This window comes from Nicotiana tabacum, chromosome 7 (assembly GCF_000715075.1).
Source record: "Nicotiana tabacum cultivar K326 chromosome 7, ASM71507v2, whole genome shotgun sequence".
Classification (NCBI taxonomy): Eukaryota; Viridiplantae; Streptophyta; class Magnoliopsida; order Solanales; family Solanaceae; genus Nicotiana; species Nicotiana tabacum.
In genome coordinates, this window is record NC_134086.1 from 70567564 (window position 1) to 70628511 (window position 60948).

Sequence of the window (60948 nt, forward strand, 5' to 3'; positions counted from 1 at the left end):
CCATGATCTTCAACTGGTGATAGCCCGATCGGAGATCAATCTTGGAGAACACTCTCTCTCCCTGAAGCTGGTCGAATAAATCATTAATGCAAGGCAAAGGATACTTGTTCTTAACTGCTACCTTGTTTAATTGCCTATAATTAATGCACATCCTCATAGTGCCATCCTTCTTCTTCACAAATAGAATCGGCGCACCCCAAGGTGACACACTAAGCTTAGTGAACCCCTTATCAAGGAGTTCCAGAAGCTGCTCCTTTAACTCTTTCAACTCCGCTAGTGCCATACGATATGGCAGAATAGAAATGGACTAAGTGCCCGGCACCAAGTCAATACCAAAGTCTGGTGGCACGCCCGGCAGGTCTACAGGAAACACATCGGGAAAATTCCTCCATCTGGAACAGAATCAATACTGAGAGTCTCAGCACCGACATCCCTCACAAAAGCTAGATACGAAAGACAACCCTTCCCAACTATACGCTAGGCCTTCAAGAATGAGATCACTCTACTGGGAACATAATCAGTCATACCTCGCCACTCAATTTGTGGCACACCCGGTATAGCCAATGTGACTGTCTTGGCATGATAGTCCAGAATAGCACGACATGAAGATAGCCAATCCATGCCGAAGATGACATCAAAATCCACTATATATAATAATAAAAGATCCACACGGGTCTCCAGACCCCCAATAGTCACCACACACGCCCGCTACATACGGTCTACAACAACAGTATCACCTACCGGGGTAGATACATGAATAGGTGAAATAAGAGACTCACAGGGTGTACCCAAATAACGAGCAAAGTATTATGACACATAATAAAATGTAGAACCGGGATCAAATAATGCAGAGGAATCTCTGTGGCAGACTGAAATAATACCTATAATAATAGCATCGGGAGCAATAACATCAGGTCTAGCTGGAAGTGCATAGAAACGGGCCTAACCGCCACCTGATCGACCTCTCCCTCTGAGACGGCCTCTAGCTGACTGACCTCCACCCCTAGCTGGCTGGGTGGGTGATGATGAAGTAACTGGCGCTGAAGCCAATGACTGACCCCTCTGTTGAGATGAACCCATAAGACGACGAGGGCACTGCCTCCACATATGAACCATCTCTCCACACTCATAACAACTCCCAGGTGCTAGAGAAGGGGACTGAAGTGAACCCCTTGCACTGGAGTGACTAGCAGATGCACCTGGAATAGAAGAGCCCTGAACTGATGGAGCATGGGACGAACTCTAAGCTGGAAGGGCACTAAGTGATGACTGGCCCTGATGAGAATTGTGAGAACCATGACCTGATGACGCCCATGATAACCTGGGCGAGCTGTCTGAACGTGCCTGAATGGATGGCCTCTGCCGTGCTGAAACTGACGTCTCGACGGAGCACCACTATAACTACTAGATCCTCAAGGCCTCTTGGCCTCCCTCTCCTCTCGCTCCTGGCGATGAATAGGCTCAATCTCACGAGCAATGTCTACCACCTCCTCAAAAGTAGCACCAGACACCCTCTCCCTGGTCATGAGAATACGAAGCTAATAAGTGAGGCCATCAACAAACCTCCCAATCCTCTCTATCTATCGGAACCAACCAAATAGCATGGCGAACTAACTCGGAGAACATCATCTCATACTGTGTCACAGTCATCTCTCCCTGACGTAACCACTCAAACTGCCTGCGCAGCTCCTCTCTGCGAGACTACAGCACATACTTCTCCAAGAAGAGAACGGAGAACTGCTGCCAGGTAAGGGGTGCTGCACCAACAGGCCTACGCCTCTCAAAAGCCTCCCACCAAGTGAAGGCAGCTCCACAAAACTGAAAAGTAGTGAAAGCGACCCTGCTAGTCTCCAAAATACCCACTGTACAAAGCATCCTCTAACACTTATCCAAGAAACCCTAGGCATCCTCGCCCTCTGCACCACTGAAGGTCGAAGGCTGAAGTCTACCAAACCTCTCCAACCTACTCTGCTCATCCTTTGGCATGGCAGGAACTACATAGTCCTGAGAAGCTGCAATCGTCCGGGCTGGATGTTCCCCTGGTGTCCGAAGTCCCTGCACGTCCTGCTCAGGAGTGCGAGCGGCAGGAGTCTGAGTGCCTCTCCCGGCCTGAGAAGTAGCTGCAGCCATAGTAACTGAGACCGCCTAAGCTAGGCCAGTGCAAACTGATAGAATCTGAGCCAAGGCCTCCTGAAAACCCGGAATCACAATGGGCACAGCTAGTGCCTGAGCTGGTGTTGCTGGAGCGTCCACAACTGGGACCTGATCCTAAATTGTGGCGGCTGGTGGATCTGAAGGTACTGCCCTTACTGTTGTGCGGGCCACGCCTCTGCCCCTATCGTGACCACGACCGCATCCTCGACCTCTAATGGCCACATCAAGTGTTACTGGTGGTCGTCTATCCTGATCGGTAGTGCGTGTTTTCACCATCTGTGAGATAATAGAATAATAGAAGTTTAGTACTCGGATCAACAAATTCGGACGACAAGAATTTCAAGAATATGAAGTTTTTTTTCCTAAAGGTTCTACAGCCTCTCGAGGATAAATATAGACGTCTCAGTACCGATCCGCGAGACTCTACTAAACTTTCTCATGACTCGTGAGACCTATGTAACCTAGGCTCTGATATCAACTTGTCACGACCCCAAACTCGGACCCGATCGTGATGGCTCCTCTCGTAAAGACAAGGCCAGCCGGCACTTAACCATTTCAGTTTTAAGTAATTAAATAGTACAAATTAAGTCTGAAACATGATAATTAATCCAAAAGTAAGCAGTTAACATTACAGTTACGAAAGATAAACCCAACACAGCCCGATATTGGGGTGTCACTAGTCATGAGCATCTAACAATATGCTACAAGTCTGAAATTGCTACGAAACTATTACAGAACAACTAATAAAGAGATAGAAATGAGATAAAAGGGAGAAACACGAGACTACGGATATCAAGCAGCTACCTCGTGGACTCCGAAGCTGTCGGGAGCTCTCAACTCGCGCTGGCAGGATCAGCAGTGCTTCAATGTGCACACGGGGTGCAGGGAGTAAATTGAGTTCTCCAACTCAGTGAGTAATAATCATAAATAAACGACTGAGAGATATGAAAACACGTAAGTCACAGTACAAGCTATAATGAAACAGTAAAACAGGTAAGAATAGTGATTCAGTAAAGATATGTAAAATCATATAAGTTCAGTTTAAACTTCATGAAATGCTTATTCAATAATTAAATAGGTAAATGACAGACAAATAAGAAAGATAAACACATAAAGGTTCGCCCCTCGGACACAATATTAACAAATTCGCCCCTCGGGCAATATCTCATATCATAATGGGTAGCCGCGCTCACTTGGGGTGTGCAGACTCCTGGAGGGGCCCCTTACGGCCCAAGAGCAATATCAAGCCATCTCGTGGCATCAACACTAGGCTCTCGGCCTCATATCAACAAGACACCTCGTGGCGTACATATCCCAGGCCATCGGCCTCATAATCATAATCATAATCAATGTTTCCTCACAACATAGGTCCTTGTCCTTACTCAGTCAAAAATCCTCACAAGCCACTCGAGCAAAAGTAAAATATAGTACTCAACCCAAAATATCATTTAAAATATCAATTAAGTGTTAAAGCAGAGTAAACATGGCTGAGTTATGAAAAAGAGTTGAATATAGCATGACTGAGTTCAAGTATAAAGTCAAAACAGTGAGGAAATATCAATAAAAATCCCCTAAGGGTTCAAAAAGTTGGCACGAAGCCCAAATATGGCATTCAACCCAAAACAAGATGATAGCAAATAGATTTCAGTTAAATACGCAGTAAAATAGTCATTCGGGATGGACTATGTCACAATCCCCAACAGTGCACGACCCCACGCTCGTCATCTAGCGTGTGCGTCACCACAATATAGCACAACGATGTGTAATCCGGGGTTTCATACCCTCAGGACATCATTTACAATCATTACTCACCTCAATCCGGTCCAAACTCTAGCCCGCGACACCTTTGCCCCTCGAATCGGCCTCCACTCGCGTCGAATCTATCCATTATCAGAACCACGACTTCAAAATATGCTAAGGGAACGAAGCCCAAGCGAAAATAATCAATTTACAACATAAATCCCGAAATTACCAAAACCCGACTCCCGGGCCCACATCTCGGAATTTGATAAAATTACATCAGTAGATTCCTTATCTCCCCACGAGTTCGTATATATCAAAAGTCCCTCAAATCCTCAGGTCTAGGTCTCCAATACCAAGCCCTAATTTTCCCCAATTTTAACCCTTAAATTCCATTAATTATAGTTCTAATCCGTGAAGTAATACCATAGGGACGAGTTTTAGGTCCAAAATCCTTACCTCAATGAAGTTCCCTTGAAATCCTTCTTCAAAATCGTCCAAAAAGATCCAAAGCCGACTTAAAAATGGTGGAATAGCTCAAAATCGTGAAGGAAACAATTTATATGTTCTAGCCTAGGGATTTTGCATTTGCGTCCCAATTCCTGCTTCTGCGGTCAAGACCACCGCATATGCGGTCCTCACTTAAGTCACCAACAACCGCTTCTGTGATGCATTGCCTGCACCTGCGCCATCGCAGGTGCGGCCCCTCAACCGCTTCTGCAGTCACAGCCTTCCCATTCCCCTTTCCGTTCTGCGGCCTTACCCTCGCATCTGCGGCATTGCACCTGCGGTCCCCAATTCGTAGGTGCGGAAACACCAGAAGTAGAATATCTCCAGCTTCACCAAAAATTACAAACTCTCTGTCAACCATCTAAAATCGCCCCGAGGCCCCCGAGACCTCAACCAAAAGCACAAAGATATCCCAAAACCTTATTCAAACTTTTACCAATCTTCAATACACCTCTTACAACATCGAATCAACCAAAAAACATCGGATTCAAGCCTAAGTTTCAAAATATTTCTGAATTCCGCTTTTGATCAAAAATCAAACCAAACCACGTACAAATGACCTGAAATTTTGCACACACATCCTAAATGACACAACGGAACTACTGCAACTTTCGGAATTCCATTCCGACCCCTATATCAAAATCTCACCTATCAACCGGAAAACGCCAAAAATCCAATTCAAGCCTAAATCTACTTCGGACCTCCAAAACACATTCCGATCATGCTCCTAAGTCCTAAATCACCTCTCGAAGCTATCCGAATCATTAAAACTCACATCCGAGCTCTCTAATACATAAGTCAATATCCGGTTGACTTTTCCAACTTAAGCTTCCTCAAAAGAGACTAAGTGTCTCAAACCTTACCCAATCCTTTCCGAAGCCGAGCCAACCAACCTGATCACATATAGAACTGATAGACAAAGCAATAAGAAGCATAAAAGGGGGAAATAGAGCGGCAACGCATGAGACAACTGACTGGGTTGTCACACTATCCTTTTTTTCTCTTTGACATGATCTATACAACACATGCGAAACTAGCAAATGCACAACTTCCATAAATGATTCAATTCATAGAAATACTATAGGTATTTATATTCTTGATTCTCTATGTGAATTGGTAATTAGTCACAGCACAAAGAGAAAAGAGAGATAAAATATAAATATAAGTCATAATTGAGCAATTTATCACTGAAATGGAAAGAATCCAGTAAGCTAGATTGTATGCAAGTGTACATGATTGTAAAAGCCTTTAAGGATGTAGAGAAAAGGTTGAATGTACCATCCTGTATCTTGCTTCACTTATATTCTGTTATTGATTCTCTTATCATCGAAATATTTGAGCAGCAAGGCTTAATAACACTAACACAATGGTTTTCACATGTGAAGAAAATATTGTTATTTCTTAATTATTATTATTATATCTTCTGTTTATGGGTCTTAGAAAAATACGTATTTGATAAAGTTTATCCGACAGGCATATTATTTTTATGACATTCCAAGAGATTTTATTAACGTATTTCATACGAATTTCATGCATTTATACATGCACATTGACCCATGACCAGATGGTGTTATATATGCGTATATATATGTATATGGGATATGGGAAAAAGTTACGACGGTATATACGCACCACCACCTGATCAACTGGTATACGATGATGATGTTGCGCACAGTGGCTGAAATTTGACCAGTGTGTGTGTGTGTGTGTGTATATATATATATATATATATATATATATATATATATATATATATATATATATATATATATATATATATATATATATATATATATATATATGGGAAAAGGTTACGGCGTTATATACGCATCACCACCTAATCAGCTGGTATACGTTGATGATTTTTTCCACAGTGGCTGAGATGATATGATAGGATGCCCTGCCCTCAAAGGCTTGATAATATTTTGTACGTACAAACCTATACATTACATGACATTCACACACATATGCATGACATTATAAATATTTCATGATTTACGGAGTTATCCAGACTTACAGGTTGAGTCATTTATCCCATGTTTCTTCCATGTCCTTAATTAATTATGACTTACTGTTATGTCCCAGTTCCACCTTACATACTCGGTACATTATTCGTACTGACATCCTTTTGTTGGGGACGCTGCATTCATGCTTGCAGGTATAGACAATCAGCTTGATGAACCACATAGTAGACGAGATTGGCATTCAGCGAAGGATCGGTAAGACTCCACCTCATTCGGAGTGCATCCGAGTATATGAATCATCATGTCAGAGTTTTATTATATACTTATGGGTAGGCCAGTACCCTGTCTAATTTGACGTCAAATAATCTTAGAGGCTTTGTAGACAGAGGTTCATTTTGCATAGCATGTCAGAGGCCTTGACGGCCCATATGTATCCATGTTTTATGAACGATGGTTCATTAATATAACATTTGCCCACTTACAATTGTACATTACGAGTTGTAGCCATATCGGCCCATGATAGTTACAAAAGGAACGAATGAGTTATAGAGTGGTTCGTTCGGGCCACTGCGGCACCGGGTGCCAGACACGCCTTCCCAGGTTTGGGGCGTGACAAAGTGGTATCAGAGCAGTTCGTGTCCTAGGGAGTCTACAAAGTCGTACCTAGTAGAGTCTCACTTATGGATGTGTTGCGCGCCACATTTATAATTGAGAGGCTATAGGGCATTTAGGAAATGTTATCCTTCTTTTGTTTCTAGATTGTGCCATAGAGCTGAGCCGTAACAAGTCAGTATAAAGTTTCCATCGAATTTTGTATGCACCAGAGGTGCTATCACATTAGAGCTTTAAGGCGTAATTTCCACCTATGTTGTGGGAGGTTATGAAAGAAACAGAATATACGATACGAGATTAAAAAGTAAGTAGGTAAAGTAAAGGCGAAAAAGATACGAGATACTCAGGTACAAAAGATTGTGAATAGTCAAGACTTCAGATATAGTTTGGGTTTTAGTTTAATTTACAGAGGAGACCCTAGTAAAAAAAATTGTAAATCTTTAAGAGTTAACATTCGAGGACGAATATTCTAAAGAGGGAAGGATGTTACACACCGTAAGTTTAATAACATTAATACCATGGTATATATATATTTGATATGGTATTTTGAGTGGAATATTTTTGTAAAAAAAATGTTTGAAAAATATGATTTTATATAGTTATTAATATTACTACTTTCGAATATATTTTAAATTATACACATAATATGAGAAAATTTTATGAGATTTTCTTTATTGTAAAGATATAAATTATTTTCTTACTAGAAAAGAAGGTTATCTTTTTACTATTTTAAGAATTAAGTGTACAAAATTTTTTACTCTTTATATGAGATTAGGAAAATTAGAAGTTGAGAAAATATATGTATTTTTACATGGAAGTTTTAAATAATAGTATATATATTTATTATATATGGTACCACATGACCATGATAGTAAAGTATATTATAGTATGATATATAAAGTGTGTTAAAAGTGAGTAGTATTTTAAGTAAGTTGATATAATTTTTTTATTACGTGAGTAATTGGTTAATTATCGGGTAACGGATCATTACCTAATTAATTAATTCATTATTTTGGATATTTTGCCCACCCCTACGTGGCAGCCCCTCCCTTTCAAAGAAATGACTCGTAAAGTCTTGTAAAAGGTGGCACTCATGCATGCCATAGAGGTTAAAAATTCTTGGAGTAACGAGGATGAGTTGGTGGACAACAGGACACGTTTGAAGTTTCTTCCAAATTATTGCTTTTTTATGAAAATCTGGACATTGTGAGCCTATCTAAGTAGGAGGAAAGTTTGGTCTATGTAATCTAGCATCTTAAATATTTTCTTATTAGGAAATAGTTTTGGGGGATATTCAAATGACAACCTAATCCTCTTTGGCATGGTGATCAATAACAACTACCCTGTTTCAACACCACCCAAAAACATTAATGGTGGATAAATTAGTGAAAAATTTAGTTTTATAGGCATAGTTGATTGGAAGCAAAAAAGGGTTAGATGAAAAATTGGTGCATCCATCATATCAATGATTAACAATTTGTAAAAGTATTGCATGTTCAAGAGTATGATCATTAATTTCATGAGTTCATCTTATGGTTAGTGTCCGTAAGAGTAGATAACAATGACCAAACATACCTTCTGGTAGTCCCTTTAATTTGGACATACCTTTCTACCTTTTAGCTTTTGAGCCAAAAATATGCCTCTCTCTCCTTTCTGCCAAAGGGAACTGAATTTCACTAGTTCCATTTCTTTCTAAGTTCGATTGTAGAGAAGTGAATAGTCTCAAAATTAATTTGGCTCCCATGTACCATGATTGTACTCCAATGCTCAAGACATGCATTTGGAACTGATACTACTCTCCATAGTCTTCAACTGAATCTTTCTCCAGAATATTATACGGATTTTTCTTTAATACAGGTATGTTAAAGATATTTCTTCTTTCTGTTTGGCATGATCTATACAACGCATGCGAAATTAGCAAATGCACAACTTTCATAAATGATTCAATTTATAGAAATACTAAGGGTGTTTATATTCTTGATTTCCCATGTGAATTAGTAATTAGTCACACCACAAAGAGAAAAGAGAGATAAAATATAAATATAAGTCATAATTGAGCAATTTATCACTGAAATGGGAAGAGTCCAGTAAGCTAGATTGTATGCAAGTGTACATGATTGTAAAAGCCTTTGAAGATGTAGAGAAAAGGTTGAATGTACCATCATGTATCGTCTTGCTTCACTTATATTATATTATTGATTCCCTTATCATTGAAATATTTGAGCAGCAAGGCTTAACAACACTAACACAATGGTTTTCACATGTGAAGAAAATATTGTTATTTCTTAATTATTATTATTATTATTATATCTTCTATTTATGGATCTCAGAAAAATACGTATTTGATAAAGTTTATCCGACAGGTATATTATCTTTACGACATTCCAAGAGAATTTATTAACGTATTTCATACGAATTTCATACATTTATGCATGCACATTGACCCATGACCAGATGGCGTTATATACGCGTATATGTATGTATATGGGATATGGGAAAAGGTTACGGCGTTATATACGCACCACCACCTGATCAGCTGGTATACGATGATGATATTGTCCACAGTGGCTGAAATATGACTCAGACGGCGTTACTCATGACTCAGATGGTGTTATATACGCGTATATATGGGAAAAGGTTACGACGTTATATACACACCACCACCTGATCAGCTGGTATACGATGATGATGTTGCCCACAGTGGCTGAAATATGACTCAGACGGCGTTATATACACATATATATGTATATGGGAAAAGGTTACGGCGTTATATACGCACCACCACCTGATCAGCTGGTATACGTTGATTTGCCCATAGTGGCCGAGATGATACGATGGGATGCCTTAGAGGCTTGATGATGTTATGTACGTACAGACCTATGCATTACAATTTATATGCATATGCATGCCCTTAAAGGCTTGATGATATTTTGTACGTACAGACCTATGCATTACATGACATTCACATGCATATACATGACATTATAAATATTTCATGATTTACGGAGTAATCCAGACTTATAAGTTGAGTCATTTATCCCATGTTTCTTCCATGTCCTCAATTAATGATGACTTACTGTTATGTCTAAGTTCCGCCTTACATACTCGGTACATTATTCGTATTGACGTCCTTTTGTTGGGGACGCTGCATTCATGCTTGCATGTATAGACAATCAACTTGATGAACCCTTATAGTAGACAAGATTGGCATTCAGAGAAGGATCGGTAAGACTACACCTCATTCGGAGTGCATCCGAGTCTATGAGTCATCATGTAAGAGTTTTATTACATACTTATGGGTAGGCCGGTACCCTGTTCAATTTGACGTCAAATAATGTTAGAGGCTTTTGTAGACAGGGGTTCATTTTGTACAATATGCCAGAGGCCTTGATGGCCCATATGTATCCATGTTTTATGAACGATGGTTCATTAATATAACATTTGCCCACTTACAATTGTACATTACGAGTTATAGTCATGTCGGCCCATGATAGTTACAAAAGGAACGAATGAGTTACAGAGTGGTTCGCTCGTTCCACTACGGCATCGGGTGTCAGTCACGCCTCCCCAGGTTTGGGGCGTGACACGTAATCGATGTCTTCCTTTCAAATCTACGTTGTCGGTTCTCTTGCCTTTGGAATATATACAACACCGAATACATGTTTGTATCCGATATCAACTATTTGTTGACTCATATATTACCTTCTCCAATTCCACATGTCACTATGTCATTCATTCACCTATCACTGACCAATTTTACCCCACACAATATGCTGACTCAAAAACTTATGCCAAAATGTTCTTATCGTCTATTTTTACTGCTATGTACTTGTGTCGATCCTCAAAACTCATTAATAATATGCACAACTAATTTTTATTTCTTCAGCATTAATATTATACACAACTAATTTTTATTTCTTCAGCTCGAACGTGTGTTTTCACAAAAAGCGTTGCTAATTTAAGATAATTCGCCTTTATGTTCATCAAATCTCAACTGCTAACAAATAAGTAAATAAAAAAATAAACTTTTAACGTGTCCAGAACGTCAAGGGCCGCCCCTGACACCAGATTGAGACAATACCTGTGGTCGACGCAAACAATATCATGCACTAACTTTCTAAATGTTCTTTTAACTGATATTCCAACGATGCTAGTTTCTTACTTTGAAAATATTTTTAGTGCAGGTATGTTTCTAATTTCGGTATCTGTTTCGAAAATGGTTGGTCATTAAAATGGGTTGAGTCTTAGATAATGAAATTTCCAAAACAATGAAAGCCACTCAACTACATAAAATAAGTAAAGCAACCGTTTAGACCCTATATTTGTCGGGTAATAAACTATATATAAGTTTAAAAAAGTGTTTACCCTAAAATCTAAGTAACAATTAAACTTATATTGTGTTTTAAAGATACATAATTTAGTCTAATACCAATTAATAAACAAGAAATTAAATATCTAAATTAAAGAAATAAAGCAAGTCAAACCAGTGTGCAAAAAGTCTTGACCTTGAGTTATGGTGGCCTCGAGGTAGGTTAGCAAGAACAACAAAATTATAAGGCAACTCTGATGAATAGCAAGCAAGAAAGTGAAGAATGTATATTCCTTTGTCAATGAATCGTATGTTACAAATGAATGGGCTCCCCTTTATATAGTAAGGGAGTCCTAAATAAGGTACACTTCTAATTATCGTAGGGAAATTTATTGGAGATCTGTATAATCGCCTAGTACAAATCCGTTCTGAAATTTAGGTCGGGATCTTCGGGTCGTTGCGGGAATCTCACTCTTTCTGTTATTAAACCATAACGGTATTATCTCGAGGTTGTTCATACTCGGCCTTGGTTCTCATCGAGCACTTCGGTCTTCAATTTCTATACTCTGCCATCGGGCTCGATCCAGGTCCATTTTGAGCTTTTTCTCGAAGTAATTCCCCGAGCCTACCGAATCGGGCATACCTGATTTCGACCATATACAGATAGTCCCCGCGTTTCTTAGAGTAAGATGATAAGAAACGTTTTTGATCCTCGATTTTCTGGAGCCCCTGATGATGATGTCATCCACATGACGTAAGCGCTCGAAGTGACCAAAATGTCCCCGACAGTTCACTTTCCCAAAACATTAAATGCTTGCCAGTGGCGGTCGGCCACTAGCGCCGTTGAACCGTCGCCGCTTACCTATAAATACAAGGTTCCTTATTCGAATCAAAAACTTTACTTCCATCTTCAAGCCACCTTCAAACTTCCCTGATCTCTCTCCCTCTTTATTTGTCTCTCTCACTACCTGTTATTCCTGCCCTTTTAGCGCCGAAAGATATTGAACTCTGCCTCTTTCCGCTTCCTCTAACCTAAATCAATGGTGAAAACCTCCAAAACCGTTCCTCAAAAGGAGAAAGCTTCCTCCTCTTCTTCCCGGCCGGTCGACGATAAAGCGCCGGCCCTTCACGAGATTATTCCTGGCCCTTGTGTCATAAAGAAAGACTTCAAAGTTGAAAATCCCCCCCCCCGATTCCCGGTCGATGTGAGCATGTATCGAGGTATATTTACTCGATAATAGGGAAGCACCTCGAGTCCATGAAGAGGATTGTGGCTGGGGAATGAGGTCGTGGTACAGATCCCTACCCCCGAGGAGAGTATCACCACTCATATGGAGGGTTTCCTAAGTTTTTATACTTACCCCTTCACGTTGGGTCCCATCGACCCAATCATGATTGACTTCTTCAAGAGGTATCAGGTCACCCTCAGCCAGATCCACCCTTATTTCTGGCACATAGTGATCATGCTCCGCTACTTCTACAGCAAGGCCAAGGGGCTAGAGTTCACCCTCAATCATCTTATCCGATTGTATCGCCCTCAGCTTTTCCTAGGGTTGATCAAGCTCCAATGCCTATCGACCAAGGCCTTCTTTGCCAGCAACGATAAGGATAAGGATCGGGGCTGGATAATCCGGTATGTGCGAGTGAGGACTTGAGACATCATCCCAGAGGAGAAAATATCGTTCCCAGAGAAGTGGAACCTTGATCGTAAGTGAAGTTTTTTCCCAATAGCCTTTTGTATTCCGTTTTTGCATTTCATGACGCCTTCATCTTTTTTGTAGTGGTCGCTGGGATGCCGCATGTGGTCGCTGACCTCGAAGACTGGATCCGAAAACTAGTTGCGGCCTCCTTGTATGACAAGTGCCGCTAGCGTGACTTGGCGAGGGGCAGATGGGAAGCCAAACACCACGGTAAGTTCTCCATGTAAGTTTTTGATGATTTTCCCCTTTATCGGAGATGTTTCTTTACTCATACCTAATTTTCATTCATGCAGGCATTGGAGATGTCTCTAAAATGAGGCTAGCCCCGCCCGGGGAAGAGAACGAGTCTCTGATTCTGAAATCGGGGAAAGATAATAAGAGGAAAAGGGTTTTGAAACCCAAAGACCCCCAAGATAAAAGGTGTCCTACTCGAAGACGCGGGAAGAATCTCATTCCTGTGGATATAGACTCAATCCACCAACTGAATGATGATGAAGAAGATGAGGGTGAAGACTCGGCACTGGTGACCCGAGCCAGGAAGCCAGTTTAAGCTACCAAGCCCTCTGAACCGGAGATCCTGCCTCGTGGTGAGAAAGCTCCAAAGAAAAACACAGGCAAAGCCCCTGAATCGCCCGAGGTCGAGATTACACCTCAGCCATCAACAAGAACACTGTAGGGGACAGGTTCCGAAATCCCAAAAACACCCCGAGTAATTTTCTTGGGTACATGACAATAGGTCACTCTCCCCCTCTACCGACTTATTTTGAGGAGGCCATAAGGGAGGCTCGGGCTCTGCAAATGCCTGACTTAAGCGGAGTCCCCAGTGAAGAAGATCCTTTTAGGGATTGCTTTTCCAGGGTCGACGATGTCGCCGATCTCAACAATCCATCTACCCTCTTCAAAGAGGCTCAACGGCTTTTCTCTCAAGTAAGCATTAATTCCTATTGTTGCAATTTTCTTTTTCTTCTTCTCCTCTTACCGTAATTGATATCTTTTTTCTGTGTAGGCTTTCACCAGGTTTAGGGCCGACCTGAGCCAATGCGAGGTCGAGCTCCATAAGATCTCGGATGAAGAGAAGGCCTTAAATCTCCTTTGCAGTCAAACGGAGGAGGAGCTCAAGGACCTTCGGGCGTACTTGGCCAAGGCTTGTAAAAATGAGGTCGAGCTAGACAAGCAGGTAACTGTCATTTTGAAACAGTATGGTCTACTTGACCTAACTGTGGAGGCTAATACTTCAGCGTCTCAGCTGCAGTAAAAGCTTGAGAAGATCGAGCTGCTTCGAGGGGAGGTCGATCAGGTCAAGGCTGAGTGCAACCTGTAGAAAGAGAATATGGATAGCCTTACTGCGGAGAATGAGGATGCTTTAGCCAAATTGGCATTGGCTGGGACCTAACTCCGGGGTGCTAAAGATAAAAGTTCGGCCCGGGCCCAAAGGATCAACGAGCTCGAGGTCAAGCTTGCTGAGGCCAGGGCTGAGGTCGAGAAGACAAAAGTCATGGCTGATTAAACTATTGTTGTATACTTAAGGGATGATGAGGCTTCTCAAACGGAGCTAAGGGAAGCCTCCAACCGAAAGCAACGGAGTAATGATTTGGCCAAGTGTCAATCCCAGAGAGAGACCCTCGAGGAAATCCACGCTCGAGGTTTCGACCTCACTGAAGAGATAGCTCAAGCAAAGGCGCTCGAAGCTAATGCCAGATTTCTCGTCTCCTCCTCCAATGATGATGATGATGATGAAGGCAGCCAAGGCGGGTCTGATAACGAAGATGGGCCCGAAGAGGAAGTTTCTCCCGAGGGAGAAACCAGCCCCGGGCATAAATAGGATGTTTCTTTTTCTTTTTGTAAGACCTCTTATCGGTCTCTTGTACATATCTTTTTTTAATATATAAAAGAAAAATTTCCTTGAATGTCTTCTCAATTTTTATGAACATGTTTCTTGCCTTGCAAAATTTTTGCATAGTTTCATTCTTTGAACGACGTGTTCGAGACTTTGTCTCGAACGACTTCCTTGAAGTTGCCATGGTCGAGTTCGAATAAGGTTCAAACTTTGGGGCATAGACCCGTAAGGGCTTGTGCCGGATAATGGTGAGTCCTCGAGCCATAATCAAGTTAGTATTTTATTTGGGCTCGGGATAATCGAACCCTTGGGTTTGGATCGGGTGAGAACAAGGTCTCGAACCCTAATTGTATTGGACCTTAGGCTCTTTTAGATCGGTCGTTATGTCCTCTAAAAGATGGCTATTATTTCCCCTTTTTCGGCTTAAAAGACTTGGTAAAAATTGCTCTATGCCTTAGCATGCGTTTTTTATCCATTGGGTTTTTTGAGGGTCCGATGCCGATTGAGACCCCTTTGCTTTTTATGCCTTAGCACGTCTGTGTTAAGGTAATTTGATACCTCTTAAGGTTTTTCGAGGGCTGATTTTATCGAAGCCCCTTTTTTAATCGTTTTTCTGGGATAACCTTTTAAATGATTTTTTCAAAGTATTTTAAGGTCTATTGTTTATTGCGGGATTTGGACATCTCCGAGCCGCGTTATTTCGACTGTAGCCTTCAATATGGTCGTAGCCTTTGGGTATGCCTATTGGACTTATTCCCCGATAACATTTTGAACTTGTTCGAAATAGTCCCCGAGTACAATGGCCTTGGTCTATGTGTCGAGGGGTGCCTCTTTGAGGTTTTATGAATCCTAGTTTAGATAACTCGAATGTGTTGTCTGTCGATAATAGTCCCCGAGTGTTCGAGGTGTATTTGTGTTTGGCCCTTGAGCCATTTCTCACAAAATCACAAGTATGGAGCTCTTATAGTAGCAAATTTCTTTGAGACACAAAGCATTTGATATAGAAAGAATGCTTCTTTGAATGATTCATACATGCGTACATGTTTTGCCATCAGGGCTCTACTATTCTATATGGACACGGTTCATTTGAACGTTTGGCCCATTAAAGGTTTTTCTATCGAGACCCTTTGACATGAAGTATTTTCCTTAAAAATATAACCCCTGAGAGTGATGCCCCCCAGTATTCGAGGTTGATTGAAAAGAAGACTTGGATACTTTTAAATTTTTCTCATGTAGTACATAATTGTTGCCTCATTAAAAACCTCGCTGGAAAAACCCATTCGGGATAAAAACCAATCTAAGGGATAAAGAGTGCAACGCGTGCTTTAAAACCTAAGACCTTCGTGCTGAAGAGTTTCCTCGATGCCTCGATCAAACACCTGCAATAAGTTAGTCCTAAATACAAATGGAAAAGGGAGAGGGTCATACCTCAGCAATAATATTGTTTGAGTAGTGATACGTTCCAATTGTTCGGCAATTGTTCGCCTTCCATCGTGCCAAGTTTGTAAGATCCCTTTCCAATGACACTGATGACTAGATATTGTCCTTCCCAATTCGGGCCTATTTTCCCTTCATTTGGGTCCCGAATATTGAGGGTGACTTTCCTTAGAACTAAGTCCCCGATTCCAAAGTGGCAAAGATTGGCTATTCTATCGTAAAATCTCTCGATTCTTAGCTTCTGTGCAGCCATCCAAACAATTGCAGTTTCTTGTTTTTCATCCAATAGTTCGAGGCTAGTATTCATAGCCTCATGATTTGATTCATGCGTTTCATGTCGAAATCTGGCGCTAGGTTCCCCGACCTCGACTGGAATTAAGGCCTCAGAGCCATATACTAAGGAGAACGGGGTTTCCTCTGTGCTGGACTTCTATGCCGTTCGATATGCCCAAAGAACTTTGGGTAGAACTTCTCTCCATTTCCCTTAAGCGTCGTTCAACCTTTTCTTTAAGTTTTGAATGATAGTCTTGTTTATCGATTTGGCCTGTCCATTTCCACTTGGTTGATACGGCGTTGATAAGATCCTTTTTATTTTGTGTTCCTCGAGGAACTCTATTACCTTGCTTCCAATGAATTGCTTTCCATTATCGCATACGATTTCAGCAGGTATCCCGAATCGACACACGATGTGGTCCCAGATGAAGTCTATAACTTCTTTTTCTCTGACTTCTCGAAGGCTTATGCTTCCACCCATTTAGAAAAGTAGTCAGTCATAAACAAAATGAATTTACCTTTATCTAGGGCCGTTGGCAGAGGGGCGACGATATCCATTCCCCATTTCATGAACCGCCATGGGGATAGGACTGAATGAAGTTGTACCCCAGGCTGATAGATCATTGGTGCAAACCTTTGACATTTATCACATTTTCGAACAAACTCCTTAGTGTCTTTTTCCATGCTATCCCAGTAGTATCCTGCTCTAATGATTTTGTGAATTAAAGATTCGGCGCCAGGGTGGTTCCCACAAGTGCCTTCATGAACCTCTCGTAAAACATAATCGGTGTCTCCCGACCACAAACATACCGCTAATGTTCCATCGAACGTCCTTCTGCATAATGTTCCATCCTCATCCAATGTAAATTAGGCAGATTTGGTTCATAGGACCCTCGACTTTTTAGGGTCCGATGGGAGCTTTCCATTCTTTAGTTATTTGATATATTTATTCCTCCAATCCTAGGTCAAGCTTGTAGAGTTTATCTCGGCATGACCCTCCTCGACCACAAATCTCGATAGTTGGACGATAGTCCCCGGGATAATATCATCTTACTCGACTGATGATCCCAAATTTGCAAGTGCATCATCCTCGTTGTTTTTTTCTAGAGGTACATGATCCAGAGTCCACTCCTTGAAGCAATGCAAAGTCACTTGTAGCTTGTCCAAATACCTTTGCATTCTATCCTCTCGAACTTCGAAGCTTTTGTTTACTTGGTTTACCACCAATAAAGAGTCGCACTTTGCTTCAATGACTTCTACCCCCAAGCTTTTAGCTAGCTTGAGACTTGCAATCATGGCCTCGTACTCGACCTCATTGTTAGTCAACCTAGAAGTTTTGATAGATTGTCTGATAGTGCTACCTGTGGGTGGCTTCAAAACGATGCCCAACTCGGACCCCTTCACATTAGAAGCACCATCTATGAAAAGGGTCCATACCCCCGATGATGTACCCGACTTTAACAAGAGTTCCTTTTCAACTTTAGATACGAGGGTTGGCGTGAAATCGGCCACGAAGTCCGCTAAAATTTGAGACTTGATGGTCATTCGGGGTTGATGCTCGATATCATACCCACTGAGTTCGACGGCCAATTTTGCCAATTGACCCAAAAGTTCGGGTTTGTGTAAAATATTACAAAGTGTGTAAGTTTGGATGACATTGAAAGTATGGTTTCAATTTCCTAGAAGCACTTATTAGTGCAAGTGCTAATTTCTCTAAGTGTGGATATCTAGTTTCTGCTTCCCCTAAGGTTCGACTTACATAGTAAATGGGAAATTGCGTACCTGGGTCTTCTCGAACTAGGACGCCACTTACCGCGATTTTCGGCAACGCCAAGTATAAGTAGAGTTTCTCATCTGCCTTCGTGGTGTAAAGCAATGGTGGGCTCGATAGATATCGTTTTAATTCCTCTAATTCTTGTTGGCACTCTGGGGTCCAGGTGAAATCATTCTTCTTCTTGAGTAAAGAGAAAAATATGTTGCTTCGATCCAATGACCTTAAGATAAATCGGCCTAAAGTAGCTATCCACCCAGTTAGCCTCTGTACGGCTTTTACGTTGTCCACGACGGTGATGTCTTCGATGGCCTTGATTTTATCGGGGTTGATCTTGATTCCCCGATTTGACACCATGAAGCCTAGGAACTTGCCCGAGCCTACACCAAAAGCACATTTCTCAGGGTTGAGTTTCATGTTGTATTTCCTCAAAATCTCGAACATTTCCTGCAAATGAACCAAATGGTCCTCTCGCGCAGGGACTTAACTATCATGTCATCAATATAAATTTCCGTTGACTTACCTATTTGTTCTTCGAACATTTTATTTACGAGACGTTGATAAGTAGCTCCTGCATTTTTTAATCCGCAGGGCATTACATTATAATAATACGTTCCATATTTGGTGATAAATGAGGTCTTCTCCTGGTCTTCTGAGTTCATCTGAATTTGGTTGTACCCGGAATAGGCATCGAGAAATGTAAGGATCTCGTGGCCAGCCGTGGCATCGATCATGCGATCGATGTTAAGCAGTGAGAAAGAGACTTTAGGGCATGCCTTGTTCAAATCCTTGTAATCTACACACATTTTAAGTTTGTTCCCTTTTTTAGGGACTACTACTACATTGGCTAACCATTCGGGGTGTTTTACCTCCCGAATGGACCCTATTTTAAGAAATTTAGTTGCCTCGTCCTTTATGAATGCATGCTTTACCTCGGACTGGGGCCTTCTTTTTTGTTTCACAGGTTTGTACTGGGGTCGAGGCTTAGCCGATGCGTTGTTATCTTCGGTGGGATCCTTGTCATGTCTAAATGGGACCAAGCAAAATAATCTATGTTATCGATAAGTGATAGGTTACAAGTGATTTGGTCATAAGTACTTTACTTTATATTTTGATGATCTAACAAACTTACCATCCAGAAACAAATAAGGAACCCGTTACACATTTACAGGACATTAAGATCACAAAGTTCTAGGTTAGGATCCAGCATGGGATATAACTCAACTCTTCATAGTGGAAGGAATAGCTGAGGGAACAGGTCCCTACCTGTTCCCGAGGAGACTGTACGAAGTCAACTCTCCAGCTAGAAAGTTGCTGCCTGCACACGCTACTATACAGGAACAGTGCAGCAGTCAACTTTCTGTGGAAGTCTTTTTACCTACCTTACTTACATCATGGTAAGTGATGTCACACATGTATAAATAAAATCAAGGAAGGTAAAACAACTTACTTCATGAGAGAACAAGATAAGGAATCTAATACAATTAAGTTCCCTTGCATTTAGAATAACTAGTCAGATGTCTGGTTCAATTCTCAATGAAATCAGATAAGGAAACAAGAGAGGGACCAGATAGGGATCAGTTTCCCTAGTCGTTGTATAGTCAACTCTACAGCTGTAAAAGTTGTTGCATTATACCGTTTGGCAGCAGTACAGCAACACAGTTGTAGCTTGTTACGGCCAAACTAAAGGGCACTTTATTGCATCATCCTTGATGATATCACACACATATATTATCAACATGAGGCAAGAGATTTCATCTCTCTAACACTTGCAAAATCAAAAGAAAATATTCTCTAAGTGCTAGCCACAACCTCTCTCAAGAACAAAGTTGCTGCAACCTCAAGGACCAGATCCAAAGATTGAAGATATCTTAAGTCCTTAGGTTTGTTGAGTCTTTGTTATTTGTTCTTCATTTGTAACTCCTACTTAGATTAGTTAGAAGCATTATGTAGGAAACCCTTTGTAAATCATAAACCCTTGTATTTGTGTCTTGGCTAGAGTTAGTCAAGTTGCAAAGTCTTTGTAATAGAGTTATTAAAAAGTGGCTTGTAATAGAGTTGTTACAAGTTAGTAAGGGATTAAGAGGTTAATTCCTAGGTTACAATAGGTTGTAATCTAATGTTTGCTCAGTAGTAAAGTTGAAATCCTACAAGGGTAGGTCGTGGTTTTTAATCCCGTGAGCTTAGAGCTTTCCACGTAAAATTCCTCTGTGTTCTTTTACGTACTGTTGCATAATCAGTGGAAACCAATATAGGACTTGGTCTTTATATATTTTGGTGGACTTATATATTCTATCAATTGGTATCAGAGCAGGTTCTTTCTAAAAGGTTAGCACCTAGAAAGGATCTTCATAGTTGCTCCACCAAACTTCGGGGAAGTGCAATCAACATACAGACCACCAAGATTCAATGGCCAATACTATGCTTGGTGGAAAACAAGAATGCATGACTTCATAATGGTTGAGGACTCAGAGCTTTGGGATGTGATTTGTGATGGTCCTTTTGTCCCTATGAAGGCTGTTGGAGAGGGAACAAGGACTGGTCCAAAACAAGAAAAGAAAACAATGGTGCTGACCGAAAAGCTATTGAGAAGAACTTCAAGGCGAAGAAGATTCTTATGTGTAGTAGTGGACCAAACGAGTATAATCGTATCTCGGCATGTGAATCTGGCAAGGAAATCTGGAAAGCTCTTCAAACGACTCACGAGGGAACTACTCAGATAAAGTAGTCCAAAATAGATATGCTTACAACTGAGTATGAACTCTTTATAATGGAAGAGGATGAGTTCATTCAAGTGATGCATACTCGTTTCACCTCTATAATCAATGAGCTTCATTCACTTGGTGAAATCATTCCAACCAACAAGTTGGTCCGGAAAATACTCAGTGTTCTACCAGGTTCCTGGGAGAGTAAGGTTAATGCTATCACTGAAGCCAAAGACCTGCAAAAGCTGACTATTGGCGATCTTATTGGAAATCTCAAAACATATGAGATGAAAAGAAAGAAGGATCTTGAAAGAAGAGAGCCCAATGAGGAGAGGAACCTGGTTCTCAAAGTTGTCCCCACTGACTCAAGTAGTGATGAATCTGAAATGACGTATCTCACTCGAAGATTTCAAAAGATGGTTCATATAAATGGTGGTACCAAAGAAAGGAAGTCACAGTAGGAATTTTAAAGAAAATGATTGTTGTCATAAGTGTGGAAAGCCTGGACACTTTATTAAAGACTGCCCTTTCCATAAGCAGGATCATTACAAAACCAACATTGATAAGGCAGCTAAGAGGAACTTGTTCCCTGATAGGAAATTCAAAAGAAGAGATGTTGTTGACAACATGGTGAAGCAAGCTTTGGCTGACTGGGGAGATTTCTCCAGTGAATCTGAAGGTGAGGATGACCAAGGATATGCATCTACGATGGTTGTTGACAATGAAGATGAGTCAATCATTGCACTTATGGCTAAATCTGATTATGAAGAGGACAACGAGGAAGATGGGGTAAGTTTTCTTGATGTTCAAAGAAATTTAAAAACTTACTCTAAGAAAAAATTGATGTCCTTAGCAAATGTGTTGATTGATGCCTATCATAGCCTCATTAATGAGAAAAATATTCTAATAGAAGAAATTAATGACATAGAACAAGAAAGGGATAATATGGTAGTTTCTATTTTAGATTTGAAGTAACAAGTGGAAGAAGTAACTAGAGAAAATAACTTGTTGAAAAGCCAAACGAAAAAATAGATGGACAACACTAAGGGTAAAGAAGTGGCTAGTAAGGCTCAATTTGAGCTTGAGAGTGAGCTTAAGAATGTTAAAACAAGTCTTGTTGTTGAGCTTGAAAAGAATAGACAATTTCAGGAAGATTTCAAAAGGGTGAAAAATGATCTTGATAAGTCACTTAATTGTACCTGGTCCTATGATGTAATAACATCTATGTACTAGAGTAATGGTGGAAACAGGCAAGGAATCGGGTTCCAAAAGGCTAAAACCTCCTATAATCCCCATAGTAAGTATGTAACTATGGCTGATAATAGGTTGGCACTCACTGTGGTCAAACGGGTCATTACAAGGACTCTTGTAAAACTAAAATTCAGTCTTTGCAGAAACACAAAGTTTTTTTTGAAAAGAGGCGTAGTGATGAGGAACCTGGTTCCTTGAAAAGAAAATATGTGTTGCTTGCATGGGAAAAAGAAGTTTGATCTTCCCGTTCTATTATTATAAGGGACCGAAGTCGCTTGGGTCCCTAAGTCTAATCATTGATTTAGTGTGCAGGCTGAAGTGAGAGGTAGTAGTCAAAAAAATGGTACATGGATAGTGGCTGCTCTAAGCATAAAATTAGAAGAATTAATAATGTCCTCTCACTCTAGGCCTTCCAAGGTGTGAGTGTCTCCTTTGGAAATGACAAGAAGGTTATATTCTTGGTGTTGGCAAAATTGACAAAACGCTCTCCCATGCAATTGAAAATGTGTACTATGTGAATAACTTGAAATGTAGCTTGTTGAGTGTGTCTCAAATCTATGATAAGGAAAAATGAAGTGAAGTTCTTGTTCAAATATTGCATTGTCACCAATCTCAAAACTGGTGAAGTGGTGTTGATAGCCAAAAGTTTCAAGAACATCTATGTTGCAGACCTTGATTCACTTAATGGTGGTGATCTAACATGCCTAAGTGTCATTGATGATGATGCTGAGTTATGGCATAGATGTCTGGGGCATGTGAGTTTTTATTTGCTAAAGAAGTTGGTTATGGAGGGGCTGAAGCAGTCAACACTTCCTGCTACTTAATTAACAAGTGCATGATCAGGTCCCTTCTCGAGAAGTCTCTCTATGAACTACTCAATGGGAGAAAACTCAAGCTGACTTACCCAAGAGCCTTTGGATGCAAAATGTTTTGTTCTCAAGAATGGTGGCAAAGGGTCACATAACAAAGAAGATGAAGATGGAGAATTCACAAATGCTCCTGGTGAAGCTATAGATATTGCAAATAGAAAGACTGATTTGATGTGTCAAGTCAAACAGAGCAATATAGAAGATACAGCAGAATCTCCAAAAGGCACAGAGGGACCTGGTCCCTCGATGATTGGCTATGTTAAGAAGGAAAGGTACAATGCTAAAAAGTATTTTTCGGCAACATCTAACTCAAAGCTATACTGTTACAGGTATGCACATATTGCAGTTTCAGGACAAAACAAGTAAGAGTGACATTGCACTTCTAGAAGTCTTTGCTCAAATTTTCAAAAACCGTCAAGGAACCTGGTTTCTGCGACTCAGGTTAGTAGTTTCTCCAATACTTATATGCCCTTTTAAGATGCTGAAGTGTCATGTCATTAATTTATTCCCGGCCTTTCTCCTGCCTCTCTCCTGATTTTTGAAGTCCAAAATGTTAAACCTCTTCTAAACTGACCCATTACCTCAAAAAACCACTTCTCTATCGTACACCCAACTAAAACTGATTCTTTTCTTTAAAACCAAAATCAACCTTGTCTAAAAAAGAATCCTTCTCTCCAAATATTCCAGAAGTGAACTCAACTCTATCACTTTCAAAAATCCTAACTCCATCTGAATCAAAACCCCAAGAAGTCTTTGGTAGATTTTGATGGAAGGGAACAAGGTAGATCTAATATGCTAAAGCATGAGGCTGAAATTGTTGCTGGATTTGTGGAATTCTTGAAAGATGGAGAAATTGGTAAATGTCAGAACTGAATGAGGGATCTGATCCCTCAAGTCCTTCTTAGAAAGTCAATTTTTATGATGATCTTTTTCTTTTTGAGTTCTGTGTTTAAACTAACTTCCGATCCAGTAAAAAGGATTGATGAAAAGTAGGTTGATTGATGATGAAGTGGTGTGAGATGCTGATGTGATTGTGGAAGAGAGAATGAAATAAAAAAATCTTTACTTGTGAGAAAGAATTCAAAAAAATGGAGAAAAGAAAGTTGGCTGAGAAAGATGCAGCAGATGATAAGGGTAAACAGATTGAGAAGAAGAAGGAGGAGGAGGAGGAGGAGGAGGAGAAGAAGAAGAAGAAGAAGAAGAAGAAGAAGAAGAAGAAGAAGAAGAAGAAGAAGAAGAAGAAGAAGAAGAAGAAGAAGAAGAAGAAGAAGAAGAAGAAGAAGAAGAAGAAGAAGAAGAAGAAGGAGAAGAAGAAGGAGGAGGGAGGAGGAGGCTCAGAGATAGAAAGGGTAGTGTAAGTGAGGAACTTGGTTCCTTACATAAGCAAAAGGTTGAGTCATCAGGAACTTGGTTCTTGTTATTGTTTATGTTGTGTTGCCCAAGTGGCATGAGTTAATGTTGCTGAACTTCTTTTTGGTTGTGCTTCTTTTGTTATTCTTTTCAATGATGCAAAAAGGGGGAGTATGTCAACATGGGTAAGGAACAGAATTGAATTGGTATGTTGTGTTGTGCATGAAAAATAGCTCTGCTTCATGGGGGAAAGTTGCCGATAATATGTTGATTATAGATCTGATCCGCAGGGAAACATGTGAGGAATCTGGTTCTCAAGAGGAATATTAATTTTGGGTTTGTCATCATCAAAAAGGGGCAAATTGCTCTAAGTTATGCTATGTCATGTTTTGATGATGACAAACGTTCTCAAGGAACTGGGTACGGACCAGATGTGATCATTACATGTAAGGAATCTGATTCTCAGGGGAATATTAATTCTAGGTTTGTAATGATCAAAAAGAAAAGGGGGAAATTGATAAGTTATGGTATTTTCTGTTTTGATGATTTGCCAAACAGTCTCGAGGAACCAGTTGTGATCAGTTCCTAAGGTTTGGTTCTCAGGGGGATATGGCTGATTCGTAGGGGGAACAATATAGAGATCTGGTTCTTATGGGGAATATCATTTCTAAGTTTATCATTATCAAAGATGGGGAAATTGATAGGTTACAAGTACTTTGGTCATAAGTACTTTACTTAATGTTTTGATGATCTAACAAACTTACCATCTAGAACCAGATAAGGAACCCGTTACATATTTACAAGACCTTAAGATCACCAAGTTCCGGGTTAGGATCCAGCATGGGATATAACTCAACTCTTCAGAGTGGAAGGAACAGCTGAGGGAACAGGTCCCTACCTGTTCCCGAGGAGAATGTACGAAGTCAACTCTCCAGCTGAAAAGTTGCTGCCTACACGCGCTACTGTACAGGAATAGTGCAGTAGTCAACTTTTTGTGAAAGGCTTTTTACCTACCTTGCTTACATCATTGTAAGTGATGTCACACATGTATAAATACAATCAAGGAAGGTAAAACAACTTACTTCATGAGATAACAAGATAAGGAATCTGATACAATTAAGTTCCCTTGCATTTAGAATAACTAGTCAGATGTCTAGTTCAATTCTTAATGAAATCAGATACGGAAATAGCAGAGGGACCAGATAGGGATCAGTTTCCCCGATCGTTGTACAGTCAACTCTACAGCTATAAAAGCTGTTGCACTATACCGTCTGGCAGGCTGTTGCACTGTACCATCTGGCAGCAATATAGCAGCACAGCTGTAGCTTGCTAAGGCCAAACTAAAGGGCACTTTATTGCATCATCCTTGATGACATCACACACACATATTATCAACATGAGGCAAGGGATTTCATCTCTCTAACACTTGCAAAATCAAAAAAAAAATATTCTCTAAGGTGCTAGCCACAACCTCTCTCAAGGAGAAAGTTGTTGCAACCTCAAGGACCAGATCCAAAGATTGAAGATATCTTAAGTCCTTAGGTTTTTTGAGTCTTTGTTATTTGTTCTTCATTTTTAACTCCTACTTAGCTTAGTTAGAAGCATTGTGTAGGAAACCCTTTGTAAATCATAAACCCTTGTGCTTGTGTCTTGGCTAGAGTTAGTCGAGTTGTAAAGTCTTTGTAATAGAGTTATAACAAAGTGGCTTGTAATAGAGTTGTTACAAGTTAGTGAGAGATTAAGAGGTTAATTCCTAGGTTACAATAGGTTGTAATCTAAAGTTTGCTCAGTGGTGAAGTTGAAATCCTACAAGGGCAAGTCATGGTTTTTAATCCCGTGAGGTGGGAGCTTTACACATAAAATTACTCTGTGTTCATTTACTTACGGTTGCATAATCTGTGGAAACCAATATAGGACTTGGTCTCTATATAGTTTGGTGGACTCATATATTCTATCAATAAGAAATTGAATAAGTGTTTTCCTGAGTTCGGGGGCTAACCCTGTTCCTAAGTATACCTTTCGCTCGGGTAGATGCTCGATCAATATAACATGTTCCAGCTCCTCGACAGTTGATTTGGTAGCGTCGGAGTCTTCGGGAACAATAAAGGTTCGAGGAGTCAGAAAATCCTCCTCTTCTTCTTCTATCTCCTGCTTTCCCGATTCGGTCGAGGCTGGTGACTGTGATTGCTATTTGGTTTCATGTCTACCTTTGATGTTTGAACTTTTCAGAGTTGATAATGTTGATATTGGTATAACCTCGTCAACTGCAAATATCTCCTTTGCCGCATACTGCTCCCCGAACATTGTTTTCACTCTGTCCGATGTTGGGAATTTTATCATTTGATGGAGAGTTGAAGGAACCACCCTCATGGTGTGAATCCAGGACCTTTCGAGTAGGGCATTGTATCTTATGTCACCCCCGATCACGTGGAATTTGGTATCTTAAATGGTTCCAGCCACATTCACTGGTAGAAAAACTCACCTTTAGTTGTTTTACTGGCCATGTTGAGGCCATTTAAGACCCAAGCTGCGGGCGTAATTTGATCTTGTAGGCTGAGTTGCTCCACGACCCTTGATAGGATGATATTCGTCGAACTACCTGGATCCCTAAAACACTCTTAACTTGAACTTTATTTAATAATATAAAAATTACCAGAGCGTCATTGTATGGTTGAGAAATTCCTTCTACTTCTTCGTCGTTGAATGATAAGGAGCCCTCGGGTACATAATCTCGGGTCCGCTTCTCCCTAGTAATAGATACCTTTGTGCGTTTGAATACAGGCCCTTGTGGAATATTGACCCCGCCGACGATCATATGAATGACATGTTGTGGTTTTTCCTGTTCATTTTTCCTGTTGGCGTCCCTGTCCCTGAAATGGTTCTTGGCTCGATCACTAAGGAACTCTTGAAGGTAGCCCTCGTTGAATAGACGGGCTACCTCCTCCCTTAATTGCCTACAATCTTTGGTCTTGTGACCATGCGTGCCATGATACTTGCACATCAAATTTGGATTTCTTTGGGAAGGATCTGTTTGTATGGGTCTGGGACACCTAGTATCTTTGATCCTTCTGATTGTCGAGACAATGCTTGATGCATCGACGCTAAAGTTATATTTCGATAGCTGAGGTGCCTCTACGGGATCGGCGTGCTTATCAAAACCACTTTTGCTTATAAGTTCCTAAGAATTTTGTCCTCGATCGTTTCTTCGATCATTTCGAGTAGGATTGCGCCCCGAGCCACTATTTCTTCGGTCTTCGATATATGGCTGATATCGATCTCTATTTGACCTTGTCTCCCTATCGATGTCCCTAGGGGCTTTAACTTCCAACCTGTTTGGATGTACTGATCCAGATGGGGCTCCTAATTGGTCGTCCTTGACCCTAATCATCGATTGATATCGATTGTGTACATCTGCCCAAGTTACAGCTGGATACTCGACCAAATTTTGCTTTAACTGTCGTGATACTATCTAACTTCACTCATTCAACCACTGGGTGAAAGCTTGAACGGCCCAATCATCTGTGACCGGTGGTAATTCCATGCGCTCCATTTAAAATCGGGACACGAACTCCCTCAGCATTTCGTTATCCCTTTGTCTTATCTTTAAAATATCCGATTTTCTTGTTGCGACCTTTATGGCCTCGGCGTGTGCCTTCACAAAAGAATCTACTAACATGGCAATTGAATCGATGGAATTTGGTGGCAAGTTGTGATACCAAATCATTGCTCCCTTTGATAGAGTTTACCCAAATTTTTTCAACAAAACGGACTCGATCTCATCGTCCTCTAAGTCATTTCCCTTTATCCTACATGTGTACATAGTGATATGTCATTAGGATCGGTGGTCCCATTGTATTTCGGTATATCTGGAATACAGAACTTCTTTAGAATGGGCTTCGAAACCGCACTATGAGGAAAAGGCTTCTGCACGAACTTTTTTGAATCCAAACCCTTTAAGATCGGGGGTGCCCCTGGTATCTGATCAACTCTGGAGCTGTATGTTTCCACTTTTTTGTCATTATCTTCGATTTTCTTTTCTCCCGACTCGATTCTTTTGGTGAGCTCCTCGAGCATTTTCATAATTGTAGGATCGGTCCCTAGTCTGTTACCGTTCATTCTTTCTGGCACTGGCTTGGTACAGCGAGTGATTTCCCGCTCGACCACACTCGGAGTTCTATGTTAGCTCTAAAGTTGAGCAATAGAGGCCTATTGAGCTTGTAGTATCTCGAATATTACCTAGAGACTAACTCCTCCGTCTCTTACGCCTTATGTTTCTTGTCCACCAGATCGGCCTTCCCTGCGCACACTCCCTCCGGGGTCTGCACCTAACATTCAAAGCAATGTGCAAACTAACATCGAGTGGATCAGCAATCGGCAGTTCCCCAGGGTTAATCGGTGGTACACCAGCTCCTGGAGAAATTACATTATCATTTTCCCCATGAAATCCAAGACCATCATCGCCATGCACGGGTGCGTTTTGTGAGTTTGACATGTTTTAACCTGAGAACAAAAATTCTTGACAAGAACAAGTATGAAAATAACGTGTGTTATCAGAATCAGTACTGAAACAATCACTATTATTCTTAGCCCCACGGTGGATGCCAAACTATTTATCCTAAAATCTAAGTAACAATTAAACTTATATTGTGGTTTTGAAGAAACGTGATTTAGTCCAATACCAATTGATAAACAAGGAATTAAATATCTAAATTGAATAAATAAAGCAAGTCAAACTAGTGTGCAAACCAAGTCTTGACCTCGAGTTATGGTGGCATCAAGGTAGGTTAGCAAGAATAACAAAATTATAAGGCAACTCTGATGAATTGTAAGCAAGAAAGTAAAGAATGTATATTCCTTTGTCAATAAATCATGTGTTACAAATGAATGGGCTCCCCTTTATATAGTAGGGGGTCCTAAATAAGGTACATTTCTAATTATAGTAGGGAATCTTATTGGACAGCTGTACAACCGCCTAGTACAAATCCGTTCCGAAATTTACGTCGGGATCTTCTGGCTGTTGCGGGAATCTCGCTCTTTTTGTTATTAAACCATAACGATATTATCTTGAGGTTGGTCATAATCGGCCTTGGTTTTCATTGAGCACTTCGGTCTTCAATTTCTATACTCTGCCATCAGGCTCGAGCCATGTCCGTTTTGAGCTTTTTCTCGAAGCAACTCCCCGAGCCTACGAAATCTGGCATACCTGATTTCGACCGTATACAAAAAGAATTTTGTAAAGTGAAAAGTTTGATTTTTTTTTTAACAAATATAGAGAAGAAAGATTTGCAACTGCTATGACTCTACCAAGGAAATTGCACTTGAAATGAATATCGACCCCGAATTTCGTAAAAAATATGTGATATATAGGAAGTAACAATTTGATGCGAACGTTGATAATGAAATCTCAAAATCTTTCGAAGAGTCCTTTAGAGTTGATTACTTTTATACATAATAGACAAGACTATTTTTCACTTCAAAATAGATTTGAAAAATTCGAAGCATATGAAAATATTTTTGGCTTTCTATTTGGCAGTAAAAACTAAGATCACTAGATGTTGGAAATTTGAAAAAAATATTACCTTAATATTGAATGTTCCTTAAAGCATAATACTCAATTCGATACTGATGGTTTGGTTTATTTTCTGAATTAAAAGTATTAAGAAAAATAGTACAATTAGAAGATAACTGTTTAATTGATACACTTAATCAAATAAAAAGATATAATTCTTTTCCAAATGCCTAAATTGCTTATGGAATAATGTTCATAACTCATGTTACTGTTGTTTCAGCGGAAAGAAGTTTTCAAAAATAAAATTATAAAATCTTACCTAAGAACAACAATGTCACAAGAAAGGTTAAATGGATTAGTTAGATTGTCAATTAAAAAATACTTATTAGGAGCTATTGATTATAAGAAAATTATTAATAACTTTGTATCTAAGAAAAGCTAAAAAATAGACTTCATATAAATAATTAAAAAAACTAAAAAGTTAAGGCCCCTCATAAAGTTTGGCTGTAGGCCACAAAATTCGTCTGGCCGCCGTGTCATGATCACATAAACCTCCACATACCAAATTCTTTCATGGTCCATGGTGCACTGGGTTTCGTTTACCTTTGTTCTGGACGTGATTGTTGCTTCTCTTTATACGGATTCTTTTTTGCCATATTTTCTTATTTAAACTGCTGTGATTATATTTTTCTTGATCCGAGGGGCTATCAAAAATAGCTTCTTTAACTTCACAAGATAGGGGTAAGGTCTGTGTACACACTACCCTCCCCAAATTCCACTTATGAGACATTTGTCCATGGTGTGCAGATGCTGGTCCACCAATGTATGCACCTGGGCGCCAATGTTCATGCTCCCGTGCACCATGCATATTTATTGGTACAATAGGAGGCTCGAGAAAACCGGAACATTGTAATTTCCTCTATCCATAGCTACTTTAGCTACGTCTTTAACTCATGGTTGTAGAATAAGATTACAAGAAAGTCCTCCGTTGGATAAAAATCTCCGAAACAAAACGGGGAAGGGCGTCTCTCATGCTCACCGAAAAAAAAGAAGTTCAACACTTGAGAGTGCAAAACAAGCTAAAAAGTATAATCAATTAGTAATGGGAATAACCAAACCCTTTCCTCTTTGGTGGATTTAAGGGGGTTTTATACGTACCCTCCCACATTTTGCAGGAGATCAAAAGGTAGACTTCTGGAGCATTTTCAGATATAGGATAATAAAAAAACGGTAAAAGCAGAAGAAACTGTAAATCACAAGGAGAAAATAGAATATAGCAGACCGGACTTAAATGCTGCCAAATTGAGTAACTCAATTCTGCGTGTATTACATTTCATCCTATATTAAATGCTAGCTTACCTTGAGTTAATCCATAAACCTTTTTCTATTAAATAGGTTTATGATCAAAAAAAGCCAACAGGCCATAATTTTATACAACCAGCTTTAAGGTAATGTCAGTTCCATGTAGAGATTTGCTAGAGATTACGTTTAACAGGTGCATGCAAGACTGATCCCAGTAACAGATCAGTTTCATTGAATTTGCCAAGGTTAGCCAACTAAAAAGCTCAACCTTCCATGTTCTCATGGTGATGTCTCCGACGCCTGCATTGAGACCGTCTGTGGCTATGATTATGCCTCCTAGGAAGCGCGCTAGGTGCATCAGGGCGACAACTCTCCTCGGCACTCACTTGATGTCCGAGTATGCAATCAAATGGGTCTTCAGTTGACTCTAGAGGAGGAGCAGCAGCACCACCATTTATCTACAATTTTCAATACAAAGCCTAGTAAAAGTAACTCAAAATGATTCTACTAGAATGAAGACTAAAATGATTTATTTTTGACAGACAACGGAAGCAACGATTTTTTATACTCATTTACAGAGAGCCCCCAATTTACTCAATAACTCTGCCAGAGAGGGCAGCCTGCATAAAGATAGGATAACCACCATTTGATACTTGTCATTAATTCTACAATCATGTGCATAAATTTGGTTTATCTTGTCCCCGTTCCTACTATGTCCTTGCACAAACAGGAAGACCTCCTGGCCCCAATATCCTTTGATCTTCTTCAATGTTATATAAAAGAGCAGCAAAGGAGTACTCACATTAACTTGCTTTCTATCAAGATTAGTGTTCCTCGGATCAGTATTCTCCAAATGGGTTTTCTTACTGGAGGAGTCATCACTATCCATCCTATGAGAAGAAAACAATTCCCCATAGGTACTCCGGAAACGCCATCTTGGTTTTGGCTGGTCTGTTGAATCATCATCATAAACATTTTCAGAGTAAAAGTATTTGGAGACATGCTGTAATACAGGCGGATTACGCTGGTACTTCCTCAACATTCTATCATGAGAGAATACCACATCAGTAAATGTTAAAATGGATCACGCTGATATCTCAACTTCTATCTTGTTAGAATACTACATCACTAGTTCATACATGGGATGAAAAGAAACAGAAATTACCATGATACTATTCACATGTAGGAGCAAGATGACAAGATTCATAAAATTCCACAAGTATCAAAGATTTATTTCAAGAAAAGTTTATTAAAATCTTTCCACTTCTAGGGAATATGTCCTGAAAGTGAATCATTTTCTTTTGGCCAAATACACAGACAGTTGAAGTTGTAAAAAAATTTCATCTGAACACCTAAAATGAGCTCCTGGCCTATTGAGCACTCGAGCCCATTCAAAATGTACCCATTAGGCACCAGGTGGTGACATGGCACAAAGCGTGTCCTGCACCAAAAGTTGAGGGCATACAATAATGGTTTTTACCAAAAATTTTGTAGTTTGGCAGGAAAATGTTTTTCTGGACAATCTCTCTCTCTTTTTAATAACCCTTGTTTTCCAGATTCAAACCCATTTTCTCCGGTTATCTTCAGACCATTTTTCCTTCTTTATCCAGCCGTTCCAGCTTTAAACACATCCCAGATTCAAACCATTTTTCAAATTCAAACAGTTTTTTACTTGTTATACTCTTTGTAATATTTTATTATTTGAACAAATTTCTAACATAAACTAATCAAAAAGAATGCAAGATTATATAGCCATGTTCTGGATGGTGCTGTCTTTAAGCACTTCATGTTTGAAGCCTAGTCCTCTATTTATGCTTGGTCTACATGCTTAAATCTGGTTAAAGACTCAAATCTGTTCCCTTTTTATCAAGTACCTTTGTATTCTGATAGATACAGTCCTCGCTATTTTGGCTAAGTTATGTATTAGCTGGGTGAAATGACCTGTGTGTGTAGAGGGCGAGGCAAAAGAAATGATAACAGCTCCATATCTTAAGCAAGTAGAAGAGAGCAAGATGTCTTTTAATTGAAAGGATGTACCCTTTCATTATTCTGTAATCACTAAGTAATATATAACTACTAGTAGCCTTGTTTTTTTAATTAAACACTTCTTATTCCAACGTTACCTTTGGCTCACCAGAAATTTCCTCCATTTTCACCATTCTTCACATTTTCTTTCTTGTCAAAAAGATCTTGAGAGTTCTTGCTTATTTTATTTATTTTTCATATACTTTTCCAACAATCTAAAAGTGATATTGTTTTTTTTTATGAAATAATTGGTTTCATTGATGGCATCAAGAAGACGCAGAATAGTTACAAAAGTAATGAAAATTGCTAGCTCCAATACAGAAAGACAAAAAAATCAGCTTAGTACTACGGAGCTAACACCTTCTAAAAGCGATATTTTACTATGAAGAAGATATTTCCTGTTTTGGATAAAGAGAGTGATTGCATGACTTTTTGGAATAGCAAACAATGATCTTCTGGAAAATAACAAGCCTATTACCAATTGTCTGGAAACATTGTTGATTTGAAGTGAAACAACACTTTTAAATGGAGAGTGTTAGTAGTTAAATCCTGCAACTACTTAGAATAGATACCTCTCTTTCTAAATAGTCATGTCCGTTGGAATTTAACTTTTGAAATAACCCTAATAATGATAAAAGTATAAGGATTCTTCTTAATTTTCAAGTCCCTGCTAACAAGACAAGTGAGGCTTGCTCGGTTGGAAAAGCACCTCCACCCATGATTGTTAGGTCCTGGGTTCAAGTCACGCTGAAGGGAAAATGTGAAAACACTATAGATCCTCCTAATTTGGGAGGGGTTTGAAAAAAAGAAGAAAAAAAAGTCCCTGCTAACTCTAACAGCAGAGACAAAAGAGACTTTGAAGCACTAGAACTTCATTCGTATCTTGGGCAGTTTCTGCCTATGAATAGCCAGAAATTGGCTCTACAGGGGCGTTGGCTGATTTGCCAATATTAGTTGGGCTATGCATAGCTGAAATATGGCTCGGCAACACCATTTGCAGATTCTTCAATAGTCCTATGCCCCGATTGATTTTTTCTTGAAGTCTCCTTATCATTTTTCACTTTGAAATCACAAACTATACAACAATCCCCCACTAGTCTGCAATATTACTCCTAATATCATGCATAATAGGAAGTATCTAGTAGATTTCAACTTCCCACTAATGTAAATATTTTAAAATTTAGACAAAGTTATTGGTGTTACTAAGATTAGTACCATAACTCACTTGTGCCTAAACCGTAAATGATATTATCCAGCCACTTTAACACATTGGTTGGCTCAAGCACTAGAAGATATTCACTGTAATGGAGAATTAAGAAGTTTAGCAATTTGGGTGATCCATTTAGTAAACTTCTTAATTCTCCAAATAAGTGACTATTTTCATAATAAATATCGCTTTTAGATTGTTGGAGAAATATATAAAGAATACAAATAAAATAAAGCCTTGAAAAACGTCCGAAATGCTTTCCTAAAAGAGATATTTGCTCCCTCTCCTTCTCGAGGTTGCTACGGGTTATATGCAAATAGCTATAGTGGATATGACAAGCTTTTAAATTTCTATACTAAGCAAATAGCTGAAAAATACTAATAAGAAAACAAGAACTCTCAACTTGATCTTTTGGACAAGAAAGAAAACGTGAGGATGGTGAAAATTGAAGAAGTTTTTGGTAAGCCAAAAGTAAAGCTAGAATAAAGAAGTTTCAATTAAAAAACAAGACCATTTGCAGTGATATATTACTTCGTGGTTACAAAATAATGGATAGTAACATCCTTTTAATTTAAAGACACCTTATATTCTTTTAAAATATTTTATTATTTGAACAATGTTCTAACAGTCTATTGAACAATAGAACAACAACAACAACGATCCAGTAAAATATTTTATTATTTGAACAATGTTCTAACAGTCTATTGAACAATGTTCTTTTAAAATATTTTCCATGCACACTATTTATGTATTTCCACGCGATGAGTGTGCACATATTTCTATACTTGGTGGAAATAGATGATATATATGTGTGTGTGTGTACCTACATACATATATATTTCAAGTTAAGAAACTCTGGTCGTACTCTATATTATGGCATATTTTAAAGTTTGACGCTCGCAGTGAGGACAACTTACACATTTCTCAATCATTCTTATCCTGAACTGAAGCCAAAGAAAGTAGCAAAAGAAGAAGAAAATTGAGAGAATACAAGCGTAGCATAACTAACCAGTAAATGTGTCCCTACCGCAAGTTGAATCCAGACAAATAACTCAGAGAGATAAAGATGTACCTATGCCCCAAGTTATCGAGTACTAAGGCTACTCAAGGATATAGATCTTGAGTATACAATTATTTATCAGATGGGAACAGCATGACATATTCTGTCTTTGTCAAAGGTTTAGCATCTTTCTCATTCAAATATCCAGAACTATAAAGTAATTTGAAATTCTTGATGTTGCTCCCTTGGGTTATAGAGGTAGCTGTCACCAAGGATATTATTTACATTGATAATTAGTTCCGAAATTTTGACATGGTACCTCACTCTAACACTAATGGTGACAAGTATGACTGTTAGTACAATCAGGCCAACTGATCAAGCTTAAAAGATGAAAACTTGACCTCCACAAACTGATTAATAACTAATAATAAACCATATAGTGTTGATTATTGATCCAACACTTTACATGATTAGATATATTCTATTTTCCTCCTCATAGTATATCATTCTTCATATTTTACAGGGTTGGTAAACTTCAACTTTTCAAGTAACCCATATTAATATGCACATCTTTTTAATTCAAATTATTTCAGGGAACCTCGATGCAAAGATGTTGTAATGCACATCTTACGAGATCCAATTAATTCAGCTATCTTATATTCAAATAATTTTTCGGAACCCCCATAACCTGCTTTCTTTGCTAAACAACTTTCACGTTAACACCTGTGAACAATTAAATTCAGGCAAGTAATAATCTTGCAAATCTTACACCACCACCCCCCCCCCCCAAACAACCCAATATTACGTATCCTACTTAGACTTGTAAAAGCTATTGAGGTAGCAGTTGGACTCTTTGAATAATTTGAACTTTTTCTTTTCTACAGGCATGGGCCTTTTGTTATTATCTGAGAATAAGATATTGAAAAGTATTTAAGATGCCACTCGGAGCACATTGCTTAAATTTGAGTTAAAAGTTCCTGTTCTCTTTTTATGAATGAAAGGGACCACCTTTTTCAGAAAACCCGAAAAGAAAGTTGAAACTTCAACTTAAAATAGAGCAAGTGCGACTGTTTTTTGATAACCAGAGTTTGTGCGATTATTCAAGTGCTCAAGGTTAAGTTTCACCGTGCTAAGTCATGCATATATTTTGACTGTGCTGCACTTCATCTTTAGGGGTACATGTCACCTCATTATTTAGCCCAAAAATAAAAAAGTTTAAGAAGTGTTTTTTAGGACCTACATTTCCCCTAACTCCTTTTGCAGACGAGTTCCATGCTGAGAGAGAATAAGTTCAACACCTGAATCCAAAGACTTGGCAAATCTCCACTTGCCATAGAACCAACCAGCACCTGGAGATAGAAAGTTTGAAAATATAAGCAATACACTTCGGAAAAGCAACCCAACATGAATCTCTGTTTTGGAGTAGAAATCATTAGCTCTCAGAGAAACTTGAGCCCTAAATGAGCAATTTGAAATAAGTGTCCTACATACTAAGATTGGTAGTAGAGTGAGATTTTACAAGTCTCCAAAGTTGCAAGACCCCTTTGCAACTAAACATGAAATAAGCATGTCAGTTTATTTTTCTTGATTCATGTAAAGGCTGTTAGGGTACTTCTTGACACGTAAAAATACAGAATATTTCAATCATCAATCCAAAATCTTGACAACTTTTAAAAAAATGAATCTGGCTAGTCAACCATTGGCACTGCCTTTAAAATCTACTGCATTGATGAATTAATATTTGTAATAAAACTGCACGATCATGTGAGAAGAGAAGAGATTTCTACCAAGAAGTAACAACAAATGAATACTTAACTAATAAAAATAAGAAGGATCACAACTAAGCGACTTGGAGTTGAATTCTTCTTTTAGCTTTTAATTCTTGCATTACTTATGACTTTATTTTTAAGAAAAGCTAAATATGTAGTTGAATTGAGCACTTGACAGGCATCAACTGCTTACTCAGCATTTCGGAATTTACAAAAACAGACACCAGACAGATAGATAGTTGTTGGTGCGCAATATGTAAGAGTAAAAGAGAAGAACACGAGAAAGACAACTCCCTGTCCACTAGAATAAGGTTGAGGATGAGGGTGAGTTTTGATTTACCTACTGCAAGATTGATGCGGAGTAGGTTATGCAGCCTTCGAGTAACTACAGCAAAAACAAATTGAAATAATGGTGTTAGGTGCTTTAATGAACAATAAATATAGGGAGGGAACATAATCACAGAGCTAAAGCAATACAGCAGAGAAGTGAAAAGAAAAAAAGAAGAAAAGAAATTGCTTCTCTGAGCGGCATATATCCCTAAACTTTGTGAAATTAGTCATCCATGTCTTCCATTAAAGGTTTCTTAAAAAAGAACTTCATTGTTACTCAAACATATCATACATGCCCTTCATTTCTAATGGAATTCCAGCAGCATACCATCTATGCTGAAAATTTTGAAGGTCCACCTAAGTGAGACATGCGGGAACAAAATCCAAATTTGCCCCCACATTTTGCGAAATTAGCCATCCATGCCCCCATTTTTATAATTAGGCAGGTGACATGGTGTAAATTTGGACAATGTTGGAAAATCCCCATACTTTTAAATAAACTATTATCAAATGAAGCCATTGTTGGGAATTGCGGAATACCCACAGAAATATTCACAATCAAATAATGGGAATGAAACCGAGAAATTAGGGCACTGAAAATAAAAACGTAGAAGACCTTATAAACAAAGGGAAAAATCACGGCCCCGGAAGAGCAAAAACAATATCACTATAGCGAGACAAATACATTTTGCACTCAGGTATCACAAAGTCCTCGAGACTATACACCCAATGATAATCCTTTCAATTTATAATGCACTCCTTAAGGAGCACAGGACTAGAGTGGGAGATTTGTGGGGGCCAGTCCCATTACAATTGAAAGAAAGGAAAAAGTTTATTATTTGGCAAAATTTTCAAAGGTTTGCAGTAACCATAGATTTGGCCAAATGGTCAATAGATCTATTCACATCGCAACCTTTGAAATTCTATTGTTTGCTATGTCACTGATGACATCGGCAGGTTATTTTACTCGTAGAAATATAATGTTTCCCTTCATTCATAAGAATCAGATTGTTTCTGGAGAAGGTTATAACAGCTTTTGACAAAGTATAGCATATCACTACTTGCTGTCCATACCAATCGATCCTCTTTGTTTTCCTATATCACTGTTGTACTCAACAATTGGAGCATTCGTCCCACTTCTTCCATCTCCCAGTTATTAAAACCTCTTCTGGAGTTTAATTGCCAGCCATTTGCGGAGTAAAATTCGGCAGCATGTCCATATTTGCTAATAGAGAAATTATATAAGCTTGGAAATCTGTTACTTAACATCACTTCCCCTCCCATACCTCAGTCCAGTCCAGAATCTGATTTTACATCCATTTCCCAGCTTCAGTCTTCTGTGTTGTTTAAATTCATTCCACAGCTTACTAATATTGCTCCAGATACTGCCTTTTGTAGAACTATGAACAGTTGCAGGCCTCCATGTATCATTCTTCGCTCCTCTTGCGTCGGTTTCCACATTTTCATTCCCGATTCTTTATTTCTCTATTTTACTCTCATTATTTGACTGTGAATATTTATGTGAGCATTTTGTGGGTCCAAACAGTCCTTGAGGCTATACACTCACGAAATATCCTCACTACAAAGCCACTCAAAACTCTAAATATTTTTCTTCAGAATGTGCTTTTTATGAATTGGCGTATTACAAACGGAGTCTACTATTTATAGGAGTAAAATACTCTGTCGATATCATCAGTGATAAGCAAAAGATAGAATATCAAAAATTGCAATATAAACCGATCTATTGTTCGGTTGGCCAAATATATGGTTGCTGCAAGCAAACCTTTGAAATTCTTACCAAATGATAAACTTCTTTCTTTCAATATGTAATGGGTTGGACCCCACACCCATTTCCTCCAAGCAACCAGGATTGATGCCATCCTCCACCTATATGTCGCCACTACAACTACTCCCGCAACCTCTCTCAAGCCACCCTTCAATCCCAACCATCGTCTTTTCTCTTCCTCGATTTTCCGACAACAAGACCTCATCTTCAGGGAAAACATGAAAAAGTTCATCTTCTAAGGTCTAACGTTTGAACATAACCCATATGAAGGCTCTACAATATCATTACGATTACAGTGACAAAGTTTAACCTTTTTCTTGTTTTGGGTCTTTTTGGACTATTCACCATTGATGGGAGAAAGTGCATCTTGACAGGTCGTATCATATCCATTGTTGAAACAATTTCTTGTAAAATTGACTTGAAAATACACATAGAAATGATATGGTATCTGAAATTGCCAAGCAAACCTTTCTATGACTACTGCAAGTTGGAGAATTTTTTCCAATAGAGCTGATAATATCTGCCATTTTCAGGACTTATTTCTCATAAATCTAGGGGGATGGGGAGAGGTGGATATCCAACTTGCACGGTCCATTTGCAAAACTTTAGAATTTTAAAAAGTTCACCATTGCTTAGGGTGGTGGAAGCTCTTCTTGGTGACTAGCTATGGTGGTGGTGGTTAGGGAGCATTGATGAGTATTTTTCGGAAAAAGTTCAGGGGTAAATTTGGGACTTCGTTCCTTTTCTTTCTCCACTTGTCTCATTCAGATGGCAATTTAAAAAGGTCAGCATAATAAAATATGAGTTTTGCTAGAAATGAAGGACATATATGATACATTTGGGCAAACGAGATGTCCCTTTGAAGCAAACTTTTAACAGATTGCATATATGACTAATTTTGCAAAGTTCAGGAGTAAATTTGAACATTTTCCATATTTATTACAAATTGAACCACTAGAGTTTAGCCTAGAAATCAACACAATCAGAACGAGCAGTGGGTGCACACTATATCCCCGTTTAGCTAACTTTATAAGGCTAAAATTGACACCAGTGTTGGAGAATCATATCTGGATCTATTTTCTCTCTCTACTGTCAAGCTCCCAGGCACACTCCCCGAGGAGCCCGGGAACAAGGAATCTTAGGTTTCCATGAACACCATTAGAAAGCCCCCAAAATTCCGACCACTCCACTGAAATTTTTCCGATGAAGAAGCTGCCACGCGCGGCACCTACCGGCGACCTAGTCGCCACGCGCCGGGCGCGTGAGCCCTTTTCCGGCAGGTTTTCAAAAAATTTCTTTTGGACAGCTTCCTCTACTGATAATTCCGACCAAATATGTACAATTTTTTCAGATTTCCGACGACTTTTATTTTTTCCGGGGAGCGGGGAACCTCTGTTTAGTCCAGATTTCAGTATCTTTTACATCAGCAGCTCAACTGTGATTACCATCAAACACTCCTTATAATTTCCATAACCTGAGCAGCTGGGTGGTACAATATGGGAGACAACCGGATTTATTTCAACGCAGGATTCAAATCTTTTGACATCACCAGATGGAATTCCAACAAAGATGTATGGTTCGAATGGGTGGAGAGAAGCCGCAGCATGATGAGACGTTCATCCATGGGCAGAAAGGCAATGGAATGGATTTGTTTTGTACTTAAAGAAGCATCGACAGATCAAATGAATTTAGTGAAGCGATGGAAGTACAAGGAACATATGACAGAACATTTCTGTACCAGGAAATTCAACGTTCATGGAAGATATATGAGCATTCTGTCACTGAAGGGAGAAGAGAGGTCTGTTATTATAATTTCAGAGTTAGCTATGAATGCAGGTTGGAAAGACATAGCAGCTAAGATAGAAAGATTCACACATCAAACCCCCAAAATGAATCCCACAGTTCCACCTAGAATCGTTGTGGACAACTATCCTTATGTCAAAGCAATCAAGGAGAGTAAATGGCAATCCAATACCCTTCGTGAGGCAAAGATCAGCATAAACAATGGAGATATCTCTGTTGTGGAACCGACAGGTAGCGAGGATTCTGGTTTACTAAAAAGATGCATTGTCGGGTTTTTTGGGAAAGAAATCAATGAGAGACCCACTTTAGCAGACATAAGGCGATGGGCCAGTACTTCATGGAACAAAGCATATGGAGTAAACATGTATGAAATGACAGGCAACATGTTTTTATTTGAATTTCCAAACAGATTCATGGCGGAGCAGATTTTGCAAGGAGACTGGAGATGGAAAAAGTTCAAGCTTCATCTGGAATGGTGGAATCATACTGTTGGATGCATTCCAAACTCACAAATTGCGGAAACATGCTGGATTAGAGCCATGGGGATTCCTTTACATCTATGGTCACAAAAGATCTTCAAAGAAATAGGAGATCACTGTGGGGGATGGATAGCTACTGAAGAAGAAACTGATCTCAAAAATCATCTTAAGTGGGTAAGAATTAAAATTGTTGGTGATGGCAGAAAGATTCCCAATGAGGTTGGGATTGAAAGAAACGGTATCAAATTTTTCATCCCAATCTGGGCTGAAAGACAGGCAAGATTTGAGCTGAAGATGCAAGAAAACGAACAATGCTTTGAAGCAAAAAGATTTTTGAACAATCAAGTGGGATGCACCATATTGCAAAACCCTGATAAAGGAAAGGCAAGTGTGCAACTTACACATGGTTCGAGTTCGATAAATCGGAGCAGTAAAGTGACAAACAACGAGCTGAAACCATATGAATCCGATTTGGCTGCACAAGTCATTTTTAATGATCTCTCGTGTGAGTTTTCTGATAATATTAGGCTGAAGCCTTATATTGAGGAAATGGGAGGACTTTCTCACTTAGAGGCAAAAGAGTCTAGTCCAGGGGATCCAATATCCAATGCAAACCTTGAAAGTATGCCAAAGGCAACACTTAAAAGTTGCAGTCAGCCAGAAGGTGGAGCAGAGATAGCAGGAATGGAACAGAAGGCAGGGGAGCAGATCATAAACACTAATATAGGGGAAGATCAAGCTGGAAGTGCTTTGGAACAACTAAAACACTTTAGCTCTATCCAAGATTGGGAAATCGAGGAGGTGACTCCTATAGCAGTTCAGCAACACAACCCATTAATGGATAAAGACATGGATGCAACATTATGGGTCCATCAAAATATGATCAAATTGGGAAAAATGTTTGGAGTAGATTTTCAAGACCATGAAGAAGAAGCATTGGAGTTGTTAATGCAAATTGACAGTTGCAGACAAGTTAGAAAGGTGGAGACAGAGGTGGAGGTGAAGAAACAAAGGTTCAAAAGATCACTGGAATTAAAAGGATTAACTTTGTTTGATGTCAAGTTCAAGAGTGACGGGAAAAGGAGTAGGGGAAGAGATCTATCAATCATTTCAATATGAAGATCAAAGTAATTTCCTGGAATGTAAGGGGATTAAACGACAAGAAGAAAAGGGAGATCATAAAAAGTCAAGTGCAGAACTGGAGGGCAGACATTATATGCATGCAAGAGACAAAAGTGGAGGGGGATATCAAGGAAATAGTCGATCAAATATGGGGTGGTAGATGGGTGAGGTATGCAAGTTTAGAAGCTAGCGGCACGAGAGAGGGGATTTTGTTATTATGGGATTGCAGAGTATGGAAAGGGAAGGTGTTACAGACTGGTGCATACACTTTGACTTGTAAGTTCGAGGCTCTTTTACAGAATTTTCAATGTCACATAACAGGAGTGTATGCCCCAAATTGTAGAATAGAAAGGAAAATAGTATGGAGAGAAATTGGTGCAGTAAGAGGATTGATGGAAGGTCCTTGGGCGGTTTGTGGTGATTTTAACGTTACAAGGTACTCTTCTGAAAAACGGGAACGTTCAAGGAGGTCCAGAGCGATGGTGGAATTCTCGGATTTTATAGAAGATATGGAGTTGATAGATCTTCGACTTGAAGGAGGCTACTATACTTGGTTCAAAGGGGACAATCATACAACCGCTTCAAGAATTGATAGATTTCTCATTTCAGAAGAATGGGATGAAAGCTTCAGAAACATCAAGCAAACTATCCAACAAAGGCTGACTTCTGACCATTCATCTGTGGCTCTATACTGTGGTACTTGGGAACAAGCTAAATCATACTTTAAGTTTGAAAATTGGTGGCTGAATGTGGAAGGCTTTGGTGACAGAATTAGAGACTGGTGGACATCTTTTGAATTCTCAGGAAGACCAGATTACATTTTAGCTTGCAAGTTAAAAGCTCTCAAAGGCAAGCTAAAAGAATGGAGCAGAAGTTGTGAAGGTAATTTGGGATTGCAAAAATCAGAATTGTTGAGTCAACTCGCAGGTTTTGAGGCAACACAACAACTACGAGCGCTGACAGAGGAGGAATCAGTGAGGAAAGCAGTTACTCTAATGGAAATTGAGGAACAACTCAAGAATGAAGAAAGTGCATGGAGACAGAAATCAAGAGCTCTGTGGCTCAAAGAAGGGGACAGGAACACAAAATTTTTCCATCGTACTGCCAATGCACACAAGAGAAACAACAACATTGATCAACTATCGATTCGACATGAAGTAGTTGAGGATCCAGCCAGATAACGAGATCATTGAATTCTACAAGGGGTTACACACAGAACCGGAAGAGTGGGGACCAACGGTCAATTTCGAAAATAGCCCAAGAATTTCTGAATCAGAGAGGGAGTCTTTACAAAGTAACTTTGAGGAACAAAAAGTTTTGAGTTGTCTGAAGATGTGTGCAAGTGACAAGGCCCCAGGTCCGGATGGATATACAATGAGTTTTTTCATAAAGTGTTGGGACATTTTGAAGGAAGACATCATGGAGGCCTTCAACAACTTCCATTCTCAGGAGATGTTTGAGAAAAGCTTCAATGCAACATATATAGCTTTGATTCCAAAGAAGACAGGTGCGAAAGAATTGAGAAATTTCAGACCGATCAGTCTAATAGGGAGCTTCTACAAACTACTCTCAAAAGTCTTGACTGAAAGACTAAAGAGGGTGGTAGGGAAAATAGTCGATGCTCAACAAATGGCTTTCATCAAAGGAAGACAAATAATAGATGCAGTGTTGATTGCCAACGAAGCTGTGGATTCAAGAATAAAAAAGAAAGAACCTGGAATCTTATGCAAATTAGATATTGAGAAGGCCTATGATCATGTAAATTGGAGTTTCCTACTCAGAATGCTAGAACTAATGGGTTTTGGACAGAAATGGAATAGATGGATGAAATTTTGCATATCTACTGTAACATTCTCCATTCTCATAAATGGATCTCCTAAAGGTTTTTTCCATTCACACAGAGGTCTAAGACAAGGTGATCCTTTATCTCCCTTTCTATTCATTATAGCCATAGAAGGATTGAACAACATGATCAAAACGGCTAAAGTCAGTGGATGGGTTAAAGGTTTTGAGGTAAATAGGAGTGGGGCAAACAATCTAGAGATCACACATCTCCAATATGCTGATGATACTCTAGTCTTCTGTGACGCTGGAAAGGAACAATTTAGATTCCTAAGGATCATTTTGGTCTTATTTGAGGGAGTCTCAGGATTACATATCAACTGGAGAAAGAGCAATATTTTCCCCATTAATGAAGTTAACAACATGGAGCAACTGACACAGATATTGGGAGGAGAAGTTGGGTCTCTACCAAATGTTTACCTTGGGATGCCTCTTGGTGCAAGATCTAAATCAAAAGAGATCTGGAATTCAGTCATAGAAAAGTGTGAGAAGAAGTTGTCAAGATGGAAATCGCAATATCTATCATTGGGGGGCAGGCTAGTTCTAATCAACTCAGTATTAGACTCACTTCCTACTTATATGATGTCATTGTTCCCAATTCCAGCTGGCATTTTACAGAGATTGGACAAAGTACGAAGATCATTCCTTTGGCAAGGTAATAAGGAGAAAAAGGTCTTCCATTTAGTTAAATGGAAGACACTCACAATGGCTAAAAAACAAGGTGGTTTAGGAATAAGGAATTTGAAGAATCAAAGCAAGGCTCTTAGAATGAAATGGTTATGGAAGTACTCTCAAGAACCCCAATCTTTATGGGGCAAAGTGATCAAAGCTAAGTATGGTGAGGAAAATAACTGGGTGTCAAAAAAAGTCAAAACAGCATATGGAGTAAGTGTGTGGAAATCCATCAGAGAACTTTGGCCTATAATGAAGAACCACTCCTCCATAAGAGTGAACAACGGAAGGAACACATCATTCTGGAACGATAACTGGTTAGGACAAGGAAGCTTAAAGGAAAGATACCCCGATATGTTTGGTTTAGCACAAAACCAGCATAGGACAGTAGCTGAGATGAGGAGTCATCAAGGATGGGAAATCGCTCTCAGAAGACAGTTGAATGACTGGGAGATAGCAAGATTAGCTGACCTTTACAAAGAGCTGGAAGCATTTAAAGGATTACAGGAAGGGTTTGATTCACTTTGGTGGCAGAGGCACAACAGAGGGGTTTACAGGGTGAAGGATGCATATAAGATTTTGAATCATAATAATCAACAGGTAGATCCATGGCCTTGGAAACATATATGGGAAAACAAAGATTCCATACAAGGTAGCATGCTTCACTTGGTTACTAGCAAATGAGGCGGTATTAACCTAGGATAATCTCATAAAAAGGGGAATTTCTCCGTGTTCAAGATGTTTTCTATGTGGGGAATGCTGAAACTGTCACCCATTTATTTCTACATTGCAAGATTACAGACCAACTATGGAAAATCTTTATTAGTCTTAGGGGAATTTCATGGTCAATGCCATACAGGCTTAAAGATGTTTTTTATAGCTGGGAAGAAGCTGGAGCTGAAGCAACTAGTAGAGATAGATGGAGGACTGTCTCGGCTTGTATCTGGTGGACAGTTTGGAGGGAAAGGAACACTAGATGTTTTGAAGATAGAAGCAATCCAGTGCAGAAGATCAAACTCAATTGTATTCTTCTTTTTTGTTTTTGGTGTAAACAGATTTATACAGAAGATACATTGACAATCATAGACATACTAGGATCTTGCTAGGTCTCAAATCAGAACATCTACTAATCCTCTTCATGTTAATTTGGTTTTCAGTGCAACCTATGTACTGATGTTTTTAATATATACAATAGTTACCAATTTAAAAAATTGACACCAGTCATCACCCTATCCTAATGTTTCTGACCTCAACAAGAGTTGATGGAACAGCGTTCGAGAAGAAAGAAGCAACAGTGTAGCAAAATATGGCACAATAAAAATATACTGTGATTGGTTCAAACCTTTAAAAAAATACTAATTATTTCATAAAAATCCAAAAATGTCACTTTCCTTTCTTCTTATTTAGTGTAGGCGGGATGGAGAATCTAGTAATGGAATCATGAACGATGAAAAGTATTAGGGCGATTATCCACTAAAACGAACTACAGACAAAAAAAATCAAAGGAACAAAGAAAAACACTATCCTTGTTATAAATAGAATTTTATTTAAAGTGAATGTCTATATTTAGAGAGATTCTAGGGTTTATTGCTTGGTGGCTAAGTCAATCTCTCCCTATAAATAAAAGGTTCTATTCCATTGTAATTCATCCCATATCAATAAGAATTCTCTTCTCTCTACTTTTCTCTGCAATACTCTTCTTCTTCTTTTATTGTTTCATAACACGTTATCAGCACGAGACTCTAACCAATTGAGTAGAAGATTTGGGATTGAGCATAATGATTGTCAATTATTCTATGAACTTCCTTCATGATTAAATTCTGGATTTAAGGTGAGTATTTTATTTTTCTCTTTCAAATTCTTGACATTCTATAATTTGATTTTAAATACAAGCAAAGACGATAAATTTTGATTACAACTCTAATGGAGTTTGAAAGATATTATAACCACCCAAAGTGGTAAAATTTCTATGTCTTGCCATGATCAAATTCATGTATGATTGTGGGCAAAGAATTGAAAACCCGTCCCATTGAATTTGCTCCATTCTCATTCCCTTTAGAGAATGTGATAGCAGTATGTGATAAGTCTGAGGAAGACAAAAATTATTATTATGAATGTATTAATGGATGTGGACGTGGCAATAGACGAAATTATAATCGTCATCATTATGGTAATGAGAACAATAAGGATTCTCAAAATAATCATTCACTTTGTGAAAGTAATATTTGTCATCGATTTGACATGAGATTTTATAAAGCACATATAGATGATTATGGTCCATTCATGATGTGAATGTGACAACATCTGATTTATGAATACATATTCATCTTGGAAGAATATGAACGTGCTAGTGGTAATGAATATACCACACTCACCTCTAGAAGGAGGTTTGAGATGATATAAGAAAATAATGTCATTATTATGGCATGAATGGTCATTGGTCACGTACCTATTGCACACCAAAATATTTTGGTAATGCGATTATTAAAGAATAACATTAATGCAAGAAACATATCTTGCATATAATTTTGACCATAACCATAATGGTATAACTTTCTCTTTAAAAGAGATATTCACCATATTGATGTTGATGAATATGTGGTAGTACAAAATTAATTGAGAACTCTGCAAGAGCCAATTATACTATTTTGGAGAAACACAATTGATTACCAATAAGGTATTGTGTTGTAGTAAGTCTCAAAGAAACTTATTCAGTTTCCAAAGTACACGCGAAAGCAGTTGATTATATTGAGACTATAAATAAAGGAAAGATTTAATATCTTCTATTACTACAACTTGTAGCGGGGTAATATGTATGTGAAAAGTTACCCGCTTTATTCTTCAGTTTGTAGTACACAAATAGAAGAATGCCACAATAAAGTAGAACTTTATTGATATAAAATTCATATCATAATAAACTTGGAGTTTATTGATATCCAGTTGGCATAGCTGGTTTAGTCATATCAATTTAAGTATGATGTGCAAAAATAAAAGAGAATTCAAATGAGTAAACATTAAAGAACTAGAAAGTTCTTTACGAATTCTCCTAGGTTGCTTGTTCTCATTAATTAGTAGACCAACTAAAATTGGGATTGAATCCCATAAACGCTGGAAATATCAAAAATGAATATAGGTCTATTCACTTGTCATGTATACCACATACGATGCATCTATGAGATAGTTACATGTGCGATTATTATTAACCCACAATATGATGTTTTGCGAGGTAACTTGCTCAATAATTTAATTTCGAGCATAATTTCCAGATTTTCTACTCAAGAAAGTTTATCTTAATAAGTTGGTTTACATCACAGTTGGTTTAGCAAAATAATTTATTGAGTGCTTCCACTTAATAGCTAAACTATTGCTTATGAGAACAAAGTTACCTATATCAGTTTGTATATTACATTCTCTACTCACAAGTGGTTCGGGGTCAGGAACCAAATAATTCCATCTTATTATTATTGATGTGCAGTGTATATTTTGATTAGCACCATGACACACAAAGATGGACTCTCAAAGTTGAGGAAACAAGTTAGTTTATCTAACATGAGGGGCAGACATAATAAACACTTGAGAAAAAGTTACGTGGAACGGATTATCATTTGTATATATAGATCCTCGAATATCATAATATGAACTTGAAGTTCATAAAAAGATAATTCGTTTGCAATATATTTCAAAGCATGTCATACGCATTTGCTGACCCAAAGAAAGTAACTATATTCTCATTGCAAATGCTCATATTAAGTCCTAGAAGGACAAAGTCTATGGTACACTTAAAGCGTATAGACAAATCGGTTTCAAATAAAACTTCTTGATAAAGAAGATGAGCAAATGATCAAACTGATCATAATAAGGAGGCAAGTGATCTAGAAGATCACATGACATAACAATTCATAAAATCTCATGAGAGATTCAGGTACCTGAATATATGAATGAAGAGATCTCTATGTTATGTCTTTATGAAAAAATATTGGAACCGATATAAAATGTTCGTCGACGACATCTATCATAGCGCTAAGTATAGATGAGGATCTTAAGTCTATCGAATATAGACACAAAAGTATTGGCCAAATGGAAGAGACATAATTCAAGTAGAATTGATTCCATATGAAAGACATATAATTTTGTCTATGTTGTTCAAATACTTGAAAGTATAAAGTCAATGGTATGTGCAATCAGTTTTCGATATCTTATATGTCTAGCATGACATAAAAACTTGATATGCATCTAAAGTCTATTATATGGCTTATATGACTTAACTTATATGACAATCCATGAAGGATTTAAGTCGCTTAAAGCATATACAATTCTTGGTCTTGAAGTATCACATCCTAAGTGCAATTTGTGCACATATGTATCTTGCTATAACTATAAGCATGATAATGTGATAGCGAGAATACCTCTATGGAGATATTGAAAAAGCCATTCTACGGAAGTTTATGAAGACATTACATCTCTATCAAGAATGATGATTTCAAGATGCAATATATTCATTCAAGTTAATATGGTTGATTTGTTTATCAAGTCTCTACCAAAGATCGTTTTGAAGATGGTGCACAAGATTGGAATGCAAATGCTTAAAGATGTGAATTGATGCTCTCATCAGGGGGAGTTAATGCGCGTTGCACTCTTTTTTTCTTACAATGTTTTGTCCCACTGAGTTTTCCTTGCAAAGTTTTTAACGAGGCAACCAAAAAGCGTATTGTTAGATATGTGTACTCTTTTTCCTTTTCTACAATTTTTTTCCCATTGGGTTTTATTTAGTTAAGGTTTTAACGAGGCACATTATCTGTTGAATAGACATTCAAGGGGAGTGTTATAAATAATTTGTGTTTGACTAATTAATTAGAAGGATGGTGGAGCAGTACAGGGATAGGAAGAAGGATCTCCACATGGTGTTTATTGATCTGGAGAAAGCATACGATAGGGTTCCTAGGGAGGTCTTATGGAGCTGCTTAGAGGATAAAGGGGTCCCGGTTGACTATATTAGGGTGATTAAAGACATGTATGCTGGAGCTAAGACTCAGGTTAGGACAGTAGGAGGCGACTCTGAACACTTTCCAGTTGTTACGGGGTTGCACCAAGGGTCTGCGCTCAGCCCATTCCTATTTGCCCTGGTGATGGATGCACTGACTCATCATATTCAAGGGGAGGTGTCATGGTGCATGCTATTTGCTGATGACATTATTCTAATTGACGAGACACGAGGCGGCGTCAACGAGAGGCTAGAGATTTGGAGACATGCTCTTGAGTCTAAAGGTTTCAAGTTGAGCAGGACGAAGACGGAATACCTCGAGTGCAAATTTGGAGTTGAGCCGACGGAAGCGGGAGTTGAAGTGAGGCTTGACTCTCAAGTCATTCCCAAGAGTGGTAGTTTCAAGTACCTTGGATCAGTTATTCAGGGCATCGGGGAGATTGACGAGGATGTCACACACCGTATAGGGGTGGGGTGGATGAAGTGGAGGTTAGCGTCGGGAGTCTTGTGTGACAAGAAAGTGCCACCGTTACTAAAAGGTAAGTTTTATAGAGCAGTGGTTCGGCCTGCCATGTTATATGGAACTGAATGTTGGCCGGTAAAGAACTCACACATCCAGAAGATGAAAGTAGCAGAGATGAGGATGTTGAGGTGGATGTGCGGGCATACAAGGATGGATAAGATTAGGAATGAAGATATTCGAGAGAAGGTGGGCGTGGCCCCCATGGAGGACAAGATGCGGGAAGTAAGACTCAGATGGTTCGGGCACATTCAGAGGAGGAGCACTGATGCACCGGTGAGGAGGTGTGAGCGACTGGCTGTAGTGGGCACGCGGAGAGGTAGAGGGTGACCTAAGAAGTATTGGGGAGAGGTGATCAGACATGACATGGCGCGACTTAGGATTACTGAGGACATGGCCCTTGACAGGGAATTATGGAGGTCAAGCATTAAGGTTGTAGGTTAGGGGAAACTTGTGAATATTTCTACAGCACAATAGAGTGAGACTAGCCAGTTAGGAGTTAGACTAAGAATGTCATTGGTCGTCTATTGATGCAGGGCTTTACCTGCTAGTTGTACTATACCAACCATCTATTTCGTATTTCGTATTCTGTATTTCATATCTCTTATATTGCTGGTATTTTATTATGCATTTTTATGGTACTAATATATCGGCTCCTGTTGCTTTTTTGAGCCGAGGGTCTCCTGGAAACAGCCTCTCTACCCTTCGGGGTAGGGGTAAGGTCTGCGTACATATTACCCTCCCCAGACCCCACTTGTGGGATTATACTGGGTCGTTGTTGTTGTTGTTGTTGTGAATGTCTATATTTAGAGAGATTCTAGGGTTTATTGTTTAGTGGCTAAGTCAATCTCTCCCTATAAATAGAGGGTTCTATTCCAATCCCATATCAATAAGAATTCTATTCTCTCTACTTTTCTCTGCAATACTCTTCTTCTTCTTTTATTGTTTCATAACAATCCTGAAATCACTGAACCAATATTTGCAGATCAATAATCGATTTTGATTAACTAAAGCTTTCAGTCCCATTTAACTATTCAGAAGTTAAGAAAAGCATATATGCAAATATTTGACTAAAGTTTAACAAAGAATTATCCAATAATAAAATTGACAAGTAATTATGTAGGAATTGTACCTAACCAAGTGGCAACGGAAGCACCAGCGGCACCAATACCAAAATCTCTTACAGCAGATTGCTTCCATGAATTTAGTAGTTTACTTTCTTCCGTTGTTAAAGGATCCTATCAATTTAATAAATAGATAAATATGTATAATATATGGTCAGAATTGAAATAAAACTGATGTTTACAACAAATATTTTCTGAAAACTAAGGATAACAAAAGAATAGATATATTATGAAGAAATAAAGTTGGTACCCATTTCAATAGGAAGCATTAGGCATTTAGGCTCATAAAAAATCAAACCTTTCTGGAGATGAGAAGTTCATTCAATTCGATGAGAGCGTCTGCCATTGTTGCACCTAATTTCGCAGACTGAACCCGACCCAAGGTGTAATGGTTCTTATGACAAAGTAGTGTGGTCGAGGTTGGTTTTTTTTTTTTTTTCTGTGTGTGGGGAGGGAGGGGGGTTCACAAAATAAGGTCAACAAGTACAATTTTTTGTTTGTAAAGAAGATAATCATTTTAAAAAACGAAAAAACAAAAAATCATTTTAAGGATATATTGTTTAAAAAAGATAAGTTATTTTTGATAAATAAATTTTAAAAAAGGAATTGTGTGGTTGATGAGCAGAAAATACTTACGGAAAGAAATGATGGATAACAGTGTTAGCAAATCAAATGTAGCTTTGATAAGAATTTTATGTATTACTTATTGACAGTATAATGGTCTAATGGATATATATTGATTAGAACAATGATATGGAGTCAAAAGTTGAGACAGTTACTAAGAAAAAAAATTATGTTAATAAGTGACGAAAGTATATTTCTCGAGAAAAATTATTTATTTTGAAAAATATATATTGACAACTAAAAACTAGAGAATGACTTATAGCATATGTGCTCAATCTTTGGAAAGCCAAAATTGTTTTTTTTATAAATAAAAGGAATTAGTATTGTCATGACCCGGATTTCCCACCTTCAGGAGTCGTGATGACGCCTACTAGTGAAAGCTAGGCAAACCAACCATTTAAATTGTTTACCTTTTTCCCATTTTTAATCCTTTAACAATTTAGAGGCAACATAATATAAACAGCGAAAATTTAAAAACGAAAGACTGAAATGTGATTTATAAACAAAGATGTCAATACTAATCCATACATAAACTACCCAAGACTGGTGTCACAATTTCACAGACTGTATAAGAGTACTACTGTCACGACCCAAAATTCACTAAGGGTCGTGATGGCGCCGGACACCGCTGTTAGGCAAGCCAACCAAAATACTTAAGTTAACTCTCGTTTTAAAAAATTGTGAAAACTATGATTTTCCTTCAATAAACTAGTAAAAGATAATCATTTCAATTCGAATATGAATATTAATACAAGATACCCCATAATTATCCCAGAACCCGGTGTCACAAGTACATGAGCAATTTCTAGGAAATAAAATAAAATACAGTAACTGTCCGGAATACAAAGTGGACAGAAATAGAAAATACTGTAAAATACTCTGAAGGGGACTCTGCTAGCTACATGTCATCTCGATAAATGCAGCTCACCTAAGTCTTCGTATCAACCATGCCGCTATGCCACTAAGCCACTAGCCACATATGAACTTGTGCAATAAAAATGCACACCAAGTGTAGTATGAGTACGAAAACAACGTGTACCCAATAAGTATCCCGTCTAATCTCGAAAAAGTAGAGACGAGAGGTCGACTTCGACACTTACTAGTGGTCCAATGATAATATAGCAAAAGTGAGAGGAATTCATGGATTTCATAAAGTAAAATTAAACTCATAAAACCGGAAAGCAGGTAAACAACTTCTCAAATAATAAAGGATTTCCAAAGATTTACTTTTCATTGTCTTTATCAATTTATCTCTGGCCAGGAAAGGCAATTATCAACATTTAAGATTCTAAGGCAAGAAATACAAGCATGCGCATATCATGCCGAGGTCGTACGGCCCCATCCAACATAAATGTAAAATGTGCACTGTCGAGGGTCGAACGGCGCGAACCATAGATGCATCTATTACCCCGCTCGTGAATCATACATGCAACGTCAAATTTGAATAAACAATCACCCTGCTAGAAATACATGCTCAAACAGCCAATTAAAAATTTATCGGGGAACGTTTATCCAAATAAAAGTCAATTCTCTTTTAACGATTTAAGAAATTGAAGTTTAATCCTTTTAGAAATTCATTTACCAATTCGATAGGATTTAAGCAATTCAACTGTCAATAAGATTACAGATATTCCAAGTATAGCATGTTTTTGGGTCCTAGACTACCCGGACTTATATATAATAGTAGCTACGCACGGACTCTCGTCACCTCGTGCGTACGTAGCCCCCCCACAAATAGAAGCACATAACCAATTATTTCACCAATGGGAATAATTCAATTTAGATAAATTCCTAACTCCGCTCGAAGAGTTGACAAAATCGCCCTCGGACCCACGTGCCCAGATTTCAATAGACTCACAAAATCCGACAACCTATTCCGATACGAGTTCAACCATACCAATTTTATCAAATTCCGATAACGAATCGACCTCCAAATCTAGAATTTTCGTTTTTGAAAAGTTTATAAATTTTCTCCAATTTCTTCCATTTGATTCACTAATACTTGATAAAAATAATCATGAAATCATTAAATAATCACTTTTGGATATAGAACACTTACCCCAATCCATATGGTGAAAAGCGCTTCAAAAATCGCTTTAATCTGAGCTTCATAGCTCCAAAAATGAGTAAAAATCCTGGACTGCTCGATTTATACATATCCAACATTTTCGCACCTGCGATTACTGTTCACGCAGGTGCAGTAGTGTTCACGCACCTGCGGTACTGTTCACGCACCTACGAAAAACACAGCAGCTGCCCAAAAATTTCAGCAGCTTTTAAATTCACTAAAAATGCTCTAACTCCATCATACGAACTCGGAATTCGACGATTCTTGTTCCTATGAGTCACAAATAATAATACAAACCTATTCCTTTAATCGAAACTCAATTCAGAGCTCATTTACTCAATGCGATACCAATTTCGCTCGTTAAACAATTAACTCATGTTTTGCGCTAAAAACTCAATCGCGACTTGATGAAATTAGGCCAAACTTTCCAGATCACTCCTATAATTCATTATCAAAATCTCGGAAGTCTCAAAATCGAGTTTCGATCTCTAGAACTAAAAATGTACCTTTGGATCATTACATGTTTATGCTCAAAACACCAAACTCTTCCAAAAACTCCTTCAAAACTCATCCGAGCCCCATGGGATCCCAACCGAGTATACTAACAAGTCCCATAATATGACATGAACTTAGTCGATGCCTCAAATTACATTGAACAACACTAAAACATGATTCGCACTCCAATTCAAGCTTTTAGAACTTTAGAACTTCGAACTTCTTCATTCGATGCCGAAACCTACCAAATCACGTCCGATTGATCTCAAATTTTGCACACAAGTCACATTCGACATTATAGACCTACTCCAACTTCCGGAATTGAATTTCGACCCCGATATCAAAAAGTCCACTTCCAGTCAAACTCCTCAAAAACCTTCAAATTTCTATCTTTAGCCAAATGACTCCAAAATGACTCACAGACCTCCGAATTCACTTTCGATCGCGCTCCCAACACCAGAATCACCATACGGAGCTATTCCCAGACTCGGAATCCCAAACGGACATCGATAACACTAAAATGCACTTCAACCCAAACTTATGAAATTCTTCCAAAAATGCTACTCCCACCATAGGTGCCGAAACGTTCCCGAGTCTTCCAAAACCCGATCCGGACATACGCCCAAGTTCGAAATCATCATACAAACCTGCTGGAACCTTCAAATTTGGATTCCAAGGTCGTTTACTCAAAAATCCAATCTTAGTCAATTCTTTCAACTTAAAGCTTCTAAAATGAGAATTCTCGTTCCAAATCGACTCTCAACTTCCCCAAATTCAATTCTAACCCCGTGTACAAGTCATAATACCTGAAGTGAAGCTGCTTATGGATTCAAACTGCTGAACGACGTGCTAGAGCTCAAAACAACTGGTCGGGTCGTTACAACTACAAATAAAGGTCTGAAAGAGTTATTACAACACTGTCTCTGAAATACATAAAAGAAACATAATAAAAGGATGGAAGGAGACGCCAAGGCCTGCGGACGCCTGCAGGACTACCTCGGATCTCAGAATGGACTGAAGGCAACAACCCAAAGCTACGGTCCATATGCTCCAGTACCGGGATCTGCACACAGTATAGAGTGTAGTATAAGTACAACCGACTCCATGTGCTGGTAAGTACCTAGCCTAACCTCGACGAAGTAGTGACGAGGTAAGGACCGGACTACCAAATAAACCTGTACAGCTAAATCATATACATCGGAAAATAAAAGCAGGAATGTACAGTTAAGGATGGGGGGAAACATGTTGCGGGAAAATATCAAATGATAATAGAAGGACAGCAGGTAAATATAAGGAACACCATAACTCAATTATCAACAAGAATCTCAATCAAGTGCACGGCATCACCCTTCGTGCTTTTACTCTTGTCCTCACCATAAGAATCAATATAATCGGCACGGCATCACCCTTCATGCTTTTACTCTGGTCCTCACCATAAAATCAACATAATTGGCACGAAATTGTACATCGTGCGGCATGACATCACCCTTCGTGCTTTTACACTCTTCCTCACAAAATCATACATGGCAGCACCCTTCGTGCTTTAACACTCTCTCACCAAAACAATGCACGGCATCACCCTTTGTACTTTAACACTCTTCCTTACCCAAACAATAATCATAAGCAATAAGGGCAAGAAAATAAATAAAATCACAATAAAATCCCGGCAAGGGAACAATATCAAAAGCATCAACATTCCGGCAAGGGAGATATCATTAAAAGCAACAACATCCCGGCAAGGGAGACAATATAATAATCCTCTTCTCTTTTTCACATTTACTTCACAACTTGAGCCAATGCTCTATAAGATTCAACTGCCAATTATACTTCCACAATTCATTTTACAACTTGAGCCAACGCTCTTCAATATTCAAATACCAATATTACTTCCACAAGCTTTGCTCAACAATGGAAATCATCACATAACACATGAACAATACAAAAGGAGTCACATTAATCATAGTATAAGACTCATGGGCATGCTTGACACCAACGTATAGATAGTCGTCATCATGCCTATACGTCGTACTCAAAAATTAACACGTAGCAAATAGGACACAACTCCTAATCCCTCAAACTAAGGTTAGACCAAACACTTACCTCGATGCCACGAACACAATTCAAGCCTCAACTACCGCTTTACCTCTTGATTCCACCACCAATTTGCTTGTATCTAGCCACAATTTATCTAATGATGTCAATAAATGCTAAATGAATCAACTCCAATGCATGAAAATAGGTTTTATAAAGTTTTTCCCAAAAAATCAAAAATCGACCCCGGGCCCGCTTGGTTCAAACCCGAAATTCGGACCAAAACCTAATTCCCCATTCACCCCCGAGCCCGGATATATAATTGGTTTTAGAATCCGACCTCAATTTGAGGTCTAAATCCCCAAATTTTAATATTCTCAAGTTTTACCCAAAATTCCCAATTCCACCATGAAAACCCTAGATTCTAGGATGAAATCTTGTTAAAAGAAGTTAAGGAGTGAAAGAAATAAGTTAAAAATTACTTACTAATGTTTTGGGAGAAGAAAGAGCGTTTGGAAAATCGCCTCTTTTGTTTTAGGGTTTTGAAAAGTGAAAAATAACTGAAAGGTCCGTTTAAATATACCCCTCTCAGACCTTCTCCGCGGACCGCATAAAAAGGAATGCGGCCGCGGAGCTCCACCATAGACCGCAAGAAATCGAGCGCGGCCGCAAAGGTATGGCCTTGCCCCATCGTAGACCACATGATTCTCACTGCGATCGCGAAGTCCCCACCGCGGTCGCGAAGGTTTCTTCGCGGATCGCGAGACCTGACTTTAAAGACCTGCAACTTTCTCTGAACTTGCAACTTTTCTAAGTGTAAAAACATCCCGAAACCTATCCGGAACTCTCCGAAGCCCTCGGGGCTCCAAACCAAACATGCATACTAACTCAAAAACGTCATATGGACTTACTTGTGCGATCAGATCGCCAAATTAACACCTTTAACAACGAATTTAGCATCAAAATCAAAGAACCCCCCCCCCCCCATGAACTCCTAAGTTCTATTTTTAACAACCGAGGGTTCGATTCACATCATTTCAAGTCCGTTTCTTGCCAAATTTTACAGGCTCCACCTAAATCACATATAAGACCTGTACCAGGCTCCCGAACCAAAATACGGGTTCGATACCGTCAAATTCAAACATATTTTATTTCCAAAAACTCATATATATTCCAGAAAATAATTTTCTTTAAAAATTCATTTCTCGGTCTTGGGACCTCGAAATTCGATTTCGGGCATACGCCTAGATCCCATATTTTCCTACGGACCCTCCGGGACCGTCAAATCACGGGTCCGGGTCCGTTTACCTAAAATATTGACCGAAGACAACTTAAATTCATTTTAAAAGCCAAATTTATCATTTTTCACAGATTTTCACATAATGGCTTTCTGGATATGCGTCCGGGCTGCGCACACAAAATCGAGGTGAGACAAAGAGGTTTTTAAAGTCTCAGAATACATAATTTATTTTCTAAAACAAGTGATGACCTTTTGGGTCATGACAAGTACTTATTTTAGAGAATTGAGTTTTTTGGTTAAATTTTTAGAGTAATATGTTCTGAAAAAATAGCTTTTCCATAAACACTTTTGAAATCTCAATCAAACATAAATTGCTACTCTAAAATTGATAATAGTATTTTTTTAAAAACTACCTAGTGTTAGAACTTGTGCGATGCGCAAATAATTTGACAGAATATTAATTTTGTAAAATTATGATCTAATATATCATATTATTTTAATAAATTATAGTTATTATTTTATTATTTAATATAGTGTGCAGAAATATAACAAAGTCTATATAAAATAAAAGAGTACACGTCATATAGTAATCAAATAAATTATTTGTTCATTATTTATTATTTATTAAATTACTAAGTACTTAGTACTATATACATTTACTAGTGTGACTTTTTATTAAATTGTCAATTGGCTTAATATTTTGATATTACTTCTCGTTTAATATAACATAGATATTTTTTTTTCTCTGAAAATATGTTTATTCTTTTTTATACAGTTCAAAATTCTTCAATGGTATAAATCTATCAATAATTTTCTTTGAGTATTATTTATTTATCTTTTATTTTTTAATTAAGTCCAAATATAAATACCATAACATTATCTTTATCCCTCCCCCTCCCCCCTCTTCTCATACATTCTTTTTTACTATAATATTTGATTAGTTTTCTCATTTTATCGTTTACTGAAAATTTTAAATAAAGTAATATCTTTAGTAAATTATAATTTTGAATTCATCAAAATTATAAAGAGATATACCTTTTATTATTTTTATAAAACCTGCCAATATTTTTAATAATATATATGCTTATCTTATGTATAATATCCTAATAGTATCTTTATATTTTTGTAATTTTTCATTATGAAATTATGAGTTTTATTTATTAACTAAAATTTTCAACATGCGAAATATAATTAGTATATACATTTTTATTCTATCGCTTGAAATTTATTTTTTGTGGTATTCTTCCTTTATAACTATTTGTTTATTATGATTTAGTTACGTGTATATGTACTACTTATCTCATCATAATTCTAATTATAAGTCTTATATTTTTATATTTTTCACAAATTTATATTTTTTGTTCATTGATTATCTAATTGTACTATCCATTACTTAACATTATAGTATTTCCATATAAATTTTTAATTTATCAATTTATCTTAATACAATTAATATAATTTTGTATTACTTTTGAAATTTAACTTGACTTTATCTTGTATGACTTTCTCATAATTATTTTGATATTAAATTTATTCATATATTTTCGAGTATTATTTATTTACTTAATTTTATCAAATAAATTTAAAGTGTGGATAGAATCACATTATATATATTCTCCTCTTTATACATTAGTTTTTGTTTTACAATATTTTGATTTTTTCATTTAGTTTTTATCTATAACACGAATATTATTGTATTATTTTTCTAAATGGATGGTGTTGAATTAGTTCAAAGGTTAAATAGAAAAGTTCTTTTAATATATGTCATAAATCTACTAATAATTGTAATAATTATTATTTTGTATTATTTTTAATAAGAAATTAAATTGAATTCTTCTTCCCATTTGTATTTAATATGAAAGTTTAATTTTTTTTATTAAAATTACTACATAATAAATTTAATTATATCTATACTCTATAGTTTGAGCATTCTTATCATAATTTTAAGAATTTTTTAATCTCAAATTCAAATAGTCTTTCCCTTTCATTTCTAATAGTAATTTTTTAATAATTTTCTTTAATTTTGCTATTTTTTATCTAATATATAGTCTTATTACATCAAATGCCGCAAATTTCTCTACAAGGTTCAGGCTTCAAGCAACCAAGTTCAAGTTCAAGAAATCAAGTTCAAGTTAAAAAACGAAGAACAAATCAAGTTCAAGCTCAAGAAAGAAGAACAATTCAAGTTCAAGATCAATAACAAAATCAAATCAAATACAAGGCGTTCAAGATCAAGGCTACTTATCCGTGATAAAATTTGTGGCAACAATCAAAGTATTCGTGATGGATAAATAAAATTAAAATTCAAAATCAATCTCAAAGACCCTTGAATTTATATTAGAAAAGTTGAATCAGAGGAATCATAGAGATTGTGCGCTCATATTATTTAAAATAAAATACTATGATTGTTACAATATCTTTTGGTCTTGATTTTATTTTCTCGATGCAATTTATTGTCTACAAATTCTAGCCCGCTCAGTGGGACAATCTTTACCTCTCATCTCAATTTATCAATCATCAAAGTTCAAGAACATTGA

General features: G+C 38.2%; 1 protein-coding gene across 1 annotated transcript; it reads right to left on the minus strand.

Annotated features, from left to right (window-relative positions):
* Nucleotides 1-31260: 31260 nt before the first annotated feature.
* LOC107807177 (uncharacterized) lies at nt 31261-52412 on the minus strand. The gene is made up of 6 exons (XM_075257277.1): nt 52252-52412; nt 51962-52067; nt 37635-37679; nt 36766-36874; nt 32096-32336; nt 31261-31751 (listed from the first exon to the last, which is right to left on the minus strand). Exons 1-6 carry the CDS (start codon nt 52297-52299, stop codon nt 31557-31559), a joined length of 744 nt encoding a protein of 247 aa, XP_075113378.1. The 5' UTR covers nt 52300-52412; the 3' UTR covers nt 31261-31556.
* Between the last annotated feature and the right edge of the window lie 8536 nt (nt 52413-60948).

What these genes read in the sequence shown, in the direction of transcription:
- LOC107807177 (XM_075257277.1), bottom strand. Translation starts at nt 52,299, where the DNA reads ATGGCAGACGCTCTCATCGAATTGAATGAACTTCTCATCTCCAGAAAG. An exon ending in TTCCGTTGCCACTTGGTTAG is followed by an intron (nt 37,680 to 51,961) that starts GTACAATTCCTA and finishes TTTTTGCTGTAG; the next exon opens with TTACTCGAAGGCTGCATAAC. An exon ending in CAAAAGGAGTTAGGGGAAAT is followed by an intron (nt 32,337 to 36,765) that starts GTAGGTCCTAAA and finishes CTCTCATGATAG; the next exon opens with AATGTTGAGGAAGTACCAGC.